This window comes from Lampetra fluviatilis, chromosome 13 (genome assembly GCF_964198595.1).
Source record: "Lampetra fluviatilis chromosome 13, kcLamFluv1.1, whole genome shotgun sequence".
NCBI lineage: Eukaryota > Metazoa > Chordata > Hyperoartia > Petromyzontiformes > Petromyzontidae > Lampetra > Lampetra fluviatilis.
In genome coordinates this window covers 8,852,581-8,924,669 of record NC_136287.1, presented here as the reverse complement: position 1 = coordinate 8,924,669, position 72,089 = coordinate 8,852,581, and the positions used below count along the sequence as shown (strand labels likewise).

General features: G+C 41.6%; 4 protein-coding genes across 7 annotated transcripts in view; 2 read left to right on the top strand and 2 right to left on the bottom strand.

Annotated features, from left to right (window-relative positions):
• LOC144935330 (aminopeptidase Ey-like) overlaps positions 1-2,439 on the top strand; it is a 12,547-nt gene extending 10,108 nt beyond the window's left edge. Inside the window, exons 17-20 of the mRNA XM_078861893.1 lie at positions 427-594; positions 721-861; positions 1,443-1,524; positions 2,246-2,439. Of these exons, the coding sequence (XP_078718019.1) occupies positions 427-594; positions 721-861; positions 1,443-1,524; positions 2,246-2,410 (556 nt within the window). The 3' untranslated portion in view covers positions 2,411-2,439. The remainder of the gene's footprint in view (positions 1-426; positions 595-720; positions 862-1,442; positions 1,525-2,245) is intronic.
• A 17,046-nt stretch (positions 2,440-19,485) lies between these two features.
• LOC144935520 (uncharacterized protein HI_0077-like) lies at positions 19,486-48,209 on the bottom strand. 2 transcript variants are annotated; one of them, XM_078862257.1, is made up of 10 exons: positions 47,919-48,209; positions 37,216-37,304; positions 34,378-34,475; positions 29,493-29,642; positions 28,066-28,233; positions 27,657-27,726; positions 25,880-25,958; positions 22,518-22,671; positions 21,679-21,783; positions 19,486-19,888 (listed from the first exon to the last, which is right to left on the bottom strand). In XM_078862257.1, the coding sequence occupies exons 1-10, from the start codon at positions 48,026-48,028 to the stop codon at positions 19,856-19,858; spliced, it is 1,056 nt and encodes a 351-aa protein (XP_078718383.1). In that variant the 5' UTR covers positions 48,029-48,209; the 3' UTR covers positions 19,486-19,855. The 2 variants fall into 2 exon arrangements, with proteins under 2 accessions (XP_078718383.1, XP_078718382.1); XM_078862256.1 differs by lacking the exons at positions 19,486-19,888; positions 21,679-21,783; positions 22,518-22,671; ... (4 more) ...; positions 34,378-34,475; positions 37,216-37,304 and adding exons at positions 39,826-42,066; positions 42,763-42,859; positions 43,040-43,897 and having other exon boundaries at positions 47,919-48,002.
• LOC144935521 (Rieske domain-containing protein-like) lies at positions 47,928-52,411 on the top strand. Of its 3 annotated transcripts, none has more exons than XM_078862258.1 (4): positions 47,928-48,064; positions 49,743-50,007; positions 50,722-50,837; positions 50,980-52,411. In XM_078862258.1, exons 2-4 carry the CDS (start codon positions 49,785-49,787, stop codon positions 51,064-51,066), a joined length of 426 nt encoding a protein of 141 aa, XP_078718384.1. In that variant the 5' UTR covers positions 47,928-48,064; positions 49,743-49,784; the 3' UTR covers positions 51,067-52,411. The 3 variants fall into 3 exon arrangements, with proteins under 3 accessions (XP_078718384.1, XP_078718385.1, XP_078718387.1); XM_078862259.1 differs by having other exon boundaries at positions 49,513-50,007; XM_078862261.1 differs by lacking the exon at positions 47,928-48,064 and adding an exon at positions 48,237-48,255 and having other exon boundaries at positions 49,513-50,007.
• Positions 52,412-54,835: 2,424 nt separating this feature from the next.
• On the bottom strand, positions 54,836-68,707 carry LOC144935522 (cartilage intermediate layer protein 1-like). The gene is made up of 11 exons (XM_078862262.1): positions 68,575-68,707; positions 66,690-66,832; positions 66,377-66,463; positions 65,740-66,009; positions 63,780-63,953; positions 63,249-63,422; positions 62,489-62,560; positions 60,934-61,251; positions 59,465-59,573; positions 58,148-58,302; positions 54,836-57,908 (listed from the first exon to the last, which is right to left on the bottom strand). The coding sequence occupies exons 2-11, from the start codon at positions 66,745-66,747 to the stop codon at positions 55,510-55,512; spliced, it is 3,816 nt and encodes a 1,271-aa protein (XP_078718388.1). The 5' UTR covers positions 66,748-66,832; positions 68,575-68,707; the 3' UTR covers positions 54,836-55,509.
• Positions 68,708-72,089: the final 3,382 nt, after the last annotated feature.

The window sequence follows — 72,089 nt, the reverse complement described above, 5'->3', positions numbered from 1 at the left end:
AAGTGCACGTAGAATTGTATTAAGTGTCACGGGTAAATTTACTGTCATGATAAAAGACTATTTGTCCCTCAATTGAGCGAATACCGATAACTCGTTATAGAACAACAGGGCTTTTCATAAAAAAACGAGGACACGCAATACGGGTATATTGAAGTTTTCGCAAGGCAATCTCATTTTATTTACTTTATTTTCACACCTGCAAGAACACAAATTAACACACGATGAAAACATCACGGTCGATAATGTTGGGGGTGTACATTTGGATGGTTGGGGAAGATTAAGCATTTGTGAAAAGAGCTTCATAGCTCATCGGATTTCTCCAGGATAAATAAATATTCTGATTCTGCACAACTGTATCATTGCCTGGGCAGTTCAGTAATCTAATACTAATGCTTATTTATTTAAAAAACCCCGTTGTGTTTTAAGAATTCATCCGAACCTTCGCACGGTGGTTTACTGCCAAGCTCTGGCAGCTGGTAGTATTTTGGAATGGGACTTCGCATTCAAGCTTTTCCAAGAGACTACCTTCCCTGTGGAAAAGGAGAAGCTGAGATCAGCATTGGCCTGCAGCACCGAGCCCTGGATCCTCAGACGGTAAAGCCCTTGCTTGGCCTCACTTCGCCACAACCCCTTGCAGATGTTCACCTCTACTTATGCTACGTGAATGTTCACTCTCACAAATTATTGTTGTGGATGGGGGGGGGGCATGTGGATTGACAGGCTCCTGGAGTATGCTTTAGATTCAACCTTTATCAGGAAGCAGGATGCCACAAGTGTCATTACGTCGGTGGCCCGGAATGTCATTGGGCAGCCTCTGGCGTGGAGTTTCGTCAAAGAGAAATGGGACTTCATTTTCAACCAGTAAGTACCCACACATGTTTTAATTCATATTTACTGCACGCTTAAAGTGTACTTACAAATTACGTCACAAAATGATGACACGATTCTCAGTATTGAGATTGTACTAATATCTTAGACTCACAATATTACGTTTAATTGTGTACAGATTCCAGTATTTGTAATTAACATAGATGCAGGATGTGTTTACCTGTACAAACTTGGGAAAATGTGTTGGCATTAGGTTATTAATTCTCCTTTTCTGCTGAAGTTTCCTAGAACATTTCCCTTTCTATACTGCGGAGTCTCGCACACCTTCAAAACCTCAAGACCTACTTTTATATAATGCTTGAATGTTAAACTACATTGCCTCTGTTTACTGTTAAAAGATATCCAGTAATTATTCATTTGCATATACTTTCTGTGTTGTGCGCATACATGTTCATACTTTGTTTCACCCTTTTGTAAGTTAGCTTGTTTATGAGTCTGTACAAAGTCTTAAGATGTCTTCTTCGTGCTTTGATGCTTGCATAGCGTGTGTTGTTTTATGAATCCGGATTACTGCAGCCTTTGTCTCCTAATTGTCGACCCATGATGTTTTACAGATATGGCTCTGGGTTCTTCTCTTTCTCAAACTTAATTACGGGCGTCACGAGGCATTTCAGCACGCAGGCCGACCTCGACGAGGCAAGTGGATATGGTTCCAGCTTTACTTTAGCAATAAACATCTGTGGTCTGCCCTGGTCGGTTTGACTCATGGAAAGGTCCACGACCCTTTCTCGATCCAAAGTTCAATGTTTTGAAGCCCTTATTTGGGTCCGCAAGAGCGGAGTGGTGCTGATGGTTGTTAGTCGGCTCTGTTCATTTACTCGTGGAATGTAGAGTACTGACAAACTATGCGCTTGGAAAGTTTATTGTCTAAATATATATATTTAACATGCAAGGTTTTTTTTTTGTTGTACCATAAATCTGCATGCGCTTTCATGACGCTATGTCAAGTCACGGTTTCATCGTAATTATTCACAGCCCTCTCGTCAAGTTACTGCTTCATGTAATAGCTCCCCACAAACCGTGTTGGTCATGGGGGTTGGTTGACCATACTTCACCATGCTTGTCAGAGTGTGTTGGTGAAGGGCATGCCCAAGACTGGTTCAGAAATCATTAAACACTGATGTTAGCTGTGATATCCAAGTGTAAGCCCACATACACACACAGGCAGCAAACAATTGCTGCAATGGAAAAAAAGCCACAATCATATGTATTATTTAGATTATTGTATTTTATTGTGAATATTGTTTTGCTAGGCAGAACTTTACAGCCGAATTATGATTCCCGAGCACATGGATGAATGAAGGAATGCATTGATTTCCATGAAATTCAAAAGGCATTTTATACTTTGTATCATCAGCTCCTGCAATTTAAGGTGACACATCCCAACCTGGGTTCAGCTGCGGCCACCATGGAACAGGCCATTGAGAGGACCAAGACCAACATCCAGTGGAGGGCCCAAAATGAGGAAAGAATCAACAGCTGGTTCGAGTCCAAAGTCAACCAAAATGTTATCTACTATTAGTTCTAGAAACGAGCCACATATTACTTAAATCGCTCACTATGACACTGAGAAAATTTCAGTTGTATCCGCTTGAATAATTTTCGCTTTCATCTGTCTACTTTAATACTGTATATTACTTTAGTCACCCCGTGTTGAAATGTCTCGTGTGAAATGTATGACGTAAGCATCGATGGTGACATAGATATGGAAGGGCTCAATTGTGTCTCTTGACTATACTTAACTAGATTGTATCGATTGCTTTTGACAGACATTTTTGATACACCGAAAGCTACTGCAGTAATCTTCTACGTGTTTTTTTTACCCATTGATGTGTTATGTAATACATTTCGTAAGAAGCAAATTTTTGTCTTCATGATTTCATAGAAAACCTCCGCAGAGTAAAGTCGCATTTACAGTTTAAAAAAAAACAAGTTCATAAAAGCATTCACGTGTAGCTTGTTACCGCAAAGCTGCAGCCAAGAGCTGGTGTTGTCACTCAGGCAATGTTCAACATGTCTGCCGAGGCTCTCCATTTTCACATTTGGGGTTATCCATCAGCCTCGGTCGTATTGTCTCGCTCAATTTAGACTACACACAATTTTTCATTCAAGATAAGCACCTGGAAGGAAGTTTTTTTTTTTTAAAGAACCAGGATCTCCAGAGTTATTGGCATGATCCCGTCATTATATTACTCAGGGCACATTCACTATAAGGGATGATAATGGTTAGTGGGGACTAAAAGGAGAAAATAGCATGCCCGAGAAGATGCCCACTGTGGAGATGAAGCGATCAAATAAGCTCATGCAGAGGGATCCTTGTATCTCAAGGCTATGAGAGAGAGACAAAACACAGACACGTAGACACACAGACAGACACACAAGCAGAGAGAGACAACACAGACAGACAGAGAGAGGCACACAACATAGACTTGAGTGTCTGTCTGTGTGTCTCCGTGTCTGTGTTTTGTCTCTCAAATTTAATTCATACCTGATGACGACTGCTTGTGTTGCAATCGAAACGTCGTATTCTATTATTTAATTTAATTTCTTTCTACGTGACTTTACCGAAAGAACCAAAGAGTAAATATTGTTTTGTTTTCTAAATTTTTACTTGGTAACCATGTCTTATAAATGTAAAGCAAGACTGTAATCCCTTTGCCATGGCACTGAAGCCAAGATGAAACAAATATATGGTCGTTAAGATAATTAACAATTCACTATACTCTCATAATAGTTAATCTTACGTTACTCATCAAAGTGACTTTATTGGCAGTTAAGTGTTTACACCACGTACACTGAAGTGAAACTTTAAAGGAAGCCATGACTATTTAACGGATTACGACCTTAGTTACTCTGTTTAGTCCAATAATGTTTTGCTTGGACACCGTGAGCACTGTCAGGGAATGAATAAAACTCTACGTTGAACAAACGGGCCTCGGACCAAATCACTTGCAATGTGCCTGTTGTCCGATCTCGGAAGCTAAGCTAGCTGGGTTGAGCCTGGGCATTGATTGGATGGGTGATCTCCATGCACAGCAGGGTGTTATAGGCTGCTGTGGGGCAGCTACGTGGTGGTAAGCAGAGGAGAGAGCGTCAAATTACACTGTTGTACCGCATGTCTATGCCCCCAACATCTGAGTAGTCGAGTGATGTATGGGCATATATCCCCCGCGACCCGTCCAGTATGGGAAGGCCCTCATCCAGCAATGGATTAACAAATGGCTGTACCCCAACATGTGTGACAATGCAAAAGTACACCCCATTCATACACCACCAATCTGCGCTTTTCTTGTAATGTATTGTTTTAATTAGACTTTGTAATCCATATTAGGTCAACTTCGTTTTTGAAGTAATGTGTCCAATTGCATTTGACTTAGATTACTTTAATTTCTGTCGAAGTAATTTGCGCGAAACTGCACTTGATGTCATAGTTGCACAGCATTTGACTTCGTTTGCTTAGTTTCTCCAATGCTAAGGAACTCGAGCCCGAGTTAACACGATTCCCATCTCTGCTGATCCAGCAGGCAACATCTCTTTTCACGTAACTGTCTCTCCACATACAAAGTGAAGTGCTTCTTACACAACCCCATTGGCTGCATATGGTGCGAATAAAGTTCAACATACATAGCCCAGAGGTCTTCCCCCTGATGGCTTTTAACATTTGGTAGCAAATTACATAAATAACCTTCATGTTCATGTATCTACACTTACATACATACATAGAGAGATATATATTAGTTTTTCCGAATTAACCAGAACATTTTGCTCAAATTCCTAAAATTTCTGTCACTGCTTTTTCTCTTCTGGGGCTCATCAACAGAGGTGTAACCCATCTTGACAGTGTTTTGAGCGATGTATTTTGAATACTCACTGCACTCATTTGTTGATGCTTTTGGCTGCTTATGAATCCCAAAAAAAGACCAAGGAAGTATTCAGAAGGAGCGCATTGTGATGTTAAACTCATTGTTTGGTGATGCTGCGTTAGCAGTGGACAAGCACATGCTACCAAACACTCAACACATTCGTCAATAACACTGTGGTTATAAAGGAAAAATAAATAAACGGCAACGTTTTGGGCAATGGCACTTCTTCCTAGCGCTATTAAGAATGGTCACTGACGAACATTTTCAGGTCAGTCACCAAATGTTTGAAAATAATATTATATACCGATGCACTTTTATTTTCAACTATTACTTTTGTCTGCACACATCTAAACCCCATTTAATACCAGGAATTCATAACTCGTTGGCAATTACTCGTTAAAGAGTAACAAAGCAGCTGAGTGTAGAATTACTAAGTGACACGCAACGCTGCAATCATTAACTGTGAAGATAGGAACTACAAAGTGAGGACCATCTTTTACGGTGTTTTATTGGGTACAGGCTAATAACACGCTTTTTGGTTTATGACCCACAATGTAATTTTCGGTGAGCATGATGAACCACATGCTCTAAAGGTTAAAACATTACATGCTCTTCCAGACTCCGCATTCCCCCCGGACGTGTCTCCTCCGTACACTGGGTGCCCCATTCCTTGCGTTGTGCTGCCCCTCAGGCCAAGTCTTGTCGATCTACGGCTGGATAAATGCTCGTGGGGGGGTTGACTACTATTTAGGAGGCAACAACGTTTATTCTACACTTTACCCAACACCATTACACACACGGGACTAAATACACCTATTCTCACTTGTTATGCATAGGACCACAATACACCTATTTCTCTTGCATACGGGATAACTATAATCGGGTCAGAGCAGCCACGTGCTGCCTGACCCACGATGTCGAAGACGGGGACGAAGACGTAGACATAGCGCTTGGGTTCCACTTCACCTGCAGACAGCCCGGATCTGTGATCGGGGCTTCCCTTTTATCTCTCTCGGCGCGGCCTGGCTCCACCCTCGGCCGCGCCAGACGTGCAGAATATTCCCGACGGTTCCAGGCGACACCGCACCTGTTCCCTCTCTGGATCCGCACTTAACCACACCTCTTTCTGGAACTCTCTAGACGTTGATAATAGGGGTTTCCCCTTTCTGGCAATAAAAAATATGTTAAAACACCAAACTGAAACCTTTGCAATGAATCATGTCTGCATTAACCACATATACTTGTGGTGAACATGCAAACAAAAAAAAACATGCTCTGACAGTGTGTGCATCATGATGTAGCTGCTCACCCCGAGCTCTAAATGTCCTGATAGTGCATTGTCTTTGTGCTGTTCGCCTTTTGGCGTCCTCTGGTCTAACACTGTTTGAGACTAGGCTATAAACAAAGGTGTCTCTGGTGTGGGCCAATCAGTTTTAAAGGCAATGCATATACTGTCAGAGCATGTTTTTTTTGTTTGCATGTTCACCACAAGTATATGTGGTTAATGCAGACATGATTCCTTGAAAAGGTTTCAGTTTGGTGTTTTAACATCTTAATACCTGTTTTTAGACCGCGGCAAGATAAGGTAAAAACAACGAACCTACCTTTACCCTACCTTTTACCCTTACCCCATACAAATTACCCGATTACAGGGTATTTACTGGGGTACTACACATGAAAACGGTTTATAACATGTAAATGCTAGGTAGAGCACTTTATTCGTATAGAATACTCTCGAATCGGGTGTTGAGGCTGGTAAAAAGGGTAAATTACTTTACCTTGCCAAGGCCTACCTGTTCTATTGCTAGAAAGGGGAAACCCCCATTATCATAATTTAATACTGGCAAAGGAGGTCTCATGATGTCTCTAGACATTCTCAGCTACTCCCCCCGTGCCCCCTCGTTCACCTTTGGCCCACATCACGTGCTTAATTAACCCGGTGCCAGGGTGATTCGTTCCCACATGGCCCCTACCGCCAGCCGCCCCCCACCGCACTCATCCAGCGCCCCCCTCTGTGGTGATTCCCTGCGGCGCTGGTGGAGCAGAGGTCGCAAACGGGTTTTGATTCCTTACCCGTGCTCGTACCCGGCCGCACCAGGGTCGCAAACGGGTACCCGTACCCGGCCGGGTACGGTTACCCGTTCCCTACCCGTACCCGTACCCTACCTGAAATGAGTGACAAACGGTGACTCACCAGTGACTCACGGCCTACCCGTACCCGTACCCGACCGCACCAGGGTCGCAAACGGATACCCGTACCCGTACCTGGCCGGGTACGGGTAGCCGGGTATCGGGTAGAGTACGGGTATCGGGTACCCGGTTGCGACCTCTGTGGTGGAGGCTGCAATCCCCGACTGTCGGTAGGACTCATCAGACTTCCTCCTGCTCGCACCCAGCACCGTGCCCCTAGTGGCCCACTGAGTGGTACTGCGCGGAACGTTCGCGACGCGCCGAAGTGATCCATTGAACATCACTCCACATACTTCACGATACTGTCAGTGAGAGATATCATTGCCACTGATCGATGTTTTCGGTGACCGACAGTGCAACGCAGGTCACCCGCTTCACGGTGCAATACGCTAACCACAACTCTAACCAAAATACAGTCAATATACTTGTGTTGTTTTTGTAACATTTTACCTCCTTTAACCTGAATTAAAATTGCATTTCAAACCAGCCTATGTTGTAGAACGGGAATTCAGCTGTGTTATGCAAAAAAGCTGTCGGTTTCACAATGATATACGTGACATCAATGCCATTGAGGTATACATAAAAACAGCTTTTAATAATGCATACATGTTGGCTGTCTCACCAAAAGTTTTCAATATACTAAACAAATGTAAGAAAAACAAATGTTAATCAGTAAATGTTTAAGCCAGGAGTGTGTTATAATGGTTTGCTCCTTTGGACCAGAATAAAGAGGACACTCAATTGGAAGTAAAAATCATGGTTTACCACTGCAAACAATTACAAGTGCATTTTTTAAAAAATAGCATTGCTTACAATAATATTTGAAGTACTGTATCCTCATAGAGCATCATCAGATTAGGGTTAACTATAACTATAATTTGTATTATTGTTCACTGTTATTTAAATTACTAGTTGGCTGCGTCGGGTGGTGGCGGGTTTTAACGACACATATATTTACGCGATCTAACCCAAAAACCTCCATTATGGATACATTATTATATGTATACTAAACTTATTTTATCCTTATTTTTTCTGAAGATAATGTGACAACTGCTACTAAAATTAAATATCTTCCTGACACAACTACGTGGATTTTCTTTCACTTTCGCATCCCTTTCAATAAGCAGAACATGCTGTGTTGTTTACCTGGAAAACTTTCAAAATCTTGACCGAGGTTAGTGGCACTCATTCAAGAAAACAACTACAGTATTTTACTTTTGACAAAGCTTGGCCATAACACCGTGTACTCTAAAAAGAAGCCAGACGGGGGTGCAATCCATCAGCTAAGTTGAAAAACGTGGTGCTTAATGGCATGAACATTTCCTATACGTGTGATTTGCAGCGGTGGCCAATACACCAAACACTGCGATCCATCTGGGTGAATGTCAACGGCTCCTCTCTCCACTAGAAAGACAAATTATCACCGCCATCTATTGGTAGAAGCTATTATCTCTGAATGTATTCATCAGTTGGGGAAATTTTATTTGCCATCAGCCGTAAATGAAAATTGTCGAATGCTTACGTTAGCGTTTTGATCGGATTGTTTTCCCTGAGAACCACCACGTATTGCCCGCTGCTACAAGTATAACCGTTTGCCGAGGGCCCATGTGAATTGTTGGTATACAGCAGTGGTTCTTAACCTTTACTGCAGCCTTGCACCCCTTTGGTTGTCAATCGTAAAAAAATCATGTTAATAAATGCAAAGGGTTTGATGAAACAAAGTAGTTGTACTTATGTGCCCGTGCTTAATTTGTGTTTCGATGATTTACCTTGTAACAAAATCTGTCATATCTCGCATCCCCCAGAAAGGGCATCTTGCACCCCAACGGGTGCGTGCACCCCAGGTTAAGAACCATTGACATACAGTATTTACAATCTGTCTGGCGACTCCTGCAACGTGTTGTGTTCCCATGGCAGACCCAATTGTCATGTATATCGAATATTCTCCCTCGGTGTTCCCATAGCAACAGCTGCGTTTTGAAGTTCTTGTACGTATATGTTAAAATATCGCTGTCTCGAATAAGGTCAAAGCTTTCTGCAAAGGGTACAACAAAGGAAACATTATTTAACAAATTAAGGAGCTGCTGACCTTGAATTGTTAAAGCGGGCAATACAACGTCTGATGATTATCTTTAGAAATTATTGTAGATTTTTGGGAGGGGGAGGTTTTCTGTTGGATAGCCATCACCGGTTAAAGCTGCAGTAACGCAATAATTTCTCCTGGTGGAGATAGAGATCTAGCAGATAAGTTCAAAAGGATGCGCGTGTTGCTGGTGGCTCATTGATCTACTGAGGGGCATCTCGTGGCTTCTACCCAAACAACGCCAAATAAAATGTACATTTCAGACATATGAAATGTGGACTAGAAAGTATAGCACGAAGTCAAACATTCTCTCTTGCTATTCACGAATGAAATAATGTTCTTGTACGGCGTATGTGCAGACACTAATTTTAAGAAGCCACATTACACTCAATGACAATTACTCGGTACTGTAATAATTTTGTATAGAACTTAAATCTGTACAATGAAAAAATTTGTAGGTTTACAATGTATACATTGAAGACTAAAATAAGGTCATAAAAAAATCGAAAATAGTCTCAAATAAGCAAAGTAGTAGAGTTGCTAGATAAATGAAGTGTCAATGTGGCCTATCGGTATTTTTCGCAAACAAACCACGGTGATGAATGTTTACCTTTTTGATTGACGGAAATGCACCTTCCAACCCCGATGAGCTGTGCAAATCAAGGGCAATGCCAATATTTTCACATTTAATTCCCAAGCGAAGTTAAGTAATCTTTCACTCCACAGTAGCCAAGGTGTTAGCCAGATTCGTGTCAAAGTAAAACCTGCTACTGCCACCTTTCATCAAAGTGTATGAGGTCACCTGTTATTCTGTCTGATTTGTAACACAGGCACTCCGTTTGCACACAAAATTACCTCACATTGGTTCAGCTGCAATGGAAAGAAAGCAGTCGGTTAAGCCTTTCTGCAAAGCCACGGCTGAAGCTAAAATAGACTGTTAGAAAATGCACCAAAATCATGTACAGTAATTACACACGCACATCACACGGTGAAAACAAAGCAGAGGGACTTGAAACCCCTTCGGAAGTTTAGCACCCTGATGTCTACTGCTACTGGGTTTTAAACACTGGTCTAATCCTGCATACCCCCAAAACCCGATTGTCACTGGAGGTCAGGTGGCATTTCTCCTTCTACAGGGGCAACACAAAAAGAACTCCCTGAGCTAAAGCTCAGCGTGGTGAAATTAAAGCACGAGTTTATAAGAAAGCAAAAGCTTTGATTTCATGAAGTTGAATTTCAAGCTTTCGTGACTGCAGGGATTCATATTCTTGGATCTTCCGGTAAAGTCACGTAGAAGGGAAATAATAAAATAATAAACATAAAACATAATAAAATTATCACGACGTTTCTGCCACAACACAAGCAGCCGTCTTCAGGTGAAGAACAGAGCTGTCGGAAAGACAGCGTCTTAATGGAAAGACAGTGTCCTAATGGAAAGACAGCGTCCTAATGGAAAGACATCGTCTTAATGGACGCTCTCTTTCCGACAGCTCTTGTGGCCGAAACGTCGTGAGAATTTTATTAAGTTCTTTTTTTATTCTTTTATTATTTCCCTAATACGTGACTTTACCGAAAAATTCATGAAGTTGGTTTCTCATAAGCAAAGATAGATTTCAATCAGTGTAACCTTCCCGTTCACGAGGCAATGCGGTGTTGTCACTGTTAAGCCAATGTTTGAAGGGTTCGAAATTATTTCTCGAGGACTATTTCCTGTCCCAGTTTGACCTTGACGGCATACGTACAGTATTGTCAATTGCTCAAGTATGTGCCTGCTAGTCTCTTTTTTCTTTTCAATGCATGCCTACATTGAATAAGGAGTTCATATTCTGAATGAGAAATGTGACAAATATTCTAAGTAGGTCACTCCTAAAAAAGTTGAGAAAGCTTTCCCAGCTAAGTAAATTATATATATACAAAAAAATTGCTGCCAATTGCAACGTACCATATACATGGCTTAAAAATACAGACATAAATATGAATTTTGTAAGCATTAAATGTATGCTAATGTTATGGGTGTTTCTAAAGATCAAAGTGAAAACAAATCACCAGCTCAAATTAATCCCAGTCTGGAAATCCATTGGTCGCAACAAAATATAAGAAAAATATTGGGGCTAAAGTTTAGTGGAATCCATAAACATAAAAAAACTAAATACTATTTGTGAGGAGAGAGCATTGCTTCCACATTTTTACTATTCAAAAAGTAAGACACAATATATTAGGACAGCATTCCGTTTTATAACACTGTATATATGAAAAGTGCGGTATTAGAACTTTAAATACCAGTTTATGTACAGAGTAGTTATTTCATTTCCATTATTTTAGTTTTTTTTGGAAATGCATAACTCGTCTTTAGTTCAGTCAATTAGTTATGAAAACTTGCGAGATCATGCTGTAATTAAATTGCGTTGTGTGTTTGCCAATTTGATTAAAATAAAATATATTATTATAAAAATATGTATAACAGTGCAATTGTTAACACAATTAACATATGCTGTATAGTTCACAAGACTGTAATAATGCAGATACAGTCGTTCACATTGTCCCATAGCTAGTGCCCGGTTCACCAATATTTATGTTTAACATATGGGCATTATAAAACCCCTACACATTTCAGATTTTGGAATACTATCAACTTTTAATCTCCTCCAGAACATTGAAGAATTTGTTCAAAAACACAAGTGATAGTCATTAATGTGATAGATAAATAATGGTGAACAAAATTTGTCTGTATTTGTTACCTATAACCAGGTGACTGACACAGGCTGTGCCTATTATGATTTGCAAATGGTAAAATCACACAGGCAAGGAATAAATGGAAAATTATGCCATCGTGAACCCAAGACATTGCTCTTGACAACCTTACATAAATCACACCATCGCACAAAGCATGCTTAGGTAAAGTTTACCAGGCTTTAAAAAAGTGCTGCAGGCAGTCAAAAGGATTTAAGATACACTATGGACTCGTGAGTGAATAAAATGCCATTGGTTTTTAGAGGTAACTGGATAAAAAAAAACACAGTTTGTAATCCACGATAGTGCTTAATGTCTTATTTGCAAAACTCGTTAACAATCTCTTGCACATAGCCACATCATTTGGAGAGAAAACCTTATGAATCGGCAGCATCCACGTGCCAAGAGCACTGCCGATGATGGAGTGTGTACCCGTTAACGAGGAAAGCAGAGAGATTGACTTTATTGCTGTAATGAGGGGGTAACACAGGGAGATGTGGCACATTCTAGGCAGCTACCCCTTTATGGTCAACGAAAATACACGAGAATCGCAGAGACATGTCTCAATATGGCGATTGTTTTGGACCAGGTCATCATTGGGATCCAGAGTCCAGTTAAGATTGGCTCAAAGTGCTTTTGGAAAATGTAAACCGAGGCCCTGAATTGCCTCCCAGTGAACACAGAAATGAAACAAATGTGAAAGGAAAGTGAAATGGATGATGCAATAAAACAGAAATGTGTGTATTCTTTGGGTCTTTCGGTAAAGCCACGTAGATAGAAAAAAATAACAATATCACGACGTTTAGATCGCAACACAAGCGATCGTCATCAGGTGAAAAATATAGCGGGAGAGCTGCTGAGGCAGGAAAAAAAATATTTTTATATATTGGTTGTGTTGCGATCGAAACGTCGTAATATTGTTATTTTTTTTCTATCTACGAAAGAATACCCAAAAAATATGAATTCCTGCAGTCACGAAAGCTTTAAGTCAAAATAAATGTATTTACCGATAACATTAAATATATAAGAATATATATTTTATTAAAACAATAATTAAATAATACAAATAATCATACGTACTTTTGTAATTCAGTGAAATATTTTAAAACCACTGATTTGCTTCTACCTTAAAGCAAAGGTCAGTGATGGTGAAAATCAACACTGATCTAGACTAACTGGTGGAAAGCTGAATGAAGATCTGTATGACAAAAGGTACCCCTAACAGCGCTGTAAACTCGTAAAAATGTCGTAAAGGCATTAACAGGACTCCTCTATTCCGCAGAAATGTCGGGGAAAGAGCATCGGGGATCCTATTATCCGTAGATCACTCCACAGATAAAAGGGGTCTGGAGTAAATTGGTAATTGATAATTATTATTTAAGTTCCGTACATAATTTTATAATTTTACGTATTGACCCAGGAAAACCACACCAAGTCCATGGACTGTTTTTCAAGCTGGTCCTGTAATTGAGATAGCACGAATGAAACCCATGCAGACCACTGGGTAGAACATACAAACTCCACACAGCATGGTACCAAAATCTTGAATCGAACCCAGATAATTCTTGCTACTTAAGCAACTGAGTGAGGAAATGCCAAAGGACCCATAGGAGAGAGCGTTGTTTATTCACTTATTGTTACTTCATGTGAATTATACTGTCCTTATACCTTTTTGCTAAAAAATATAACCTTCATGACAATTATGCCCCAATCTCGTTCAACGTATTTTAACGTTTTGCCGAAGTAAAATACCAATGGTGTAAAATGATTTCCCAAGCTTATACTTGATCATACTGTCTCCTTTACTTCCTCTGCCTATCATGTTCTTGCAAGGCCAGCAGAAACATTGCCAGCAAATTATGATCCAGAATAGTGGCTCCGCCAGCATACGCTAAATGCACTGCTTCGGCAAAAACCACGACATAATTAATAACAGGAGCACTAGACAAATACTTGGCAAAGTATACAATTAATTAAGTAAACAGCAGGAACTAAGCATTCTTGTAATGTCCTCTTTATAATGACATTACCTGCAGTATTTTTTAGTTTTATAGTTCAGATGGATTAACGGAATGCCATAATGTATTCTCCGTATGATGATACAATGGTTCTTTGAGTAATTCACCAACTAAAGTTGCAATATATTTTTCCATTTCCTTTAAGATGGTTTATTACCACAACATGTCAAACGCTAGGGTTTTTTTTAGAGTCTACTTGTCACACAAACAACCAAACCACATATATATAGGGAAATAAAGTTATTTGGTAAATATTAATTTATAGCGTTAAACCGAACAAAAGGCCAAACAAGTTTGCCTTACTAATGTAAAATCCAAATAAAGATGTTTGTATCTAGATCACAAACAGCTGTGGATTCAGCTAATAATATACAAAGGGACCTCTGCTTTCACGCTATCATGTCAAATGCGCTGACCGTGAAATAAAGACAAAGGGAATCATGAGCAGCATGTTGTCATTAAAAAAATCAATGTACGAAACAGTTAACAGGTTATATCCCTATATGTCATGCAGTAAAATGTATAATTTATATTTCAAGCTCCATCAGTGACACACAATGAAGCCAGTGGCATTAAACAACATTGATACAACTTCCATAAGAGGTTTTTTTGGGTTAGATCGCGTAAATATATAAATGTGTCGTTAAACCCGCCACCACCCGACATAGCCAACTAGTAAGGGTTGTCACGTAAACAGAACGTGCCAATTCGTCACTAGTACAGCACGGCGGTGTGTTGGAGAACCAAGCCACAACATTTACAATTTCAGTACGTTTCGCCAGTAATTACGAGCTTCATCAGCTGACAGCCAGATTTATGCGATCTAACCCAAAAAGCCTCTATTATGGATGATATTGGTCGCGAAGGCCTACGTGTTAAATTGATACAACTTGTCTGCGAAATTAATTTAACCAAACTCCCTCGAGTATGTTACGGCATGCTGGGATACCCAGTGTGATAAGTGAGCCTCATTTTGGGTCAATAAATCCTTTCCATCTTTGTCCAAGGGAATAAATGCCTTTGCTTATGTAGAAGACACATGGCGCATACACAAATCATTTTCAAACTTGCCAGCAAAATATTTCTCCCAATGTGAAACAAAATATAAATAGGGCAGAAATAACAACACTACATTTCGTGATAAATTAATTACGAAAAATATTTTCTACAAACTAAAATGTCTTTGTCTTGCGTTTTTTTACCGTTTATTATTTAAATAATTACGAAACTTATAGTCACAGACACAACGAAATATAACGATACATTTACGGTCAGCTAGTAAAATATCATCCCTTGACAATCACCAGGCAAGATCCATCCACTGTTGGATGAAGACCTCCTCCAAGCTGGCATCATCTCTCATGATCTCACGATGTATCAACCGTGCAGTTCAACCTCCCGGTATGTGTTCACTCTTATTCTTTGGTTCTTTCAGTAAAGTCACGTAGATATAAAAATAATAATTTAAAAACGTGAAGACAAATAATAAAAATAAAATACAAATCATAAAAAAACACTAATGTAGACTGTAGCCTGGTTCTTAATCGGAGTGAGTGTACCGGCAATCTATAATGCGGACTGTAGCAATGATTATTACGCTTGGTGAGTGTACGGGCAGTCAATAATGTAGACTGTATCCTGGTTTTAAGCTGGTGAGCGTATTGGCAGTCTGTAATGTAGACATTATCCTGGTTTTTAAGCTGGTGAGTGTATTGGCAGTTTATGATGTAGACTGTAGCAATGGTTATTAAGCTGGGTGAGTGTACTGGCAGTCTATAATGTAGACTGTAGCCTGGTTCTTAACCTTAGTGAGTGCACTGGCAGTCTATAATGTAGACTTATTGAGGTTATTTCAGTAATAATAAATGAAGTGAAAATAAGGATAAACATAAAACCATGACGTTTCGATCGCAATAAAAGCGGTCGTCACCAGGAACAGGGGGGTTAGCCTCTGAAGGCAAACTGTTTATAAAGGTTTAGAGATGGGCGGGGCAGCTAATGTTAATGTAGGAGAAAGCCCCGACACCGGCAGTAGGTCTACACCAATCAAAGCATTGCACCTCGATCCTCACACCCACACTGCTGACGGTAGAGGTTGACAAGAAAACACCAATCAAGTCATGACCCAAAGTGGTTGATGACATCTTTCCAATGATTGCTGAGCTTATAATCATCTTCTCTGTTGAAATTGTGTCTGTGTCTGTATATATGGACGGCTTCATGAACGATTTTTTGTTGATAGCCAGTAGGCTTGCAAAGTAGCATCGTCTTAGAGAAATCCATTTCGTGTCAGCCAGCTGCATTAAAATAATGATCAGCCACGGCAGAAGTATTGGTCCTACCGTGTTTCAAATCTGCCTTATGCTCACGAACACGGTCCAAGACATGTCGCTTAGTTTCCCCAATTTAACTGCTGCCGCAGATACAGCTTAGTTTGTAGACGCCGGGATATTGCATGTCAGGAATGTTGTCCTTCACAGATGGGATCAGATCACGAATTTAATGGACTGTGTTAAATCGGACCTGGATCTTGTGTTTGATCATTATTTTGGAAATATTTTTGGTTACCCCTGCTATGGATGGCAAGGTGATGGTTTTGATTGGATCCTCAGATGGCTCCTTCCTCACAGTTTGGGCGATGGCTTTGCAGATTGTGAAATCAGAGTATCCATTCGCCTTGAGAGCTTGGTGTACGTGTTTGAGTTCACTTTTTAGATGTTCATGGTCGGAGATACATTGAGCTATGTGGTGTAGTGTTTTGATGAGAGCATTCTTCTGGGATGGATGGTGGTTGGAATCAGGTTTTAGGTAGGCGTCAGTATGGGTTACTTTTCTGTAGACAGAATGGCTCATTGAGCCATCAGGTTTCTTTTTGATTCGGATATCCAAGAAAGGTAGCATGCCATCTTTTTCTACCTCCATGGTGAATTTGATGGCTGGGTGTATGGAATTGATGTGGTTGAGGAATTGGTTCAGAGCCGGTCGGCCATGTGGCCAGATGACAAACGTGTCATCCACATACCTCTTCCACAAGGACAAGCATAGAGTGGATGCCTGGATGGCATTCATCTCAAAAAAATTTCCATGAAAATATTGGTTACAACCGGAGATAAGGGATACCCCATTGGGGTGCCTTCAGTTTGTTTGTAGAATGTTCCATTCTAGGTGAAGTGTGTATTGGTGAGGCAGTGTCTCACCAGGGCCGGTACATCGGCATTCAATCCTTGTTGGACCAGAGCTTCAATGATTGCAATGGTATCGGGCACAGGAACTTTGGTGAACAAAGAAACTACATTGAAACTAACGAACAAATCAACTGGGGACAGTGAGATGTCTTTAAGTACAGAAGAGGTGGTCTTACCAGTGAATGGCTGCAAGGTCTCAGACAGATCTCGGGCCAGTTTGTAGGTGGGTGAGCCAATGGTGGAGACGATGGGACGAGGGGGTCTACCTTCTTTATGGATTTTTGGTAAGCCATAAAATCTGGGTGGTCTAGCAGCAGAAGGTTTTAAGGAAACCCGTTTGGTCTGTTCAATTAATGAAGCTGAATCAGTGATGATACTGTTCGTTTTTGGAACGAGGCTGTTTGTGGGATCTCTTTAAATTATTGTGTAGGTGCCATCATTAAGTAGGTCCTGAATTTTGTTGTTGTATGTAGTTTTGTCCATGATGACCGTGGCATTATCCTTGTCAGCTGAGAGGATAACGATATCATCCCTCTTTTTCAATTGAGATAACTCAAAACGCTCATTCTTACTGATGTTGCTGACTGGTATCTTGGCGCTTTTGAGGGTTGCAGCGATTTCAGATATTGTCACGTCTGCAGCAATGTGTCCCAAACCCTTAAGTTGTGTTCACTTCTTTAGCTGCGACCTGTCCTGTACAAGCCCACTTACTTCTTCTTAAGTAATATGTCTCTCACCTTGTGTCCCCCTCTGTCTCCCAGTGCACTTATACTCAGCACCTCTCCCTGCCCGTTTGCACACTTTTCGGCTTTTGTTTAATTGTCGTTGTGAATATCTATGGCTATGGTCCAGTGACGTGCGGTGAGGTCAATGGCTGGGGAGGCACTGGCTAGTGTCAGATTCATACACCGAGTGGGGCGTGGCCTCACGGAGGGGGCGTGGCCTCACGGAGGGTGCGTGGCCTCACGGAGTGGGCGTGTCCTCACTGAAGGTGGCGTGTTAGACACGTCCCCCCCTGAGTGAGGCAGATGTGATAGCTGTCTCCCCTGGTGCTTTTTCATTGCAGTTTCATGACAAGACCAGCGAGCCTAAATATATTTATACACATACGTGAAATAAGCTACCTGCAGTATGGAAGGCGAGGACATGTAATGAAGGGGTCTACAAACATTACATTGGTGACATACTGAGATAGTAACAGGCATGCGCTTATTGCCCGCGCTCCATCCAGTTACTGAGGGGTTGCGCAATCAGAGGGGAGGCTGAGCTTGTCGCTGCCTCACCTCTCGTCTCTTCCTGTATTTGCAGCGGAGCTCCGCAAATTTGGCAATTTTTACTATAAAAAATGATTGGAATCGTACAGAAATGACATTTATAACACAGATCAGCGGAAAAATCTTAATATTTTTTTTGTACTTTTCGTAACAGCTATTTTCATTTGAGTATGACAGGTGAGGCTCTGCCTCCCCTGACCGCACGTCCCTGTTATGGTCTGTGTCATAGTAGGTAATATACAGTGTTACAAAGTCATGTTCTTTAGGTAACACTGGTATATTGCTGTCCATTATTAAGTTTAGTCTCCATCCAAAAGCACTTCAACCTGTTCTTGCACAACTATTTATTTTATAATTTTGGTCGCAATTTTCCTTCAATTAGAATTGACCCAAGTTTACTGCAAACTCTGATGTATTTTCCAGTTCTGTCCCTCGCACGGATAGCTTTTGACTTTTCACGGAAAGCACTAATAATGGTCAGTGAATAAAACATTTACGTGAATTTTCTCTTCTTAAACACAGGGCAATATATTTTAATTATAGTATTCTAGCTTTGACCATCAACATGTATTGCACACACACAATACATAAAGTATGTATTTTGACAATGTTTGTAAAAACTAGGCAATACATAATATTATAGCTTTTTTTTTCATTGAACGTGCTGCTTCAAAAATAAAACGAAATATAAAAAATATCTATTGGTATAAATCTGTCTCAAGTCTGACCATTCTTTTTTAAATCATTCTTTAACAACTCTCTGGTCACTATCAATTCAGAGTTTCATTTGAAATGAAGCAGTTTGAGCACAAAGACGCTGTGTTCCTTGTTTATACAATTCTTGTGTTCCGGTTCGATTTCTGCAAGTTCTATCGTAAACCAAAATGAAGCCTTTAGCACTTCGATGCCAAACTGCTAGCAGTTTATTTATGTAAGGGGAAAAAAAACATGGGAGCTTCAACCTATAAATACGAAATACTAAATTGATGTATTCCTATTCCTTCAAAAATAAACGTTTCCAAGTATTTATATAGCTATTAAGCACAATTGATGGTGCAGAGAGGACCGTTCAACATATGGACCAATCACATCAAATAGTGTTTTCCCTTTACATTTTACATGAAAAGTTCACGTATTTTTAACCGTGAATTATCTTTGTTGTGCCTATTACATAAGATTTTTATTTCAGCTTTAACTTTTCAACCAGTCAACAAGAAATGAGAAAGCATAACTGTTTTAATGTTAAATGGCGACCGTAAATATCAACTATATGCCTCTTGTTTTAATACAAATACAAGGAAGAAACAAATACTGTAATCCCTTTTATATTTAAAAGTCTGATATAAGCGTACACCAAAACCAGCACTTTTTACATATAGACACATTTTAGCATAAAGATTCTCAAACACCAGCCTTCATGCCTCTTCATATAAAATGTTTTTTATGTTTACATTGTGCATTCTATATATAACGGGGAAATCAAGATGTTCATTTAATATATTACTTTCAGATGGTATTCAAATGTTGATGAGATTGCATTTTGTCAGAGAAGCACTCGCATCTGGGCAATTGATATTATTTTGGGATGGCATCAGAATTACAATGGATATGGAAGAGGCTCTCCTCAGCTTGCTGGTTTCACCAGAGGGAGATACCACTGCAAGAAGAAACAGACAAAAACATGACCTTCAATATAAATATATGTATGCAATGTCTCTCATATACTAAATGTGAAATACCAAATAAAAACACATCAATAAACATAATTCTTGTCCAAAGTTTTACATAAACACCAATTGTTACAAAACCAATGTGTTTTTTAGAAACCGAATCAGTTTATAATTTTAAAAAAATGATACCGTATACAGAGCAAGTATTCATCTTCTTGGTTCTTTCGGTAAAGTCACGTAGAAGGGAAGAAATACAATAATACAAATAAAACATAATAAAATAATTATTTTATTATGTTTATTATGTTTTATTATGTTTTATTTTTATTATTTTGTTACTTCCCTTCGACGTGACTTTACCGATAGAACCAAGAAGATGAATCCCTGCAGTCACGAAAGCTTTAAATGGAAAAGAGCAAGTATTCTTCAGCAAAAGTCCTTCACAACACCAGAGGCCCTCTGTTGTTAGATTTATAGCTGTGGAAGTTGATGTCAACGAACGACCATGTGCACAGCACGGGGAGAAGCCAGGGCAACACCACTTGTCTCCAGATGGTTAATTTTCACAGCACTTCAGCTCCTATACGGCTGCTTTGGCATCCACAGCCTCAATAAACAAAACCTTTCGCACATTTTGTTATGGTGATGCTCTTGGGCATCGTTCATCGTCCTCTGTGTAACGATTTGGAAGCTTGGGCGTACAAAAACAAAGGAAGTAATAACATGGTGATGTGTACGGGACTTTGTGTATATTTTAATGAATAATCTCAGTTATATTAGTTTCTCATATTAGTTTACGAATAAATACATTGAGTATAGTTGTTGGTCAAGAGCTTGTTTACCAATTTCCTCTTAAAATTTGAATACTCATTTACAGCCCTTTGTCAATTCACTGCTAGATGAAGGCCTCCCCATGTGTTACTGGTCATGGGGGTTGTTTGACCATACTTCACAATGCTGCTCAGTGCAGGTTGTTGAAGGGAAGGGGCAGGGCAGTTAAAATATCACCACTGATGTTCTCAGTGGCCGGGAATTCGTGAAAGGGTCGCTGGGCTTATAACATATCGCGCTAACAAACTGGATTTGCTTGTTGTGAAAACAGTATTAATAAAAAAAATCATCAATGTTTTCGCGTGTAAACAACATTTAGAAAATAATATTTGTACGAATTGTCTTTAAATCAATGAATATCATCATGATCAATTACGTGACATCTTAAGATGTAATTATTCCTCTGAATGCAATCCCTCGATACTGAGCCAGAGAATGAACTGCGTAAACGAGTGCAACTGTCGTGGGAAACCATTAACCATTCCGAGACAATTTACCTACATTTATCAGACTCTATTCATGCCAATTCATTCCTTCGTTCATCATGCATAGTCAGCGAAGGACCGTTGCACCAAACGCGTGACCTATTGCGACAGCATTCGAGTAAACTGCTCTTGCTGCCATACGCCGGCGTCTCGAGTGATTTGTTTGATCCACGGATCATAGGGAGGGGGGGGGGGCAACCACGGGTTCAGCGGCATTCCTTTGAGGGTCACAGTCCACCTCGAACGTCGACCGCCAACTGAAGTTGCGCAATGTGCTGGAGTTTGCACATCAAGACGGGGCGACGTGTCCATAAAATTACAGCCGTCTCCCTCGAACTAAGCTCTTAATCGCTAGCAGACTGGTCGCAGATGCAACGGTGACATTTCTGACGAAGTCGAACCATCAGATGTCAATGTTACAATCTTTAACCGGCACGGTTTGATTGTATGCTCACACTTGCCTCAGTGCCCATGCCTGCAGTATTCCGTCCCTGAGTGTCAAACGGAGGCTTGAGGTACCCGTGGAAATGCGATCGCACCAGCTGATGGAATGTAGGCACGCAGCCCTGCATTTGCAGTCCGCGTGGCACAAGCGGCAGCCACATCAGAAAATTTTAGGAAAAAAACATGATTAGAAATTGGAAACTAATGATTTTAAATTCATGCTGATAACATCAAAATTAAGTATTTTGAATACACTTTTTTTTAATTATTAATTGTTTGAATAGTATTATAGACTTAAAAAAGTCATTGTGTAGAACCTTACACTATGGTGTTATGATAAGCGGTGCATATACCTTGTATTCTTCAATTGAATATACATTTCTCAGTTTTACAAATGGAATGTCGGGTTATAAAGAGGTGTTGTTTATTTAAACAGATGATGTCCCACAGAGACTTTTTAAATGTTTTACAATGAAGATCCAAGTTAACATGCGGGTGATATTAATTTACTGAATGCATTGGCAAGACATTTTCCAATATGGGGTTTGGCATACAGCAAAGGCACACAAATGTGTATTCAACAAATATTATTGACGGAGCCGAAATCAAGCGAATGTGCAAACTTATGAAATAAAAACACCCTGATATCTGGACCACCAAGCCACTAAAAATGTGGAAAATGCACTGCTCGCCACTAGTTGAAATGAATTAAGAGTTTATTGGGCAACGTGCTGTAATTTAGAAATGCGGCCCGGATAGAAGTTGCATATATATGTACATATATATGTACTTCTTTCGTACCGTACATAGACCACCGTGATAATTAATTGGAGGTGCGTGCAGGTGCCCAGCACACCTCGCTTGCTGCCTTGCAGAGGTAGGTGAACCACCGCAAGCCAGCGGCGACATGCGTCACCTCGTCCTCGTACAGGGTATCCAGAACGAGCACCGACTCCGAGTCTCCCTGCGCTGCAAACCGCGCCCGCGTCTGTGGGTGAACGTCCAGCCCTCTGCACGAGGCACAGAGTGGAAGGCATGGCTCCATTGGATACGATTGACTGCTTAAGCAAGTGGGTGTCTCTGTGGTAACATGAGTCATGGGGTGGCACTTCATTCTCATTGGTAACCATTAGACCAAAACTCCTGCAGTGGGGGTCAGTCTATTGTATAGGTAACGGCCAAGGTGCAGCCCTGCAATTACTTGCTAATGCCGCTGTTGGAGGAAAAGCTTCCATTAGAGGGGGCTTTCGAGAGTATTTGATCTACTCTTCCGATGCTGACTACTCTTACTGGAAGAGATGGTGGGGGGGAGGGGCGACAGCCACACATTACTCAACTACACACGGCCTGACCAGTGCCGGGAGATCGAACTGGCGACCTGTGGATTGCAAGTCCAGTGAGCCAACCATGTTTTATTTTGTAAACTTGAACGGTACTGATACGTATCATGTAAAGTGAGTGCCTGTTATTCTCCACCGAAAACCGCCATAAAAGCATTCCTTTGATGAGAAACAGTTTTCTTTCAAATAATAGCGGTGGCAGGCATCTGAGATACTGTAGTGTCCTTTCACTTTTAAAATGAAATTTTATTGTATGGAACCAAATCGCTATTTTTAGTTGTAGTTGTTGCGTTAAATATAATCTTACACAGCTTTCCTGCTACATAAAACTATTTACGACAAAATGTGGTAGAATGTTATAAAACTCAAAGTAAATGAGAAACGTACAGACTGAACCAGCATTTTGCGAGCTTAAATTATGAGTTCACAATGTTTTGTTTTAGTTTTATATAGAGTCGTTCATGCAAATTGAATCTGACAATTGCTAATGAACCACAGACAAGCTGGAAGGCAGCAGACAGGCGGTGAGCCAGCACCAACAATTACCCAAGTTCTACAACCCTCTATATATTAAGGCCAAATTAATGAGTTTTTATACATGTATGAATGTTGAACTTCTTTCGCACCGGGGATAGGACAACAAACTAAACACAAAACGCAGTTCTAAATAAATTAGTTTTCAATCTATATTTAAAAGTGCATAGCTCCAATGGCTTCCTAATATCAGAAGGAGGAGCGTTCCAGACGGCCGTAGAAGCAGCATCTGAAATGGCGCGCGATGCAGTCACCATCTTTGTTCGATAGTTATCCAAGAGCCACTGCTGCGAGCGTGACTGGCATTCGCATGGTGGTTTATGCTCCTTGACGAGATCAGCAAGGTATTGTGGATGCATGTCAGACGAATATGGAGCACCGGAGATAACCGACGAGTGGGAGGCGGGGAAATGCTCTATTAAAAAGGGGCAGACGATGAATGCACCGAGTCTGCAATAACCACATGTACTTGTGGCAAAATATGCAAAAAAAACATGCTCGGATAATATATGTATTGTCTTTGAAAATTATTTCCAAAACTTATTTTTGATACTGGCAAAAAAAAAGGTCCCATAGATATGTTTCACAACATTTGTGCAAAGCACCAAACCCTCGCTCAGTCGACAGCACTGAGCGAGGGTTTAAAAAACCCAAAAGCTAAAAAAATGCATCATATCAAAACAAGTCAAGGCCAAGCCGACTGGAACAAAGCAGTAAATAAAAAAATGTCATCCTTAAAAAGTGGTATTTTTAGCTTCAGTCTGCCTTTTAACACATTTAACAAAGGTAAGCATGATAGATTACGACATAGTATAGACTGTTATACACCATGTCAGAGTGTAACAACCTTTGTGATCCGTGAAATTATAACAATCTGTTGAGAGATTGTACACACAAGCCCGTAAGTGAAAAGTGGTGTAACCATCAAGTACGTATTGATGTAATAATTACATTTTTGGCGTTAACAATATATCACATAAAATGTTATTTATTTATTTAAAAAATATAACTTGAATTGCTTAGTTTGGCTGAGCAAATGAACCAAGTGAGTTTTTTTGCACCTCTAAGGACATGTGGTGCACAGACAAGTAAGTTCAATGGAATGAAAAATGATGTAATTACATGATTATGTCATTGGATTTATTTTGAACCACGTTTTTTACATTATGGTGAAAGAGTATTTGTCTTCAATAAACAATTCACATTATTTTTTGGCATATCAGTTTTCCAGCCAGACAGGCACAATGCCATCAACATAAATAATGAGCATTACAAAGCATCTATAATATGTATAATATGTGTAGAGGCATTCCAGACGTGGGGTCGTTCCTTTTGGGTGTTTATTGAACAAACCAATACACGTGTAGACAGTCGCCTGGCAAGGGCCCTGATCCTCTGTCGTAATTTTCATTTAACCTTCGTTCTGCATTTCCCTTTCAACTCTGCCAGCCAATCACCTTCCACCCTTCCTCCCGCTCTCCCCACTCAAATGAGTGGTAGGTGGTCCCAATGACCTCATCTCTTCACCCCTCATGCTAACGTGGGTGGCAATGCTATCTGTGAATTATGCACACATCCAGGGCTTGTTCTGTCAGGCTGTCCTCAATAATTTGTATCGGTATGCGTACCGAACAACCACTTGGGCGAATCAGGTAATCAACCATTAGCGGTCACTCATTGGCAATGCCAGACCATGTGTCCCGATGATGATTAATAATTATTGGTGCGTGTACCTTTGTGAACGAGAGACCCGGAGATTCAGGCGGTTAGCTGTGAATTGTCCCTTTGTGTGCTTGGTGCTGGGATGAGCGAGTGAATTATAAAATTTTATTCGAGGAGCGTTTTGCAATGACCCTACATGTGTATTGATAAGTGACAGAGGATGGGATCTCCAAAAAATAAAACACATTCAGAAATTTACCTCTGCTATTCACCACTGCTACTACATTTAATCTCACCAAATACAATTATAAATCATGCCAAACGCTTTAACTTCATATTCAGCAATAACTACAATTGAGATTTTAAACATTACCTCAAATGTTTAAATATATCATTGTGGATGTGCAACTATAACCGCCCGCATTAGTAACACCCCAGCATATGGAAACCATCAAACACATTTATATATTATCAGGTATTGTGTATGTGGTGTCTATTCCTTCTCGAGTGATTCTCAAACGCATTGTTCGAGTAAAGAAAACACTTGTGGGTGCGTACGGATGAAGGGATTCCTTTATACGTGACTGCTCGCACGCTAAAAGGGGCCTCGCGGCGTGACAACACGCTTCCTGCTGGAGGAAATCAGCAGTAATGGCGCAATTTGTCATCGCGCAAAACCGACCTGGCCTCGTGAACCATGTGGACGACAGCGAGGCGGGCGCGCAGATCGCGGGATGTCTCCCTAGCTGACTGCCACAGACCTGCAGTGTGTAAGACACGCGTGCTATTAACTCCACACATCCTACCTCTGGGGGCCCTCCTCCAACCTCCTTTGCTGTTTTATTTCATTTTTTTTCCCTGTGGTTTGATGGACAAAAAAAATACAAGGGAATAAGTGACTTGAGCTCTCGCGCACGTGCCGTCAGAAACATTTCAACGGTACGACGCTGGCCACGAGGTTATTTAAACAAGCCAAGTGTTACTTATTTTGCTTAGCAGACTAAACTTCTGTGCCATCTTTGTGTCGTTTGTTTTTTCTCTCAGCAGGTTTTCTGTTACAATCGCTCTGCACCAACAGTTGTTTCATATTCAGCACAGCAGGAGTACCGCCACAAGTCTGCGGGATGATTAACGGTTGCTCCATCACATCTACCTCATTGAAATCCAATCTGTCAAGCTGCCATCAGTGCACTTGAGTGAACTTTTAACTAAATATCCATATACTACCCACTTCCGTTCATATTAAAAATGTAGCTTAAGAAAACCATATGAACACATTAAAATATAGAACCCAAAATAACATGTATGAGATTAACAAAAAAGTGTAGCCCTTTGTCCACTGTTGAATGTAGGCCTTCCCACACCTTCTGGTCATGGGGGGTTGATTAACCATACTTCACCAAACTGGTGTGTTGACCGACTCTCTGTGTTACATTACATTACATTTCGATATTTTACTAGGTTATTTAATTTTAGTGTGTCTTTCTCCTGATTTTCAAGCTTGCGTGCCGTGCCGCGTCGTCATCTTACTTGCAGCAGCATCATGTTGCCGTCCACTCATTGATATGCTAATTTTTTCTCTGCCCCCTCCCTCTCTCCGCCCCCGCCCCCCTCTCTATATTTAAGGCACCGTCACAGAAACGACCTCTCTCTTTGTGCCGATATGTGTCCTCTCTCTGTGTGTCCTTGTGATGTCTGTCTGCTTGTATGTCTGTCTATAGTTTTCTAGTTAGATTTTTGTTGCTATTTCTGTTATGCCTGATGATGATTGCTTGTGTTGCAATCGAAACGTCGTAATATGCTATTATTTAATTTATTATTTTATCTTTAGACGTGACTTAACCGAAAGAACCAAATAATAATTCCTGCAGTCACGAAAGCTCCAAAATTAAGATTGGTCAGTGTGGGTTGGTGAAGTAGGGAGGACCAAGGACTGATTCACATATCACTCTCCACTTATGTTCGCTGTGACTGGGAGTCAAACTCAGGTCGCTGGGTTCATAGCTTAGTGCACAAACCAATAAGCAACCACTTAACCCCAACCAAAATAGAATGCTCGATATTATTTTTACAGTAGTTATAAAGTACTTTTAGAACCGCGTTCATTATAAATGTAATATATTTGAAAACAGACAACGCAATACAACATTCATAGCACTTGTAATTTTGTTTCAGTTTAAAAGGCCCAAAATGTTTACAATAAATGCATGAGTACAAAAAAGCATTGAATATTTATTCTGAGTTAAGAATATGACACCCAGCTAAATGTCATAAAATCAGGGTATGCAAGTTGTGAAAGGTGACACTTGCATAGCATTGTCAAATTAAGCCGAGTGCAACTCCTTCCCAACCAACGACTTCTGCACACCACTCGATTTCCTCTGAAAATAAGCACTCACGATTCTTTATATTGCCAAATTTACAGATTTACAGTTGGTTTACTGGATTTCCGCACTTACCATTGTGGACTGGCAAAGCTCCAAAATGGCTCCCCAGGGCCCTGATTCGGGTTTCCAGAAGTTTGAAATGCTCAACAAAGAAGACACAAACGAGCATTCGAACAATAATTATCTCCTGAGACATAAACAGTTGTACACAATCGTATTTTAAAGAACACGTGCCATTTTTTTTGGAGCAAAGGACAATGCAATATTTCAGATTTTACAAGAATGAGAATTAACTGGCACATACTTTCTCATACATGGTTCCAAGAAATAATTCTTAAAAACAATCCGTCATGTGTTTAAAAATATATAAACGAGGAAGTTTGTAATTATTAAACCAAACATTAATCTAATTGGCTTCATTTTACAAACCAATGTAACGGTGCAATTTATGAGCAGAGTATGTTAAATGTGGTGACCTTACTTTGGCCTCGTCCCCAGCCACCTTGACAAAATCGTTGAAGAACTGACGAGGCAAAGGTGTCTCATCAGCGGTGCGTACGTCTGAGAATCTTGCAATGATGTCCCAGGACAGGTCTATGGCCCACTGCTCAATGTTGGCAAGAGAGTGCAGGAGAGCAATGCGGCTGCCCTGCACCCAAAATTATGTTAATCGTCAGCATCACGACCACCATCCTCAACATCATTATTGCCGTATACAGCAGCCATTTGACTTTCCATCAGAACACATTAGCATGGTTGGCTACGTACGGTGCGAGAGAAATTCAACATATATATAAATATTACTCCATTTATTAAATTACTTTCAACTGTGCAATCAGCAATAATCAAATCTGAAATGTCGAATGACAATGCATCTTCTGTGTCAGAGAACAGGCAGCTAAATATATCTTTCAGAGCTTCTGAACATATCCTTCAAGTTGACTTGTTATGCTTTATACAGCAGGGGGTGCACTTTCCCACACGCTCTGCCAATAGGTTGTCAAGTGGAAAAGTGTAAATTGTTATTCTTGCATCTAGGATTTAGAAAAATCAAGTGCAATATGAAATTTACTGGCAGTTTTTTGTGCAGTCAACGGTGACCGGGCTGAGAACATCAACTTGCTACGCTTGAAAATGCCATCACATCATGGGCGGGCATCCAGATTCACACCTAGAATCTCAGCAGTGCCAGCGAAGCACTGCGAGCCACCCAGCCACCTGCCACCGGAACACGTTATTAACATATGAAGGTGGCCAAGTTGAAGGGGAGCAAATGTATATTATATACATTACCGTGAGGTTAATGTCTGCAATTACATTTGTATGAATATTTGGTTCTGTTCCATGACAAATAACAAGACATCCTGACTGGATGTATTACTTTGTATAGTAAAGTATAAAAAAGAGCTTTGCTTCATAGCAGTTCAGTAGAAATATACCAAAGAACCAAGCCCTCCACAATTAACTTAATTTCAACTATTTGTTTGTAATGTCAATTAAATGTTATTTTTATCCAAATGTCCACTACACTGTGAAAGAGACATTCCATCATATATGTATGCAAAACTTTTTTTTTCACCGTACGTAGCCAATTATGGCAATCGGAGGTGCAGGGGAATGACAACAAACTAAACAAAAAGCATTTCTAAAGAAATTAGCTTCCTATGATCAGAAGGAAGAGGCGTTCCAGACGGCCGCAGAAGCGCATCTGAAAGCGCGCGATGCGGTGACCATCTTTGTTCAATGGCCAGCCAAAAGCCGCTGCGAGGATGACCGGAGTTTGCGTGATGGTTTATGCTTCTTGACGAGATCAGCAAGGTATTGTGGTACATTTGTGGCAAGCACATGATAAGCAAGCATCAGAACTGCAGCCAATGTCCTCATCGGTGATTATTTTGTTCTATATACCAGAGTGCCTCCCTTGCCACGCTTGATACGTCCGGGTTCCAGGACCGCCAGATCTGCTGCACGGGGTGGCTGATCTGGGGGCATCCAGCAGCCCACTGCCTCCAGCTCCCCAGCCTCCCACCTCCGCTGCACCTCTAAAGTTAACTGCACCTGCAGTACACCCGGTACGGACACACAGCGGTGGCAACCAAAGTCATCACCGAAAAATCGACTGCTAAACATGCGCTCACAAGTCTAGCTGCTGTCAACGGACAACAGGTGCTCGCGCTCCTTCTCGGTAAACGTGTGAAGATTAATTTCGGGCCAAGTAGCGGTGGCAATGAGGACTGGAGTTTGGGAGACTTGGCATGAAGCCAAGTACCTCTAGCTGTCTCGATGATGTCTTTATTTTCACTCCTCACCTTAAGAGTCAAAAACCAGGACCACATCTGCAATGAGTCATTAATGCAGAATTTTGGGACAGTCAGGTTTATGAACGACTTAATACGAGAACCAAAAGTTACGTTTGCACATATTGAAAGTAGTTTTTTTGGATTTTTTCACGAAATTTTTCTCAAAATCGAGTCTTCTCTTCTTCTACCATCTAAACGCACGGTATCTTTTCATATTTAACAATTAGTAGATACATCATGAATAAAAAAAATTGTGTTTCAAAAGATTTTTTTATAGCATACACGAGTGCTGGGGCTTGCTGTGGGTTATTCTCATCAGTGTCGTACTAGAAACAAACATATGGATGCAGGGAAAAGCTGTATATTATTTACTGCAATTTAAATGATCAATTAATGTGCATAGAAATTCCCCAACAACAAGTGTGGCCATAGAAAGGTAACTGAAAACATTACTTTATTATTATTTTGTGGCCTGCAATCTTTTTTTTCCGTGAATGAAACCCGAGGCAGCCCCTTCCTAGACAAAACCAAGGCATGACTGTATTCATTAAGCTCTTACACGCTTTAGGTACATTACAGCTTTTGGTCTCAAATTACCAAGGTAATTTCCTGAATTGTGACTATACCCAGAAGTACAAATTTCATACCATCTTAATAAAACAAAACATTATCATTGTTTGCTAATGGATTTAGGTAATGAATAACCGAGTTCAAAACTATGAGGAAACTTCTTAGTGTCCATACGATGCTCAATTAAACACGTACATTTTTTAAATTAGCAGTTGAGAATAAAGGAGTTTAAGTCACATACACCATTACTATCGGTCATAAACACATTTCTGTGGAGGGAGCTGGTAGGAACGTTGGGTTGCTCGGTCAATGGCCAGGGTCAACGGCGGCGTGGTGTATTCCGCAAATATGGCCGACTGTGAGGGCGGATACAAGCCGGCGTGAGTAGGTTAAACGTTGAGTTTTATAAGGGCACCACGGGATGACCAGCCCCTCCCCACCCAGCCCCACCCTCCCCACCCAGCCCCTCCCCACCCTCCCCTCCCCACCCTCCCCTCTCCACCCAGCCCCACCCCTCCCATTTTTGGATGCACGACGGACGGACCCAATAATCCCCTGTGGGCTGGTGGAACCAGGTGGTTCCTACCAGTAAAATGCAAGTTTAAATAGGTTGCTATCTAAGAATGATTTTCGTTCAATGCAATGTATGAGCTCACAAAGGTATCTGGAGCCAGGAGACGACTGGCAGGTGAATTGTTGTAGTAATGTACGTCTTGGGATGAATGCTGGTAAATTAGAGCTTGCTAATTATAATTGTTATATATATATACCATTTTCAGCGTTAGAAGGTAAACCATACTCTGCTTTCTATCATCTAAGAGTACACATCTAATATATCCACCAAATCATATTCGATACCATTTCAGCGACACTTTCCACAACACTGAGCTGCAGATCTAGCTCAACATCCAGTAACAGCGATGAGCGAAGTTGAGTCGTGGATCACTGACGGCTTTCCCAGGACCACCAGACTTGCAAATCTCTCGCAACAGGTTAAGTAAACTCAGCTCCGCCAAAAGAAAATAAGTTTCAAACTTAATAAAAACAAAAATTCATCGTTTGCTGCCATGCATTTAGAAGATATTTTTCTTGGAAGAGAGAAAAAGCCCGGTAGCTTTCAGTTCACATTTTTGAGAAGTTGAAAATCCTTACAATTATTTTTTCCCTGACTTCCAAAGCCAAGCTGATGGAAGAATATGGCCAATGTTAACAATTCATCTATGGCTTAACCTTTTGGTATTTTCCAAGTTAAAAACGATATACAAGTAAATTTGCAAATTCCCTGCCAACGTTCTTCGTGATAGTTTGAGAAAGTTAAATTGATTTAAAATGCTGCCACAATATATTAAAACAAGCTTATAAACGTGAATGAATAAATGTTTATTCTTACAAAACTGAATTCATGTCCAGGTCAACGTGCTTTGGTGACATTTTGCCAATACATATTTCCTTTTAAGGCAGTATTATTGACAAATGTGAGTTTTGTATGTTTTTTAAGCAATCAAAAAATATAGTGAGGCTGAGATTGAAAATCCATTTTCAATTCATATTTCATAAATACTGTCGTCAACTCTCGATTATATTAATTAATGGGGTAGTGACGGCACAGTTAAAGATAAAAAGACAGATCACGAAAAACATACACGTAAATTGGGTCAAATGTGCCTTTAGTGCTTACCAATGAAAAGTGTTTGAAGTGTATGGACTCAGAACTTATTTCATCATATGTTAATGGCCTCTCTTTGTGTTTCAACACCATTAACTATTATATATATTCAGTTTTTCAATGTTCTTTTCATTCACAGCATTTACATACTCATAATTTCTCATCTGTCTTTGGTAAAAAATCACCACTTGTATGCTACCAAAGCGATATACTCGGTTTATTGTGTGTCAAACAATCTTGTGGTGTGGCAGTCTTTTTGTCCGTTAAACAATAATCTATGATGACATTAATTGCCTTCGAGGAGAATTAGACCTAATTTGCCATAGTTCACATATCACAGCTTTAAACAAGCATAATTGAAAACACAAGTGAGTCTGAGTGTCAGTAATTGTTTTTAAACCCATGTGGTTTTTATGCTCAGAGTGATGTTCAAAATATTATCTTTTGCCAAAATGCAATATATCTCCAAGACATCAACACTTTTCACATTTTAAACACCTATTCTATCTAGCATACTGTGAGATAGATGTTACTTTTGGGAATTGGTACATTGTTAGTTTCATCAACAACAATAATAATTATCTTCATATTATGTCCACCATACATGATGTTAATTGAAGGTAGACTGCACTGCAAGTTCCCCGGGGCTGAGGTCAGAATTATGTCACCAGCGAATTGCATCATTGCAATGATTTTTCCATTCATTTTTACACCTGTGTTCTTCATATATCAACAGAAGAGCCGGCATTGATTTTAGTAATCCATCCAGTTTGAGCTCAGGAACAAAACCAAAACATATCCCAAGGACCAGTAATACAATAGCCTAGCAATGTCTACTTATATTTAATCAATTCCACAAAACGTAGAGCACTTGCAAGATACTGGATCCTTTTCACGGCCCTATTTGCTGCGACTTTGATTATACATGGGACCTAGAGGGTCTGCAAAATATCCTATTGTTTATCTGTGCCCTATTCTTTATATTTTCTGCAAAAGTCTGTGTTTTTTCTCCCCGTCTTGAATTGTGGATCGGCTTCCTATTAGCCGTAATGTTTCAATGAACGAGTTGTTTTTTAAATGTATCCTAGTATCCGAGTTTTTTTTCAAGTATAATAATTTTGCGCATAACCCCATGAATAACAGGATCAACAAACTTATTCTCCACAACAGCAAGAGGAGTTGTGCCGTGTAAGTAAAATTTTAACTCTAAAAGTAATTGAGACGACTGTGTAACATATGATTATTTTCATTTTATGTTAATTAAATTACCAAACTTGAGCTTTTGCAAAGAAACACTGCTTGTGCACCTGTTGCATTAAGTTCACTCCAGATACATGATCTAGTTATTCTATGCGATGCATACCTCTTATAAATGTGGAATTCTGTTGAAGTAATTGTTCCGAATTAGTCTCAGTAAAGGGCTGCAATGATCGTGTATTAGTCAATTGCCAACACTGTTTTCTTAAAAAACTTGGCACAACTTTCACTGAAACCCATACCCTGTTCTAACAATTATTTTCTCAGCACCATTGTGTACAAATTGCTCCAGTGCTTCAGAATAAGCATGCAATTGCCCAAGGAGGACCCAATGAACTGGGTAGGAATCAATCAAGAAGAAATGTCTGTAAGCATAATGAGTAGACACCACAATGCTAATTGGTTGCTTTTTTCATCCGCTATTCGACAAGTGTTAATCAATTATACTAATGGCAATGACATTTATTTGGCAACGTGGTCTAGCAGTGTAGGATTTAAACAAGAGTATCGCTGCTAACAACATCTTGAGTGAAACTTAGCATTCCAGGTTTCCCTCGGTCTCCCAACGCTCCAGACGTGGCCCCAAGGAATGTTTTTCCCTTCCCTTATGTCAAGAAACTGCTGAAAGGACACTCGCAGTTGTGCAGAGGAAATTGCATGCAGCAGTAGAAGAGGCTGGAGTGATACATAGCTTTGAAAATAGCAGGAATGCAGCTTCCCCTCTAGTAGTTGTAACAGATGTAATGGAGATATATGGGAATGCCTCACCATGCAAACGATATGGCAATAAATATTCCAGTCAAAATAGACCAAATTCACCTGTCTGGTCTCAACTTTCAGCTACCTGCCACTAGAGAACTACAGAGGGATTAATAATCATGATTTTAAAAATGCCATATGCCGGTCAGTAACTCTTAATGCTAAACCAATTGTATTAATTCCCCTAAGAGGAAGGCAGACATTTACAAAACCGGTAGCAGTCGTTTTTTAGGCCATGAACCTTTTCCTCTGGATCTGGAGTTGACAGGATTTTGACAGCCCAGTAGCAGAGGGAGTCATCACCCTGCCCGCTCGTGTCCTCTCCACATCCCACCGCACCTGCAAAGGCATGCACAACACTGGGTCAAGGCCCAACAAAATTATTACATTTCATATTTCCACAGCCACTGGTCTCATCTTGCATGGCGCAGCCATACTATTTCCACAATGCTTGCAGCTCAAAACTGGCTTGAAGAATTCTACAGTTTTTACAAGTAATCATGGAAATATTAAATAAAACACTGTTTCTTCTTGGGTGGCTTCATTTAAAAAATGTAAATTCCATCTTGAAATAATTACTGGGCCATCAGACTAGCTAGACTACTAAAGAATGCCCTGGATTGGCACAATTTACCATTTGACAGATCAAGTGCAGAGGTTTCCCAATTCCAACTTGTTATACAATCGTCTGGCTCCTGCGCCAGTGTACCTTTCTTCAATTAATGGCAAATACAATATAATGAAATGCAATGCCATCCCCGTAAATAACATAAGCAGGAATGACATGAAAGTCACCGTAAATACCTTCATACTCATATTTCCAGAGTAAAAGGTATTCAGAGTAAAATAAACAACAATAATATAAAGTAACATCTGTAGTTTCCATTTGTGCATGCCGGATGTTGGAATACCAGCTAACTTTACGTAAAATGTTTTCATGCATCAGGAATTCAAAGAAACCAAATGTTGTACACAATGGACGCTGATTGCCACCACAAGATGGTCACAAACGTACAATTGATAGTTTGATGAGGATTTTTCACTTCAGAGAGTTTGACTGTAGTCACAGAAATTGCGAGCATCTTTACCACGGGATCTAATTGTAACATATGACCGTGTAGTGTATTTTCAGCAATTTATATAAAAACAATAAAATGGATATGCAGTGCACATTTCCTTACTGGAACCTCTAGCTTAACAACAAGGCTGTGCATTATTTTGTCATTTTATCATTGTGATACAATTCTAAAAGTAACATTACATTTTCAGCGTGGGTAAACAAAACACTCATGACCAAGGAGTTGGTAAAATGTCCTAATAGAGGCTCCTTTTGAGACTCGAGGCATTCCCGGTGAAAGTGATTTTATTATTTGTTTAATGACACTCAACACAAGATTAAATTGCATATTCTTAAAATGGGTTTAAACCTAAATATGGCTTTGTATGCCAAGCATGTGCATACCTTTACATACATCTTCCCTTTGACCAGTGTCAGAAATCGATAACATGTTTTCGGTTTTAATGTAAACATTTCCATCAACAACAGTCACTTCGTAAACCTGATTCTGAAAAACAGAATAGTACACGTCGGATTAATGTTGCCGTGTAAAATGTAATATTTCAACTAATACAGTATAAGTACTTTTTTGACGCACGTGTCATACAAACAATGAACATTTGACTTTCTTAAACATCTGTGTTGTGAATAATAAATATATGCTTAAAATAACGATCTTATATCTGCATAAATGTCCATTACCCCAGCTCTTAAACTTGGTGCATGTTGTTAATGGTTATACTATATTAAAATGATGCATTTCAGTATAAAGAAAACACATACTTTACATATTGGCACTTTGTTTAATATAACCCTTGTTTTTACCAATCGTGAAAAAAGTGACCAATCAGTGTTGCTGTCTATATTTTAAAGGATGTAAGTTCCACACTTTGGAGCCTAGGGTTGATAGGCATATCCATGGGCCTCTCAGCTTGCAGAGCAACACGGTGGCCAGTAGATAGCCACACAGAAAAGTGTGCCGCTCATCTATCTCGACATAAGTTTGAGTGCACTCTCTGCATAATGGATGGGGTTTATTCAGTACTCCCAGTCGACTCACGTTGCAAACTAAGAGGCTCATGAAATCACCAAACATTCCAGGACCCTCATAAAAAAAAGCATCATTGATGCACAGTGATACTTTCTTGGCTAAAGGATTATTAAGACAAATATCACAGAGAAATTGTACCTTCAATCCTGTAGATGATTCCCCTGTATCGAGACAAAAATCAAAATGGTGCCATGGGCAGATAAGTGCCAGCTTGCCACTCCCCAGATCTTCAATATCCCCCAACTCAAGTGGACCACCTAGAGAATATCAATACAATGTGAAGTCATGTAACTATTGATTTCAATTGATACTTCAGCTCACAATACACGCATGGAATTGTGCAAGGATCAGGTACAATGTGTGAAAGGTATCATGCAAATGATAGTAAAGTCCGTGCAAATTCTACCTGATGGTAAATCGGTGCATCCCTGCAATTGCTTGCTCACATCACTGCTGGCAGAAGGGCCACCCACTGGAGGGAGTGTTAAAAAAAAACCTCCTCTAGAGGGTCCTTTGCTTCCTGTTCCACACTAGTCACACATTACCCCACCGCACGTGGCCTGCCAATTGACTGTGGTCTACTAATTTACAATATACTGCTGGGTGGACAAAGGTGAAGAGGATTCACAAAATAAAACCCATGTCCATTGTTTCAACTGGCACGCTGGGAAATCGAATCGAACTGGAAACCTCTGGGATTGCACAAGTCCAGTGTGTGCTTAAGCATCAGACCACGGAAGGCCAAACACGAACGTGTTACGTAAAGTCATGGCCCTGAATGAATGCAGATGAAATAGTTTTATGCCCATCTAAATACCCATTAATATTTATATTATACTCGCGCGCGGACACACACTACCAGTTCATACAATGTTCTGTTTTTCATTGCTCCACTGGTACGTGAGTAAACACTGAAGCAATTGTGCTCAAACATAACGCAAAATGAGGGCTGTTTTATTGCTGTACTGTACCTTCATGCGGGCATGCAGAATCCATGGCATAGAATGTGCCATCTTCTGTGCAGACCAGTACAATGTGTTCTCCATCCTCAGAATATAATCTGTAATCCATTTAGAACGTTCCAGATGTTAAACGAAACACTTGCCCATTTATTTTGGTACAAAACAATAAAATGCTAAAAAGATATTATTACACAAATGACATACAAGTTAAATTGACAGTTTACATCACCGTATACACATATCACGCAGACATTCGTATTATAATCCAGAATAGCGTGCAGTATAATGTCACATCCAATCAAAACCATCACCTTGCCATACATAGCGGGGGTCACCAAAAATATTTCCAAAATCATGAGCAAACACAAGATCCGGGTTCGATTTAACACAGTGCATACAATTCGTGATCTGATCCCATTTGTGAAGGATAAGATCCCTGACATGCAATACACCGGCGTCTACAAACTAAGCTGTGTCTGCGGCAGTAGTTACAGTGGGGAAACTAATCGACATGTCTCGGACCGTGTTCGTGAGCATGAGGCAGATCTGAAACACGGTAGGACCAATACCTCGGCCGTGGCTGATCATTGTTTTAATGCGGTGGGCTCACACGAAATTGATTTCTCTAAGACGAAGGTACTTTGCAAACCCACTGGCTATCAACAAAGATTCGTTCATGAATCCATCCATATATATAGACACAGACACAATTTCAATCGAGAAGATGGGTACAAACTGAGCAACTAATAGGAATGACGTTATTAACCAGTTTAAGTCATAACTGGCTGTGATTTTCCCATCCTACCACCTCCCGATGTTAGTTTTTATTTTTGGCTCTCCGATTTTACATTAACAGGTTAAATTTCTCACCCTAACACAAGCCACCTCGCTCGTGGAGGCCTTTCAACGATCTTACATTATCATGCAATTTTTTACTGGGCAGCCCTATGATTGGTGGAAAACCCACCAACGTCGGCGGTCGAGGCCCACCAATTACATTAACATTGGCTGCTGACATTTGGGCTACGCCCATTTCAAACCTTTATAAACAGTTTATCATTAGAAGCTAACCCCCTCTTCCTGATGACGAACGCTTGTGTTTCGATCAAAACGTCGTAGTTTTGTTATTTTGTTTAATTTTCTTTGAACCTATCTACGTGACTTTACCGAAAGACACACAGAATATGAATTCCTGCAGTCACGAAAGCTTTAAGTCACGAAAATTACGTTTTAAAATCCATAAGAGGTTTTTTTGGGTCGTTGAAACCCGCCACCACCCGACACAGCCAACTAGTAAGGGTTGTAACGTAAACAGAACATGCCAATTCGTCACTAGTACACTAGTATAGCACACCGGTGCGTTGAAGAGCCAAGCCACAACATTTACGTTTCGCTAGTAATTACAACTAGCTTCATCACTGGCGAAATGTCGTATTCAGATTGTAAATGTTGTGGCTTGGCTCTCCAACACACCGGTGCACTGTACTCGTGACGAATTGGCACGTTCTGTTTACGTGACAACCCTTCCAAGTTGGCTCTATCGGGTGGTGGCGGGTTTTAACGACATATATTTACACAATCATAAGCCAAACAAACCTCTATTATGGATATTGGTCGCGAAAGCCTACGTGTTAAATAGACATTTTGAAATGTTGTACGATAGTGCACTTAAATGCATGTTAAATTATTGCAAGTGCTGAATTCAGACGTTAAGAATGAAACATGTACACAAAGGTGTTTATTAAAATGAACTTTTAAATACACATTATTAGAATAGGTAACTGTAAACTTTATGAAATACTTTATATGCCCAGATGCACACGACATTGATTCATAGTATAATGTGCTTCACCTGTTTCTAAGTCGCTGCCATCACGAAAAAAAGCACCAATCAGGTTGACCAAAAGCACCAATCAGTTTGACAAACTTTACAACTACAGTAGCAATGATTTTTTTTCACTTGGGTTACATGATTAAGTGCACACGTTGGCCTGGTAAGGATCAATGCAAGACCATGTCAACAATTCTCCACAATTTCGATTTAAAGCTTTCGTGACTGCAGGGATTCATCTTCTTGGTTCTTTCGGTAAAGTCACGTAGAAGGGAAGTAATAAAATAATAAAAAATAAAACATAATAAAACAATTATGTTTTATGGTTTATTTTTTATTCTACATTACGTCTGTGAATATATGTTTTTGCCATTGTGGTATCAGAATACAATGTCAGGCAGAACATTTACTGTAAAAAAAAATAGAACAAGTCTTTATCGCATGAATAAGTGACTTGTGGAGAATTCATCTTCTTGGTTCTTTCGGTAAAGTCACGTAGAAGGGAAGTAATAAAATAATAAAAATAAAACATAATTGTTTTATTATGTTTTATTTTTATTATTTTATTACTTCCCTTCTACGTGACTTTACCGAAAGATGTTTTATTTTTATTAAAGAAAATAATAAAAATAAAACATAATTGTTTTATTATGTTTTATTTTTATTATTTTATTACTTCCCTTCTACGTGACTTTACCGAAAGAACCAAGAAGATGAATTCTCCACAAGTCACTTATTCATGCGATAAAGACTTGTTCTATTTTTTTTACAGTAAATGTTCTGCCTGACATTGTATTCTGATACCACAATGGCAAAAACATATATTCACAGACGTAATGTAGAATAAAAAATAAACCAGTCATTGTTAGGGGTGTTAAATGTCACAAATTCATCGTTGCGATTAAATTCCAGAATCAATTGAAGCTTTATATTGTGGTACATTTAGCTGTCCTTAATGCTGGACGGGTCATGTGATACATTAACAAAAAAAATATCGATTAAAACATTGAATCTTTAAACACACATTTCTATATACTTAGTAAGAGATTAAGAATCTATCTGAATCGATGCAGCATTATTCCTCTCGTCAGTATACAGGACTTAAAATTTCAAATGAATCTACATGTAACAATTTAGTCAAAAAAACGAAATACTGCAAAGGTTTATCTTTCAAAACACTTGCATGATTTAAGGCATGAATAAATCAAAATCCACAGTACCTTTGCAAAAACACATTTCATAACTTTACAAAGTTTAAAATGCATGGACAGTTCTCCCTTAATATTCACATGACCTATTTGAAATAACACAGTAAACTCAACATTTACAACTGCACTACCTATATCAATTGTTTTACTTTACTTTACTTCAATATCCTTGCAACAATCAAGAATTCTGAAAAAATTATATCACCGTTTGCTATACCATAAGTATCTGAAATAGCATTACATTTTAATCAAATAAGTTATTCTGCTACATATAAAAAATACACTCAACATATTTGTTGGAAAATTGTATATTCTAAGCCGATAACAAATTAAGGCAATCAAGCTTTTGCATACAAATTTACATTTTTTAGATGAAGTCGTGCCCATTTGTGCAACGGAATTAAGTGAGTAGGTATCTCTGCTGGTCTTGAAAACCATGGAAAATATATCTGGCATAGGCCCGTGGGAATGTGTGCATGTGCAGCAGATGTGATCAGACCTTGCCAGTAAGGCTCACATGCCAATTTAAAAGTATAGTGTCAAATGCAACACTAAATCTGTAGTCAGTTTTATTAAAGATTTCCTCGCTTTTATTGTAATTTTTTTTTCCAAGTATGTAAAAGAGACTGTGCATTTATTCCTGATAACATAAAATACAGATATGTAGAAATATATATATTTTTAAACCATGTTCATGCTTTAAAATTAAATGGTGACATTTTTTTAATGTTTTAACTGTAAACTGCAAATTGGTATGTTATCCATAAAAAAGCCTGTATTTATAAATCACAACAATAATAGAATACTATTCACTCTCACTTTTACCCTACCTACATTGTACAAAGTGATTGTCACCTTGCACTTCATACAATTGAAATAGGGAATTATCTTAAATTCCAGTGGTCAAATTAAGGATGGAATGCTGTCAAACTCTGCCGCCCTTGTCTATTCATCTGAACCAGGGGTGACCAACAACTGAACCAAGCACTTGTTTCATCTTAATCATTTCAGTACGCAGGCAAGGGGCACATTTCCTGACTTGTGATTGAACCATATATAGCATGCCCCTTGCACTCGGCACAATCACACCACTCACAATGAAAGTGGCTGGTGTTCTACACACCACCAACAGAATCAACCTTTGAAAGGCAGCATGGTTATCAAAACTCAGCTGTCTTGCAGTTATTTTTAGCAATGTCAATGAATCCTAATCGACGTTGTAACACATAACCTTGGGAAATAACTTTCATCACCAATAGGCATCATCCAGCAGTGTGCTAAATTGAGAAATGCCCTTCAAAACAACACAAATAAGAAACAAGTAAAATCAGTCGCGAGACTGCAAGATTCATAATGTAGCTATTGTCTGTGAAGACTGTATGTAAACTCAGGACTGGTTGCCAAGAATCTGCAAAGTGCATCACGCACGTCAGTAATCTCATCTGCAGAAGGTCTATTTGGCAGAGACTCTGGTTGTGGAAGCTCGCCTTCTGCTTCTTCCACATCTTCCATCCACTGCTGCCTAAAAACTTCGTGATGCTCCTCGCACAGGTTGTGAAGCAGGCAGCAGGTGGCAACAACGTGTGGCACAAAGGTAGGATTCACCTCCATCCTCTTCAACAGAATTTTCCAACGAGCTTTGAGACGCCCAAATGCACAGTCCACAACGGAACGTGCGTTCGAAATTTGCTTGTTGAAGAAGGCTTCCTCTGGGGTGGGGTTTTCAACTGAGAAACCCTTCACAAGCCATGGCAGCAAAGGTGTGGCAGCATCACCCAAAATCTGCAGCGGGACCTCAACCCCCGAGATTTCCATTGGACACTGGAGAGTACAACAAGCACACACCAAAATATACCATTAGGAAGACTGCTTGACCATTTTCCATCCAATATTTAATTTCTCCATCTGATGAGTAGAATTATAAAGGCATCTGGGGTGAAATGGAAGCACAGTGGATGTCACACTCCATTATAAAACTGGCGACTTCAGTTCGATTCCCGGCCATATCAGTGGCGAGTGATATCTGAACTGTTCCTGGGCCTGCCCTATGTCACTAATCCAACCTGACCAGCGTGGTTAAGTATGGTTAAACAGCCTCGACAACTGATATGGGATGGGAAGGCATTTATCCAGCAGTGGACTAAGGACTAATAATTATTGAATAGGTATACATTGCATTACAATGTAAGCAGTCTAAATATCGAAGCAAATCTTAATGCTAATATCAATGGTTCTGGATTGTTGATTTCCATTGCATACTCTAGTATAGTGTAAATAATCACTAATATCTGCTGCATGGGTTTTCTGAAAATTTCTTCTGAAAAATGTGACGAAACATTTCTTTTGGAAATGCTCTAAAGTTTATTTCAAGGCAAATGACATTTCCACTCTGGGTTGTGCAGAAATGTGGACATAAACTGTATTATTTGAAATTTTACATCACCAAATGATGACAAAACAAACCTTTAACCGTAAATATTCGAGATGACTAAAACAGGATCAGAAGAATAAATGTACCTCTGGCAATAAATGCGAGTTGGTGTAGAGAGTAGACTGTCTCAGCACCACCTCTTCTTGTGTGGTACCCGGAGCAATACAGCTAATGTCCCGAAACCTTTCCCAAAGACAATGCACAAGGTTGTTGTTTAGTTTTGTATGTGGCTGTACCAAACATAACTTTTAAAATAAACCATATGCATGAATCCATATATTAACTACACTTAAAAGCAGAAAAAGTCGGTGAACATTTGTGGGGCATTTGGTTTGCTCATTTGTGCGGGACGAAACATCTCACCTCAACTTATCATCCACCAAAGCTTGCAGCACTAACGAAGGCCATTCTTTCCGGTTCATGTAATCTTGTATGCAGTCGCGGAGCGGGGTGATGGGAATGTGCGTGCTGCCAATCATCCCCATGACTTGGGGGATGGAGAATCTTTCCTTGAAGCCCCGAGCAATGCGGCGACCTTCATGCTCATTCGGCAGAGCAATTTGGTTCTGCAAATGGAGCTCCACCATAACCCGGCAGAATTTGTACAAGTACTTGTGGACGGTGCTTCGGTGAACAGCAAACATATTCCCCACCTCCCTGTACTTATTGTAGCTTGCCAACTTGTACAAGGCAATCCCGACCCTCTTCTCCAACGGGACCGGGCTGCGCACCTGTAAAGCTGGCGGCTCCATCTCTGAGCGCACCATCTCCACGATGCGGTGGAACATGGACCTGCTCACCCGAAAATACTTCATCCATTCGTCGCTGCCGGAAGATGTCTGCTCCCACCAGGTGGAGGTGCGGACGCGCATCCACATGCGGCGGGGCTGCCGCACGGGCACCACGGTGCTTGGAACCATGGGGAACCGGGCACGAAGCAGGTTGTACTGGTGCATCACAGCTCTCCTCCTCAAGCGGGACCACCCATCGAACTCCTCCACATCCAAGAGTTGCTCAAGGAAAAGAAAGAGACGCTCCCCGAAAGTGACAAACTGCTCCAGGGGGAACGCTGTCAAGGCTCGCAGCAGCCGTGCTCGGTGATCCATGTGTGAACCGAGAGCTGTTTCCTCAAATGCGGTGTGATGCAATTGGGTAATTTAACGAAAATGTGAATTTGGTATAGTTCTTCACGGTTCTCTAGGGAACACTTGATGATTTTACCTGCCAATCAGACGTAAAGATAAAAAATAAATGTAAAGCACCAATCATCTGTAAAATAGTCTGGAACACATTTTAAATACTGTATGAATAAAGCGAAAGTGAGATGCAAATTAAAATGGTCCTCACAAGTTAAAATACAAAGATGCACAACGAGACAGGAGTAGTAATGTAATCCTGTGAACCAGTACTTTGGAGGCAAGGGTTGGTGGACCACGGGAATATTTATGGCCAGAAGATGACAGTCGAGCAAATAGGTTTGCCAACCAGTCTGTGTGAACCTTTCAGTATTTTGTATTATTTGAATGTGTTTTCAAAAGGCACTCCAGATTCCTCACATTCCACAATACAGGTCAAGGAATTCCTCAAAGAGCAAAATGATTTCTTCAATTGATGCTTTTTCTGGAAAATAAAGCCGAATTAATAAAAGTAAAATAAAAAATCACGACGTTTCGGAGGCAACACAAGCGTCCGTCCTTCAGGTGGAACCGTCACAGCACGATTGCTGTAACAGTAATATATGATGCTTCATGTGAAGTGGATTGAGGACGAGTGAACTTAATGGCCAATGATCCTGAGCACGTGTATTTCCAATAGAGCTGTTGACACTAAGTTACTAAAGAAAGATCTTCTGGAATGGGAGACTGTCCATTATGCATGTGCTGCCAGCATCCTCCCAGTGATTCTGGCCAGGTGGCCGTTGTCTCTCCACTGCATTGCCAAACTGTAAGTGCACTCGCCTCCGAACCAGGTTCGATTCAAGCTCCTGGCGCAAGTTTGTTTTTACAAAGAGCAATTGTAAATATGGAACTTTCACCACTGGTTGAGGGCCACCAATGTACATGACTACTTGCCCCATGCTGGTTTTAACAGGGAAAATGTTGTACTGTTGGTCACTGCATGAGCAGTGTATATAAAAACAAAAGATCCAAGTCAGATTTGGCACGGTACATTAAATACGGTAACTAATATCTGGTAATAAAGATGTATTACCAAAGCTATCAACAGAAAGTGTGTACTGGATTAATTGCTCTTGTGGCAAATGCTATGTTGGGCAGACAAGACGAATCATCAGCATGATACTAAAATAACACCAAAGGAATATTAAATACTCCCAAATACAACTGTCGGCAGTGGCAGAGCACGCGTGCCAACAAGGGCACTCAATTTATTTTGATAATGTTGAAGTTCTATGCAAAACTCGTTACTACTAGCCAAGACTAATTTGAGAATATATCCAAATTGAGAGAATTAAAAATTATTTTAACCGTTCGGATCGCTCCAGGCTTAGTGCTGCTTGGAAGCGAATTATCAAATAATACATTGTTTAAATGCATGCCTATACAGGTCACCCACCATACGTAAATGGGGATTACGTTGTAATTACTGGCGAAACATCGTACTCAGATTGCAAATGTTGTGGATTTTCTCTCCAACACACCGGTGTAATGTAATCTTATATTGCACAAAATTGGAATCTGAATGATGCACAACATTAAACAACTAATTGTAAAAAAAACAGAAAGTTACTCCAGTATCCTCATACATTGCTTAGCTTCTCATGGAATATTTTCTGGAAATTATCCCCCGACAGCTCCAGCTGAAATGAATCCCAGTGTGCATGCGAGTTTAAGCCTTTCTGTGTGGAGTTTGTAGGTTCTCCCCTGGGTTTCCTTCCATCGCTGAAAAAAACCACGCAACATAACTGGAGTTGGCCAAACATCCCGATGCTGGAAAATGTACCGCAACTTTCTCAATTGGGAATACGCATAGCATTTCCCCTACTGCGGATACTTGGCAGGACTCTCCTGAAAAAAGTATTGAGACTCGGTGTATTTATTTATATGGCTAGGCTGAATTATTTGATAAACTACTCATTTCAAATTATCGCATAATTCCTGTTATTGGTCACATAAAGACATTGTGACCAGAAAAGTCATGCTACCTCAGCTGGTACCGACAATTGGGGCTAGGAATGAATGCATTGGCAAGTGGATAACACCCTGTGATCATAAGAACAAATCTTCCCACGATGAAATGTGCCAGGAAACATTTTATAATTTTAATGTTGGCTTAGTAATCCTCTTTAACAATGGAAGGATTTATATATTACCAAATACTTGAGATAATTAACATGGCAATTGAAAAACTGGTCATGCCAAAACGATTGTAAAAAGGCTATTCTCGTTGAGCCCAATGATTAAAGAACAATCTTCAATTCGTATTATCCACTTTGCGCAAAGGGCTATTTTATGCAATTGAGGACCATTTCCGGAAACGTTGCATCTATAAAAAAAATTCCTCTTCAAGCAGTTATTAACACACGTGTCGAGTTTGAAGTTAAATATAATTCCACGAGCTGATACGCGCAGCTCCTTTATAAATGGAATGTGAAAGACAAGCCATGTTAATGCGATTGCGGCCATGCAACCAAAACTATTGACCAGATAGTCAACCACTACGCTCATCAACGTTGGAAGAAAATCAAAACTGCAGGAACTCTATGACTTAACTGCTGAAGCCCTCTCTCTCATCGTGGCCAGCATACCCTCGACATTGGCATGTAGCTCCTGTACAGAATCAGACTCTTTATTTGGACTGGAGGAATCCGACGAGCTATTAAGCTATTTTCCACAGATGTCCAGTCGGGGCGGGCCAAAAAGTTACAATACAAAAACACGACGGGAGTGCAAAGATAGGCAGTGCCGGCCCGAGCCTCTTGGGGGCCCTAAGCAGAATTTGATTTGGGGGCCCCCCTCCCACCACGCAGACTCATCTGTGCTAGAAGATTATTGACACAAATGTCACACTATAATGTTATAGCGAATATTATAAACGAATACAGTGAGGTTATGTATTAATAAAAAATAAAAACAACACTTAAAATACTTCACTCTTTTATTAAAAAAAAACGATTCGGGGGCCCCCTGGTGGCCAGGGGGCCCCAAGCAGCCGCTTAGTTCGCTTATGCCTCGGGCCGGCCCTGAAGATAGGAAAGGCAAGCCACTGGAGCTTGGCACTTTTAAATGTAATACTTGTTTCTTTACAACTGATATTTGTGTCTAGTTTGTTGTCCGTCCTCTGCACCTCCGATTAACACGGTTGGCTACGTATGGTGCGAAAGAAGTTCTACACATAACACAAAAAAAATCTGTTTTTTTATTTATTTTGCCAGGCAAATTAGCGTCTTCTTTTTCAGAAGAGACCTGGCCATAAACAATAGCTCAACGACGTGGCTTCTCAGCGTGTGTTAACGTTTCGCAACCAAACAATCAAAACGCAATTATCGCAGAGTGAAACATCTGGCCCCGGGGGTGGATGGATGGGTGGGGAGGTGAGTGGATGGATGGGTGGATGGCAGAGGTCGCAAACGGGTTTTGATTCCTTACCCGTACCCGGCCGCAGCAGGGTCGCAAACGGGTACCCGTACCCGGCCGGGTAGGGTACGGGTATCGGGTACCCGATTGCGACCTCTGGGATGAAGCCATGTTGCAGGCGCGGGTGGGTTGATTCTAGGAATTTGAATTGTGAGAAGAGACAAGACGTTAGGAAATGAGTGACAAACGGTGACTCACCAGTGACTCACGGCCTACCCGTACGCAGCCTGGTACGGGTAGCCGGGTATCGGGTAGCCGGGTATCGGGTAGCCGGGTATCGGGTAGCCGGGTATCGGGTAGCCGGGTATCGGGTAGCCGGGTATCGGGTAGCCGGGTATCGGGTAGCCGGGTATCGGGTAGCCGGGTATCGGGTAGCCGGGTATCGGGTAGCCGGGTATCGGGTAGCCGGGTATCGGGTAGCCGGGTATCGGGTAGCCGGGTATCGGGTAGCCGGGTATCGGGTAGCCGGGTATCGGGTAGCCGGGTATCGGGTAGCCGGGTATCGGGTAGCCGGGTATCGGGTAGCCGGGTATCGGGTAGCCGGTTGCGACCTCTAGTGGATGGGGGGGCTGTATGGATGTGGGAGGTGGGGAGAATGGGGGGGGGGGGCCTTGGTGGTTACAGGGGAGTGGGGGGGGGCGACCCACTTGGTGCAGCGCTGGGCGGCGAGTCGCCCCGCGGGCCCCGCGCGCTGCCAGCCCACGCCGCGCACCGCGTCCTTGAGGGCCGCCACCAGCCCCTCCTCGAAGCGCTCCATCTGGCGAGCCTTACGCGTGAACAACAGGCGAATGAGGTAGGCGGTGTGTGGGGAAATTGCTCTCGTCGCCGCCGTGAGCGCGACAGCGACGTCAAAGTCGGTGCGTGCGTGAAGGCGACGGATCAATCGCAATGACGGCCACCACGTGGCGGGGCCGCTTATGGCGGACTACGGCAAGCGGCGCACGAAGAAGCCGCGGCCGTTGCCGCGCACACAGAAACGCGTTTGTAAATATCCGCACTGTGCCGTCACGTTCAAGGGCAACGAGCCCTCACCCCTACTCTTATGTTTTTTCGGTAAAGTAACGTAGGTGAAAATAAATAAATAAAACATAAAAAATTATAGAAATAAATACTAAATCACGACGTTTCGGAGGCAACACAAGCTCCCTTCATCAGGTGTAAAAAGGCACAGCAAAATAGGCTGTAAACAGAAGAATAATAAGAATATGTAAACAGACTGTTTAATCGTAGGCTTTCGCGACTAATATCATCCATAACACAGGGGGGGAGGGGGTTCGAGTGGTTAGATCGCGTAAATCTAAATGTGTCGTTGAACCCGCCACCACCCGACACAGCCAATTAGTGAGGTCAGGTAAACAGAACGTGCCAATTCGTTATATGTCCACGTGATAATAAAAAAAAACACACTTGGTTGAGATATAATGTATGGCCAGGTTCCTCTGAAAAAATATCGCAGTGGGTCTTAGCTGTTAAAGTAAAAAAAAGGTTTAGTTTTTGTTTATATAACCCTGCTAATATAACACGGCGCATGACCTGCACTCGATTTCCACTGCACCAGAATGACTCCACTGACTTGCGTTGAGTCATAATAATAAGTACTCTGCGTTTGACCTGTGCTCATAAAATAGTAACTGTACCATATAGGACTCGTACTAGTCATTCAAATGTAGAGGTGCACGTGTCGGCGTGTCAATCCATGGTCCTTGAACCAGCGGTGAAACATTCCACGTTCATATGGCGGGGACTATGATCCCGTATATTATCTCGAGGGCACCCACTGTTGGCTTAACAATAAATTGGTACTCGTTTTTTTATCGACCCCCAAAAAGGATGATGGGTTGCGGACAGACACCTAAATACCGATTTACCTTGCCTCTATGTCCCATCAAAAGCACAACAATCACTTACATATTTAAACGCACCGCACATGATGTCAACAATGAAGATGGTTTATATCTTTACAAGGGGTTTACAATACACCGTTCATTGTTGGTTTGATATTTGGCAGCAATTGTCAGGGACTATGAAGGAGGAGAAAGTGCATTGTGGAAAACAACTTCTCTTTTAAATTTGGAAGAAAAAAACAAGCCTCACCTTGACCCCATTGGAATGCGACTTAGCAGCAGCAGCAGCACACAACTGCGCTGTATAAACAACTCTCTAAACACGCTGCGAAACCCCAATGTGGTTTACTCCCCAACCCCATACCACCCTAACAACCCTTCTTCCTTCTTTCCCTAGCTCATGTCAAACCGTGGAACGACAGAGATACAACGAGGTCGTCTCTAGCCTTCTACAACAAATGTGACAACAGTGGCAGAAGAAAAAAAACCCACCCCACCAATAAAACAGCGCCACATCTAAAGTCATTGCCGCATCAGCGACATCAAACAAGCGCCTCCTTCCCTTGTCCGCTCTTTATCTCTGCAACGTCGTCAACGGGGGTGTGTGTGTGTGGGGGGTGCCCGCAGATGTCCGGACGGACTTCCAGGAAACCACCCCAACCATAAATCATGAGCGACACCGCCGCCGACGACGACGAGCAGCACGCCGCTGAACGGAGGGACGAGCCGGCAGCCGTGGACGCCTGGCAGCGGGTGGGACTGAGAGCCGAGCTCGAGAAGACACCGTGCAAGCGGCTCTTCTCCTCGTCGGGACCCGAGCGGGACGTGGCGATCATTCACGACGCCGCACGGGATGTCTTCTACGCCATGGACGCATGCTGCCCGCATCAAGGTTGTTGACATTTCAGTGTCGCGGCCACCACCGCCGCCTCGTACTCTCCGTGGCAGCTGTGACTGCTGCTGCTGCTGTCTGTGTGGTTGGTTTGGTTGGTGGTGATGGCAGAAAGCCACCGCTTATTTATCGAAACTCTACGGCTGCTAACTGCTGAGTGCCAGCGGAGGTTCTGTCAATAATACACATTATTTTTTTGGTCTCTTTGCTGGCGTTTCTCCCTGGTGATGGGACTTTGTAGGATGAACTTTGAGATTTATGAGGGGCACGGGGTGACCAATAAGGTCCAAATTGGTCTGTAATAAGGTAGGGGCACTGATCAGGGGCTGACAGGTGAGTGTATTCATGGGGAGTGTTTTGCTTTGCGTGGTAACCCATTGTCATGATTGTATTTGTCTTTAATTTCATGTTTAGCCTAGTATTCATTGATATCAAAAACATATTAATGGTGCGGTAAGATTTGGAGAATACCAGGAGCACAAAAGGGGGTGACTTCCGTTGAAAATGGATGATACTTCTGGTATAAATTGGCTAATGTTTATAGAGGTCAAACTACGTTTGATTTAAACAACAAACAAAAAATATCAATATATCGTGGTGATCACTTGGGTTAAATACAATTTGTCTTCATATAATGTTGGGGGATATAGAGTGTCCCTCGACGGATGTTTTCGGTCTCGTAAATGTTGAAATGTAATTTTTTGTTCGATAAAGGTGGACCACTAAATGAAGGTGACATTGAAGACATAGGAGGGAATTTGAAGATTACGTGTCCTTGGCACTACTATCAGTTTGATGTAAAAACTGGAAAGTCAGACACAGGATTACAGGTAAACAAAATATCGGCCCAGCAGATGACACACTGCACCATATGCAATGTTTTACGAACAATAGTGCTTTATAAAAAAATTATATGTCCAAGTTGCATTTTTTTGTTAAAATGTCAATCCCTTTGTTTCTTCTTCTACCTAGCAAAGAGTCTACGAGGTGAAAGTTGAAGATGGTTTTGTGTTTGTCAAGTGTCCTACCAAGCTGTCACTCACCCCATTCAAGAAATGAAATCAACCAGCAAGAGACTCAGCCACACTTCCAAAAGTGTCCACATTAAGACATCATGCTGCTATTTAAAGTACCTGGACGTGCAAATATAACAATGCGGTATAACGTATATTGAAAGTATAGCCTTGGCCAGTAGTTCCCAACCTTTTGTTTGCCGTGTACCCCTACAAGACATATCAACTGTTCACTCAACCCTGCCAGCTATATGATAGTATTAATTAAATAACTGAATAATTGCTTATTACATTATACTCATAATTAAAACCTAAGACGTTTGATTAACTTTTAATAACTGAACAATTAAGGAACCTTGATTTAACGTTTACATTTTAATTGAATTTAAGAACATACTATGCTGTGTTTAAGGCAAGTCACTTATCACCATGAAGAAGAGGAGGTAGGCCTGAGAGATTTTCTATTGGGATTGAATAATTATTTTAGTGTCCATTTTGTACCATATATATGTAATAAAGAAAAGAGAGCATTCGTGCAACATGTGGAAGACTGAGGACATCCAAGTGCACAAGTTTCTTCAAATTCCATGAAACAGATAAGTATATAGCTTTATAATTGCTGGTCCACACAGAGCAACGTGGCTTAGTATTAGACCAGTCATTGCCTGTGTACCGTCCCTCTGCACCCCACCCTCCAAGGGGTATTGGAATTTCAAGTTGCGAACTGATGGCACGGACTTAGAGTAAGATTCTCACCTGGACGAATGCTCAATCATATTTTTTGTAAAAAAAAGTAACAGCATCTCAATTCGTCATAATTCTGCAATGTTCTTATAAAACATGAAAAAAATAGCTAATGCCAAACTGACAATGATATCCATAATCTTGATTGCAAAGGCACAATGAGATCCTTTACAAAATCCTAATGAATATTTTTTTGTTGAGAGAATTACTTTCCTCTGCACTGGGTATTTTTTTAAATTGCATTGACTGCAAGGCTGTCTGCCAGTAGCAACACTCGCTAAATATGATTTTCTCTTCAGCTTCACATGTTAGCATGCCAGCAATACTACTGAAGGCATCCAACCGCATCATATTAAAGCACATGCATTTAACACACTTAAGAACCCTGTTAAAGTAAGTGTGCCAATGTACATTTTGAAAGTGCTCACATCAAGTGTAAGGTGCATCTGCCACACCTTAAATTAAATTGTTGCGAATACAGGAAAGACGTTGGCTCAAGATAAAATCGCCCAGATGCTGCTTGCAAATTTTGAAGCCAAATGTCATAAATTCACACATTTCTGGAATATTAATATATTGTCTTTATTTTAATAACGTTTCTCTAATACAAAGCTTACAATATTAAAATAAAGTTGTTTGAAAACGTTTGCATTGCTATTCTGTAATTTTTATGTTCTATATTTTTCAAGTAGTTGATGAAAATAAATGAAAAAATAATTCACAAGATGACAGTTGCCTTGGCCACACTGAGCCTTTATACATATTAACCAAACATAGCTCAGACCTAGTGAATCACTTAGTTGTTCGTGATGAAACTGCTGTATTTCATATGGGTTAAAAATCGTATCAATCCACATTTCACCATGTTTTGTTTGTGGCAAATGGAGTGAACGTCATCTGCAAAAAAAATAATTCCACATGTTTGAATTTAAATGGCCACACCTAGTACGTGACTGTCAAATCATGCAGCATTAATGTATGTACACTAAAGTAAATACAGTTTTATGTACATATATTTATGTACACAGCTTTGAGTCTCCATTGCATGCCTATGATTTTGTTTTACATTGCATGTGCTGTAGAGTATCAACATTTTCCAAATCAACTCATTACACTAATGCAATATTCATTACTGCACACATTGTTTGCGATGTTAAACACAGTACACAAAATACTTTTCGAGCTATGCAATGAGAGAATACTAAATATGTTTTATAACTGCCGGCACCTTCAAAGATACGATGGCACTGAACTGAAATGCCCGGAAAATCTCATTCAAGATTACAAATCAAATAATTTGACGGTTTAAGCATATATGCAGTGTATTCATACCAACATTAGGATCGTGTTAACAGTCTGATGTATTACGAAATACATTTGATTTCAATATTGTCATGGTTACAAAAAATTAGGCTTACTAGGAATCCAGCTTTAATTATTGTGCTCATTTTGAATCGTTTCTGGGGATGTGTCCTGCCTAAAGCACACATTAATAAAGGGACCAAAAAACGTGCAATTTGTTTTTTAGATTGCAAATCATTGAATTTACAATACACTATCATCACAGCAACCAAATGTTTATGGCATTGTAGTAATAGAAAAAATATTACACACGCCGGACATTGGTGTTAAATGGCCACCTATAATGGCCAGTTTAACCCTATTTAAATGTCTAGAAATAGTCCAGTATATTGTGAATAGTAATATTTTAAGATACCACAGCAGATACACAACAATAGCTGGTCTTCATTTATCAAGCAGTTAGTCTATTTAGTATTTATTTTTGTAGAAGTTTCCATTGTAAACTGCGTTCTTTTGAATTTTCAAGCATGGGCTTTTATAGAAAGTGCTTATTTTTTGCATAAACCACCAAAAGAAAAATGTACATAAAACAGCTAATCTAAAAAAATAAAACAACATCAGTAAATATTTTTTTTATTAACCTTCAGACTCCAAGTATGTAGAAGTTTCTCCACTGTTTAAAAACGTAACATTGTTCAAATGATAATACACACTCCATCAGCCGATTCAGGTTAAATTAATTAATGCACATCATTTTAGGTGCATCATTAATCTCTAGTATCTAAAAAACAATACTAAGTGGAAATAAGTTAATTTTGAAAACAAGCACCCATTTAGTTCATGTCAGTAAACTGAATTCAGACATGCAATTTGAAAGTACAGTCTGTTGTAAAATTGAACTTTTCATTGAAGTCTATAAACGTTATGTACCAAAGCTAAACATTATCTTGATTTTTTTCTTCATACGATGTTCCTATAAATGCATTTAAAATGTTAATGTACCAATAATATATAGTCATATATTTCTGAACAGTTCATATTAGTGCTAATTACCTGACATTTTTTATATTTATCATTATTGAAAAAGTTCAGTATCATTCAATATCAAACTAAAATAATACCGCAATACACTTTGGATTTTTATAGTGTCTAAATGCAACCGCATATTAAGACACTGTACAAAAGCAGTGAGCGTGTTAATTTTATGAAGAGAGTGCAGTTGGTCATAGAGGAAAATAAATAAAGGTCTTGAGGCTGGAATTGAACAGAAGCAGGCAGTTGATAGTTTAGGATAGGAAGCCCCAGACGAAAAAGCCAGCAGAGGAAATTGCGCAACTTTACAATGAGCGAAGTTTGACTGAAGGAATCTAGCAGAGAAAGCTTAGAGATAGAAAGTGCATGGTGGAGGATAGAGCGCAATGAGAAAGCAGAGGGAGCCAAGAGTGAATCCATGGACGATATTGAAGGTGGAAAATGGGGCCCACGGCAGCTTGTATTACCGTGGTCTTGTTCATGGGTGCGGTTGAGAAGTCTGGCAGTGGCATTTTGAATCGTCTAGGGTTTAGTGATGGGGGATATGTGGAGGCCAAAGAGGAGAGAGTTGCAATAGTCGAGTTTGGATTTGATGGCATGGATGAGGGTTCTCAGCAGCGTCCGGGCATTAGCTGGTATGAGAAATTGGCAGATGTCGAAATGGCAGACACCGAAGATGTTGCGCAGATGGAGCAATAAGGTTGAGAAACGTGGCAAGAGAAAGACAGTTTGGAGTGAATGATAACTCCAATGGTCTGCGCACTCTTTACCATGGTGATTGTTATGTGCACATCAATTCATGTATACTTACACATTTAGTTGCTTTCTCAGTTTAAGTATTGTACATTTAAATGTTTTGAATGATATTGCATTAGCGGGCAAATTTTAAATATAAGCTGCCAAACAAATTGCAGTTTCTTCATGTTATTTAAGCATACGTTAGCAGAAATGTGAAATGTTGTATTTATTTAATTATTTAAAACATGACCATGTAAAGAAAGTAGTGTCATCATATAGTGCTTTGTCGATATGTGCACATTGTTATTTGTACACTGGCAAAATCAATTAGTTTCGATTAAAAATGTTATGTTTCTCACACATTGTAATGTTTTAGCCACTTTTTAAAAAATGCTCATTCATATAGTCACTAATAGTTTCATGCTAATCAAATGCACATGCGGCTTTCCAAACAAAAATGCCTTTACATTCAATGCATTTGTAAGACCGTCAACAACCCAAAAATCTTTCCTTCGTATGTCAATAACTTCCAATCTCTGTAAACCATCCATACATTTCCCACCCGTGCAATGCAAGACGGCTTAGTTTAAAAAGATGGGGGGGGGGGCGGTGCTTTATTTTTCCCTTTCCACATGTCAATCTTTCAGTCGTAGAGTTCACCATGCCCTTCCGATCACTGAGCGGACCGATTCCTCTGCAGGAATCTCCGCGTGCTCACGAGCCGGGCCCTGGCCTGTTGCGGCTGCTGCCTCCGGCCACTGCGGACCTGACCTCGGCTGGACACCAACCGGGTTCTCCCGGGGAGGCCGCCGCGCATCTCGCGCCCCATCTCGGCGAGGGTTTCGGCCGGCGACGTCTGCAGGCGCTGGAAGAGGCTCTGTCGCGTCACGTTGCTCTCGCGGCACGCGAAGGTCACCGCTACTCCCACGTCGGGCTTCATGACGCGGGACGTGCTGTCCGACGAGCCCTCGTAGCATCGGCCGAGGGCGATTTCTTTGGCGGTTTTGGGGTCCTGATCCGAGACCGTGTAAATGCCGTAGTTGTGTCCCAACGGATCCAGAGGCGCGTACATTTTGAAGCCGTGCGTCTCGTTGTTGACTATGTGCGGTGGGTGGTTGATCAGGTACTCCTGGAGCATGCCGTTTATGTTCTCCCGGCGGCAGTCGCCTTGCGTCGAAATCTCCACCAGCGTGCGATCAATGAGGTTCTCATCAAAGAGCATGCCGCTGCACTTGAACTCCATGCATGCCGAAGACACGTTCTCCTTGAGGTTGGTGTGGACGCTGCGGATGTCGCGAATGCCGTAGAGTTTGTCGATTGTCTCCACGTGAGTGCCCCCAAGGTTTCGGGAACGTATCATCACGGATGCGGAGCTCTTGATTTTCAGTTTGATGAAGCAGGCACGAAATTCCATTGGTTTTGGCCACCAGGACAGGTAATCTTCGTTCCAGGTTGTCAAGTCGTTTTCGTTGAATGCAACGGTATTAAACTCATACTTGTCATCTTCCACCCTATAAAATCTGAAATGATTAGCATTGTAAGGGGCATCTTCACACTGTTTGATGTTTTTAAAAGGATAGATTGGCCCATCAGTTTCTGCTGGGGAGTTCGCATTTGGTTTTGCTAAATTAATCTTGAAAGCAGTCTTCTTGAACCTTTCGTCATCGTGGTCAGTACGTCGGTACTCAAGCTTTCCTAGGTATGGCTGAGCCGTGCCAATAACATTGGGATTAAGTTTGGGGCTGGACGGAGCTGCCTCCAGTTCTTCTCCCCCAATGTTGGCTGTCACGTAGGCAGTGTAAGCATCTGGGACCAGCTCATCACAGAAGGCTGGCAAACAAGCACCGTTTTTACCCGTGATGACACTGTCAAATCTTCCCCACGCGCGTGGGTTTGCGGAAAACCCTTCCTGCGGCTCCATATTAATCAGGCTGACCACTACACCCTCAAGCTGCTCACTCTGAAAGAATCTGTCACTTCTGTAAGCACGCACCTTAACGTAACACCTGCGATTTTCCGGTACATCAAGGTTAAACAACCGGCGTTCTCTAATTTCCACGTTTCCTATGAGAAATGTGCGCTCTTCCCTCTTTCGCCTTTTGGATTTTTCATACAGGAAGTTGCTTTCTTCATCCCAGATTCCGGTCTCTGGATTTAAAGACCACAGTTTCATTGATTTTAGATGCTGTGGCATTTTAACCTGTGCCGAGTCGAGGAAAACCTTAACCTGTCCGACGTTCAGAGGTTCCTGCAAATTTTCCGCCTTAAAGTCAACAGAAAACATGCCATACGTACGCAAGGGAAACATATCGCCATTGTCATTTACAAAGTTCAAGTCGCTCGAAGCAGACGACATTGTCGTGATGTTTCGCGGATCCAGGAAAGTGACGCTGGCCTGCACAGTGCCGTTGTACAGCTCCCCATTCAACTTGTAGAATGAGTTGGGCGGAATTTCTATTTGCCCAATTGGATCTTCCCCCTCCATCTCACCCAGGCTAATCGTGTTGGTGACAGTGGAAGCGATGGGAATGGCGGGCTTCTTTCTCTGCAACTTGATGTTGTGGAAGACCGTTCCTCCCTTGTGGTTGAAGAGCAGGATCTTGGTGCTGTTCACAAACTTCCCAAACCTGTCCACAAAGGTCACCACGAGCCTCTCCGTGCCCGGAGGCACCTGCAGGTTGAAGTCGCCTTTGTAGCCGGTGAACCCGATGGCAATGTTGCCGATGAACATCTGGCCGAACCTCATCGGCTCCCCGTTGTCGTCAGCCACGACCCTCCCGCGCACAATCATCTTGGTCTGCGTGCACTTCTTACAGCCGCACTCGGCCGCCACCATGGTGGGCAGCGTGTAGCCATTGCACTGGATGTCCCGCTTCTCCATCCTGGTGATGCCGCAGCAGTGGCTGACACTGTCCTTGCAGCGCAGGTCAAAGTCGAGTTCCTTGACGCACACCTTCTTGGGACAATTCCCCACGTCGATGAAAAACGAGTTCGTGTGGTTCTGGAAGCAGTCGTGTGGAAGCCTTATCAAGTTTGTCTCAGGCTTTGGGTCACATGGGGCATTACCTTTTTCTGTAATGAAAACATACAGTAGGACACATTAATAAAGGGACATCTTAAAGCAATTGAATATGTGGACACAAAGGTGCAGTTACTGTGTAAAAATAAAATAAAAACCTTTATTGGATTGTACTCTCTGAAATAAATTGGAAATGTACTGCACAAAGTAAACCATACATTGAGCCCAAAATAACCTTTAAATCACTGCAATGAATGTATTGAAACTAGATAACATAGTATGCAGTCCTTACCCACGACATATAGGGTAGCTGGTGAAGATTTCATGGAGCCAGCAATGTTTGTTGCCTTGCAGTAGTATTCTCCTGCTTGCGACGGCTTTAGATTTTTCAGCACGAGGTTGCCATGTTTATACACCTCCTGGTCTAGCAGAGTGTCATTGTGATACCTTGGGGCAAGATTACAAATGAGAAGCACACTTTCAAGATGACAGCCCAGAGAAGTGTTTCACGTCTCGGACACGATGGTGAGTAAAGAGGGAGGCACCCTGGCATAGACACACCACGCGGCCACATGCACCGCTATCCAGCAAAAGTAGCACATTGTTACATAGTGATGTGGCTTTTTTCCAGCAGTGATATCACGCATCATGCAACAATGTTTCCATTACCATGTTCCAGCGCCTGCAGCCTATTGTAAGTACGAGCACAGCTTGGCATGTTGTGAATTGTTCCAAGAACCACGCTCTCTCCTTGGCTTTCCCTACAATAAGTAATGTACACCTGGCATGTACACGAAGACATGGCCAGTTGTTTTTCGTTTAGTGTGGGTTAAGTACAAACATGAATTGGGTTTTGAGATTGGAATGTTGTTTGCAAATTGCCGGTGGCCATTGGCTTAATTATATTGCCACTTTTAATTTAATACCGGTGGCTCAAGTTTTGAAAAATGTTGATGGCGTTGGCACCAAATACATAAACAAAAATTATTAACAGAATATGCAATTAAATATACTTTAAATCATCATCACGATCCATGGGCAGATAGACCGTAGGTGTCCACCGCACATTTCGTAATTAGTTTCCACTTTCCTCTGTCTTGCGCCATTATTCTCAAGCAGTGCACATCTTTCCGGCACCAATCTCTTAAGTAGTCTTCCGTGGTCGTAAAACTACTGTAAATAATTCTAGATTTGAAGCTTTCGTGACTGCAAGGATTCATACTCTTAGTTTTTTCGGTAAAGTCACGTAGGTAAAAATTTGAAATTAAAATTAATAAAAATCAATTAATAGATTATTATTCTATTATTTTATTTTTATTAATTTTAATTTTAATTTTTTACCTACGTGACTTTACCGAAAAAACTAAGAGTACTGTAAATAAGTACATTTATAAACGCGCAACTCATATAACCTACGTTATCACGAGTGCGCAGAAAAAGCGATTGAGGTTGGTGGATTAGGGTGCATTTCAGAAATTGGAAGTATGGGCCGGACCTCCATTTTTTGTATTCTTCCTCTTATTTGTACTCCTTCGATCGACATTGTAGACTTTCATGAGGTCACGATTTCACTGCATGTGTTATGTGTGCACGAAGTAGCGTTGCTTACCACGAGTATTTTTCTGGAGTTGGCGTTCCCTCTGCTTTACAGCACAAACTCACGCCTTGTCCTTCGTAGCGCATTCTGCCCTCTGGGTGTTTGGTGACGTGTGGTTTTACTGGCAGAGCAAACAAACCTCATTAAAACACGCACTGATATAATGTGTGTAAGGATACCACTGTCGGAGAGCAAATGCACAACTTATGCCGTGAATAATGCAATGTAGGGCTCTGTGTCATATGTAGTTGAAATTGCAGTTCATAGAATGGCATTTATATAATGTTTTTATTTCGATATGTCTTTTCCCTCTCTTGATAAACATTCCTAATATAGTACATATTATTCCATTCCCTTACCTGATCAAATCCAGAGTGACTTAAAGGTTCTATACCAGGATAACAAATAGCTTTGTTCTTATGATTACCTACACGCTTTCACATTCAACATATAGTCTACAGAGGTCTAAGATAATTCAACCCAGCATTACTGGTTGTCTTCCACACACAGTTATTCTTAGCACCCCTTGCTCCTTCACCTATCGAATCCGACCACGGGGCCTTGTTTCTGGGGATTGGGAAATGTGGTTAAGAATCAATGTCCATGATGTGTGGTTTTATGGCCATACTTCGCCAGACTGGTGAACGCGGGCTGGTTGATATACCAGGAAACGATTTCGAAACTTGCAAATTAAATGAGAGACATCATCATTGACAGTTAAGACAAGTGAAGTGGGCTTTGGCAAAAAGATAGCAAAGGGTGATGGCTGATGGACAAGACTGATAACAGAATAGTATCTGGTAGAGGTGACATGCCCAGAAGTATGATCACCACGAAGATGAGATTAGGTCATGTGTAGAAGTCAGTTGGATTATGACGTGTCAAGACTACGAAGGATGGCGACAACATGGGGGTCGCCTTCACCTTGCAGTGAATTCATCCTGGATGTTAATGATAATCCTGCAGTCATTCTAACTCCTTTGACACTATGTTTGTCAGTGTTTAGCCAATGTATGAGTAGAAGCTAACACACAAACCCCGATGCACATCTTTACGAAATGGCTAAAATACATCAACTTGGTTATTGTCGTCATTGTTGGGAATGGAGAAATTGTCATTTTTTTGTCCCGTAGTGGCAGGGGCGGATGGAGGGGACTGAGGACTCCCTACTGAATGCTCAGGACCCCATTTTAAATTATTATAGTTAAGTCAAAAACTTTTGGTGTAACATATAACAGTGGTGGTGTTTATAAAAAAATATGCTAATTTGGAGAATACTCACGACAGCTTTTCCTTATCTACAAAAGGGGTGAGAATGAGAACAGAACATACGAAAAACAAAAGCAGGCCATGTTGTTCTTTGTTCTGTTTCGCGTTTAACGTTCGCTCAAAGCTCGTTTAACGTTGTGCCCTTGCCGACTTTGGCCTAGGTCACGCTGTTGACTGGCGTCACAAACTCGCAAAGGTTCGCGCAAGCTCACCCGCGCGCTTCAGCTGCACGCTGAAGACGGTCAACGGCCCCTTGGCCCAGAGGATTGGCGCCGTCGTCGGCACGTGCTTGTCGTGCTCGATCGTGAGGCGTGCCCCTCGGCTCGGGCACAAATCCGGCACGCGGAAAGATCCGTGGGCATCCGACACGGCGAGCCACTTCTGAGAGGGCCCCTCCAGCAGCGTGACCCGAGCCCCGGCGAGCGGGGTGCGGGCTGCGCCGAACACGGCGCCGTCCAGGAGGTGACCGTCGCACACGCACGCGTCGCACGCCGCGTTCACGTGCCCCACGGTGCAGGCCAGACTGCACGCTGCGACAGCATGGAGAAAAGAGCGTGCAAAGGGTGCCGTGGTGGCGAGATGTTAACTCCCTCGCCTGGTATGCAGGAGGTCGTGGGTGCGATCCCTACCCTAAGGCATGCTGTATATTTTGAGTTTGCGTGTTCTCTCTCTCTCGCTCCCCGTGGTCGCGTGGATTTTTCTCCGGGTCTTTTGGGTTTTCTCTCCACATTTAGTAAAATGTGTTTAGTGTATTTGGCTGCTAGAAATTTCCACGTGATAAGCCACTTTGTTGAGCTATCATTTGTGTATATAGCTCAGTGGGCAATACCCAGTAAAATAAAAAAAATTGTTTATAATTTTAAAGGTAAACCATCACGCAAACTCTGATCATCCTGGCAGTAGCTTTCGGCTAACCATCAAACAAAGATGGTCACGGCGCTCTCAGATGTGCGTCTGCGGCCGTCTAGAACGCTCTTCCTTCCAATATTAGGAATCCACTGAAGCTATGCACTTTTAATTCATCTATATTGAAAATTCATTTCTTTAGAACCGCTTTTTGTGTTTGGTTTGTTGTCCTTCCCCAACACCTCTGATGAGCACAGTTGGCCACGTACGGTGCGAAAGACATTCAACATACAGTAATACTAAAAAGGTGACTGCACATTCTATTCTTGCGTTTATTCTATTCTTGCGTACGGCAAAATGGTTCAGGAGTCAAATGTCAAAAATACACGTAGTATGTAGCTAACCGTACTAATCGGAGGTATACGGTCCGTCCCTAAAAGCAAACCAACTTAACAATACAATCTCGTTGATATTTGATCTGCTCTATTAGAGTTATTTTCCGTAGGCTGCGATGACAAATCATAGCTTGAATTGTGGCTCTACTGGTGATGATGTACACGCTCCACGTTTTGGGGAACCCTTCGATCAATCTTGCCATTTTTGGAAAGAGTTTGCAAATATAACAAAACTTTACACTAAATTTGTGTTCATATTGCATCACCTTTTAAAATGTTATTGTACCCGCCCTAAGAGACAGATAGGCAAGAGATACAGACAGGCAGACAGTACTAATACATTCACACTTTCAATCTAAATTTGAAAATGTTAAAAAAAGTATTGAAAATAAAAGCGTCAGCAACATTTTAAATGAGAATGTATTGCTCAAACATTCACGAATGAATGTTTTGAATTTGTTTTGATATTTAACTTATAAATACGTGTTTCATTTAGATAGTTTATTTAGGTATTTACTTTATTTACCCGGCTTATTCGCTGGAGTTGGCAGGGGTGCTGGTGGCTTGTAAGCAGACACCATTCTCCTTGTGACCGTTTCTGAGGCAGGTTTTGAATAAGTACAGCAAAAACAAACAACCGCCTTAAACATCAATTTCATTTGCACAGCTTCATTCATCATCGCATCAATATAGGACAATACAAAGCACTGAATATAAGTCAAGACAACAGGTTGGAGAGATGCTGTGTAATGGTCATCGCACCGGACAATTCAGAGGTTTCCAGTTCAAGTTCCTGGCAAGGCACTTGAAACAACTTTGTATGTTGTTTTTTTCACCCGCCCCTCCCCCCCACCTCTGTCCACCAGACAGCATAAATGATCACAACCACAGTGAGTAGATCAGCAGGTGGCGTGTGGTGGGGTAAAGTGTGGACACTCCCACCTCTTCCAAGACGTCCTGGCCAGTGTGGCAGTCGACCAAAATACCCTTCAGTGGAGGCCCATCCGCCAGCAGTGGCATGAGCGAGCAATCTCTACCTCTCGTTTACAAAACGAGTACGTACTGCCCGTGCATGTGAATGAGACGCATGGCCGCGTAGAGGGTGGGTGGGTGGTGTGGGGTAGGCGTGACGGTCTGCAAACTCGAACCCGGCTCAACGCTCTGAGATGCGGGCAGCGTCATCGTCCAAATATGCGCGGTGACATCACCAGCCAGCCAGCCAGCAAAACTTTCTTCTGTTCTCCTAATAGAGTCTGGCACTTTGTGAGCAAGCCGTAGCACATTACCTGGACAGGTAGGTTTGGCACACAAGCGGCTTTGCAGGGCGGCCCCCGTGCAGTCCAGTCCCCCGTACTTGGGTGCGGGGTTGGAGCACCATCGCTGACGCAGCTGTTGTCCATTCCCGCACGTCACGCCGCACACGGACCACTTGGTCCAGGTTGTCCAATTTCCGTGAACGGCTGCAAATCAACAGCACACCTCATGTTAGATTATTCTCAGGGAACCAGGAGCCATTGCCGGTGCATAGCAAATCAACTGCGTTCACAAGCCAGGGAAAGCCTTCCCAGCCATGCGAATCATATTTGTCGAGTAACAACAACAACAATTTACACTTCGCATTCCGGTCAATTATCCTGCCCCCTGCCCAGAAAAGGGACACATCTCAGAAATATTTCAACCGCACACGTTTTTTTTTTTACCGTCAAACTCTTAAAGTCGTACAGGGAAGCATATGACCAAATTGGAACCTCAAGATTGTTCCGCAACGTCAGAGCCAACTTAGCGCGAGCACCCGCCGTCGATCGCGCGGCACGCACCTGGGCACGGCTTGGAGCACAGGCGACCCTGCACCCCTTTGCCCTCGCACTGCGTCCTCTGTGGAACGATGGCTCCCGTAGAGACGCAGAGCCGGTTGCGCGTCTGGTAGCCGGCCCGACCGCAGCTCGTACTGCACGAGCTCCAGGAGCCCCAGTCGGACCACTTCTTGTCCACTGGAGTGTGGCGGTACGGTCAAGGAAGGACATTGTCTGCATCAATGACACGAGCGTGCGCCTGCCCTAGATGCATGTATGTGTAATGAGCGACTTCCGCGACACGTCGCGTAGAGGGTACTTCTTCTTTTATTTATCACACTGGGCACAACACAGGCCAACACTTATTCTTCTCACTCTGAGTACAACACTTTAGATATTAACGTCTCTACTGGCTACACACACGGCCGATCACTCAGCGTGGTCCCACCGCACTCACTCGGCTATGCCGCTGGCTGGCGACGTGACGATGATGGCGATAGAAACCCCGCAGGAGATCTTCCACGTGGCCGGACGACGGAGAGAGATGTCGGCGAGCAGCGACGCAGCCAGGACCCAAGAATCCACACACAAACCCCGAGCCCCGGGTCCACTCCCGCTTATATCCCCCAGGCGTGGCTAGGCCCTGCCTCCGACCACACCCTCTCGTGGAACCATTGAGCAGGTTCCCGGAGTATCTCGGCTAACCCCACCTGTTACCTTTGCCCCAGATACACCTCTTTCTCTGATTGGTTACTTTAACTATGCCCGTACCCGTGCTTCCTATTCCCGGCCAGCAGGTGTCACCATATCATTACATATGTATGCATACATGTTGAACTTCTTTCGCACCATACGTAGCCAAGCGTGATAATCGGACGTGTGAGAAATCGGAGGTGCATTATGAGCACGGCATAAACCAGATGGAACGTGGCGTTTTCGCTCTGCGTCACGTTAGCTTGGTTGGCACCCGATTCAAGAGCTTCTTAGCTCACAGGGCAATTCTAAATAAACTGTTCAAACTGTTCAATGGTGCTTGGAAGTAAATGGGGCCGCATCTCGAATTTGCAACCCACTCATCGTGGCCCGGTGCTTGGGCCCCTCTGGCTAAAGGGCCCATGGGCCCTGGTCCATGGCCTGCACACTCAAGGGTGACGCCGCTGCGTGATCATTGGCTGGCTTTTTGCAGCGACTTTAAGGGCTGCAGCCCTAACTTCGAGGGTTTCCACAATAATATATTTATAGAGCTTCATCATGGTTGGAACACAGTGATTGTGGCATCGTGATAAATCCAATAGGTAATTTGGTTTAACACGTCGGCTTTCGCGACCAATATCATCCATAATACAGTTTTTTGGGTTATATCGCGTATATATATAAAAATGTGTCCTTAAACCCGCCACCACCCGACACAAATCTGCCTGTCGCCTGATGAAGCTAGTTGTAATAACTAGTGAAACGTCATACTCAGATTGTAAATGTTGTGGATTCGCTCTCCAACACACCGGTGTGCGGTACAAGTAACAAATTGGCATGTTCTGTTTACGTGAGAAACCTTACTAATTGGCTGTGTTGGGTGGTGGCGGGTTTAACGGTACATTTATATATTTACGTGATCTAACCCAAAAAAACTGTATTATGGAGGTAATTTGGTGATGAAAGCCATAGCAGCACTAGGTGGATTACAGCCAATTATGTGCCAAAATTAACACAGTTTCGTTTTTACTTTTAATTAGCTTTACAATTTGTACATATCACATTTAAAAACCAGAATTGAGCGTTGAGCATTATCAGGCATGGTTGGTGGACCAACAGTAAAAGGAAGGAGTTTAAGATTAAAAGAGGGGCCCCCAAAACTACAACAGCCCTGGGCCCCAACCGTGACTATCGACTCTGTTAATGAACATGATGGTACCGATGTAACAGTGGCGCTAATGTTCATGATGTTGATAATGGTGGCGGTGGTGGTGGTGATGAAGCGCCATACCGATTGGGCAGCGGAAGCGCACGTGGTAATTGGAGCAATTCGCTTGGCCGGGCTGCTCGTGGTTGAGACACCAGAAGCCCTCATGGGGACTCATGTGCACCCTCTCGCCCGTGCTGGCAGCCGGCACCCACGCCGTGGTGCGCGCCTCGATAGCCAGTGGAGATGAGCAGACGCGCGCACGGTAGTAGAACCGGATTGCCTCCAGCCGCTCGTGATCGCCGCTCCCACCCGGGTGGTCAATGTTAAACCACGAGGTCCACTCGCTGTAGCCTGCACAGGGACACAAGCGCACCGCAGCAATTTCGCCATTGCCAAATGATGCGTTGATGGGGCACGAGTATGCTTGCCACCCTGTCCAGGTCGTCTCAGGATCATCCTAAAATGTTTTGAGGCAGCTCTACTGGGAAATCTGTAAGTCTTCCCGGGACATTATAAGTCACGTTTTTTTTTATCAATTGCGTAATGATAAACCACTCGGGACCATGCATTTACATGTAGGCATATATTTATCTCCTCTTAAGGTATAGTTAGATATTCTTCTTTTCATGATATGTTCGGTTGTTTTCTACCTCGAAGGTGGCAACCCGAGACAATCGTGCCTGTACGTGAGTGCTTGGGATCAGGTCCCGGGACATACCATGGTTCCCCAGCATGTTCGGATAGTTCTTGCTCTGCACTAACATGGCCTGGTTCTGAGAAGCCTTGGGACCACTCATCCGAGATCCTGAAAGCACAATGACCATATTTATCAACACACACCGTTACACAACGTGCATGCAATTGCATCCAAACATATCGTATACACAAGCAGATACAACACCTGTTAGAAAACCGGAGTGAAACGTAGTAAACACGTTAATAAAAATCATGAAAATATGCGAATCGCGTTTAGTTAATGACGCAATAAAATCCGCGTTGGAATAATTGACCATGTGGCGTCCTTTCCCCACCTAGTACGGTGGCCAAGAGGCATGCGCAGGACAGCAGCAGCGCCCCGACCACCCCCATGCTTGTAGGTCCTGTTGCAACGTTGTGGACCCCGATGTCTTCCAATCTCTCATGCAGAATGTAACACCCCAGCTGTATTGGCCACCTGCACATACACAAAAGTAAGGGGTATGTTGCAGCATTGAGAGAGCTGCATTTGGCTGGACCCGTTCGACTGTAGTCTGAAATTTGTTGATCCATTCGTGAAACACTAAGACACACTCCCATGGTATAATCTGTAAAGACATTATTGGGTGATTTGGCTATATGCCATTACACTGTTTTTTACAACAAGGTATATTTTGTTAATATTATGCGTAATGTCAATCTACTGATGGCTGAAGACACTCCATGTCATTCACAGATGTTATTTGACCATACTTAACCATGCTAGTCAGTGCCAGTTTGGTGAAGTGAGGACCCAGGAGTGGTTCAGATGCCACCTGACACTGACGTCATTTGTAGCCGGGAATCGAACTCAGGTTGCCAGGTTCACGGAGCACTACGCTAACCATTCGTGCCGCCGCTTCACCCCGCGGAATACCTCGATTTAATATTAACCCAAAGTATCCCTCGCTTCATTTGTATCGCATGCACAGATTTGTAAGCACACTGAAAGCATTGAAAGAGAGTTCGTTTTTTTCGTACGATATCAATGACATGTGTGCGCCCACGAAGCCAGATGCTGCTCAAAGCTTGCATCAAATTTTACAGCTCTGTTCAAGTACAAGAAGCACATTTCGGACCGCAAAAGATCTCTGAAGTTGCACATTTATAAGCGAAAAACACATACAGTAACCACTTGTAGGATGCAACTACTATATGTATCGAAATTTGTATAATGTAAGTAAGCAACATTCTAAAACGTTAAAATATTTGTTCTAAATTGCTTTAAAATGTTTTACTTTATACAAGGTGACTTTTTAACATGGATCATTCACGTACTTTTGGTTTCACCTAATTTAATTATAATACAAATTACATTAATTTTTTAACAAATAATATGGAATAAAACATTAAACTTTCATGTAATGTTATTTTACGTACAAAATAACTGATAGTACTCCTTAAACAATCTATCATTAAGAAATAGGGTTAATTAAGTATTATATATTATCTTCTTGGTTCTTTCGGTAAAGTCACGTAGAAGGGAAGTAATAAAATAATAAAAATAAAACATAATAAAACAATTCTCACAACGTTTCGGCCACAACGCAAGCAGCCGTCCTCAGGCGAAGAATGAGAACATTATCAAGCTAGGAGCCTATATAAGCTCCTAGCTTGATAATGTTCTCATTCTTCGCCTGAGGACGGCTGCTTGCGTTGTGGCCGAAACGTCGTGAGAATTGTTTTTATTATGTTTTATTTTTATTATTTTATTACTTCCCTTCTACGTGACTTTACCGAAAGAACCAAGAAGATGAATCCCTGCAGTCACGAAAGCTTTAAATCGAAATTTATTATATATTACTATATTATTCTTATTGGTTCTTTCGGTAAAGTCACGTAGAAGGGAAATAATAAAATAATAAAAATAAAACATAATAAAATACAATTCTCACTTTATTATTGTTTTATTATTTCCCTTCTACGTGACTTTACCGAAATAACCAAGAAGATGAATCGCTGCAGTCACGAAAGCTTTAAATCGAAATTTAACTATATTATTATCTAAAATTACACGTCATTCAAGATCTTCCGAAGTTAAAGTAGACTTCAATAGATTGTTTTTGTTTTCAAAAAATCTTAATGTAGATCATATAAACATCCGTGTTATGGATCAACTTTAAATATTAACAAAGCAGAATAGACAAAATAAAACAAAAATACATCTTTCCGTTAACTCACCCAACAAGAGCGAGCTGTCACAGTTGCGCGCTTATCGTTGTGGTTGACCAGCTGTCTGAATGGAAGAAGTCTCATGCAGGCTCCGCAGCGGAATTCAAGTAGCCCTCTGTCGGATCGTGCTCACCACTTTGGTCTTCCCACTGCAAATCCCACACTTTTATACGCACGCCACGGTGTCCCCCGGGGCTCTTCAATTGCATTTCAGAACTGCAGCTTGGTCAGGCCAGTTACATTTCTTTCACTGGGAGCTTTGGCTCGGGTTTTATAAGATCCTGTAAACACCTTCTAATCCTATAGCGTCAAGCCCGCCCACTGGTGTCCCCAACCGCTGTGATGTACAGCTCGCCGAAGAGAACGCAGATTGATACCCGTCTTCTTGTTTTTTTTTGCTTTGCTCTGGTCGATGATGGCTCGCGATTGGAATTCGGTGGCTTTTTTTTTATTTGAACAACAACAAAAATTCCCATGGACCAAGTGGCCAGGGCCGGACCCAGATGGAAAAGTGCACGCGTTTATCAGGTCGACCAGCGGGGGAAGGCGCGGTCAGCAAACGCGATTACTTACAGCGAATCACCCGTGAATCATGGAAGTGTATAATTTGAGGCACAATCTAAAGCAATTTAACGACCTTTTAACCTCGTACCACGATCCTAATAATTGCGGTTCATTATCCTGGCAAACCAAACAGTGGAAGATGCTGTATACATGTGCACGCATGATTATGTAGGTATGTTGAAGTTCTTTTGCACCGTACGTAGCCAACCGTGCCAAAACAGACGTAGATTATTCATGATTTAATAAAGAGATTAATGACACTTGTGTTTTCTCGTTGAGAAAATATTAGTGGGGGGAAATACATCACCAAAGAACACACAAGGGAAAATATTGCGGCTGAAACGTCATATTGTAATCTGCTATTTTGTGCTGCAGTCAGTCATGTATTTCGCATTCTTGAGAAGTCAGAAAAAAGCATTGCCTATTATTTCCATTACTAGAAAATCTTACAATTGCACTATTTATTAAAAAAAAAATGCGTTTATTTAATGAAATACACATTCTGTAAATGCTTATGTCATTATTTGCTTTTGCTATAATAAGTTTTACCCCATCAGTGAAGAAATAATGCCCACAGCCACTGTCTGCTGAATACTGGACTGGATACAAAATGAGGGTTCAGCCCACAGACCGTGTTTGATTCCAAGCCATGTGCCCTCTTTTTGTGCGCACGAAAGCGATAGCAAATGCGGAAATGAGATCCAGACCTGGGGCATGTGTGTAACAATAATATGCGACCACTCAGAGCCACCCAAATTACTCTTAATCACTGTTGAATCCAAACGGGAGGGTTTCTTGGTCCGTTTGAAAGTATGGCGTGCATGTACACGGCTTGCAATCCGTTGCACTTTTCCTAATTATAGAATATCTTTTCATGTCTGAGGCATGCATTTGAATTGTCTGAAATACATGCACAGTTTTCATTTAAAGCTTTCGTGACTGCAAGGATTCATATTCTTTGTTCTTTCGGTAAAGTCACGTAGAAGGGAAATACTAAAATAAAACAAATATAAAACAAAAAATATTGGTATTATTTTAGTATTTCCCTTCTACGTGACTTTACCGAAAGAACCAATAATATACATGCACAGTTGTTTATATATATTTTTAAATGGCTTCAATGTAGTCTTGAATATGTTTACATTACAACCCTTAGCATTTGTTTAGTCAAATCACAATTGTTCGTGCATTGTCATCCATGCAAGCCCTTCGTCCCATTTAAATCGGAGCTATAATTTAGAAGGGAAAGAAAGGTTTTAAAAAAAAATTCGCGGTGCGGATTTGACGCGAACACGATAATGACACTCGCGCATATACCTCGCAATGCGATCAAGCGCCCCGGCACGTGGACGCGTTTGGAGTTTTAAAAAGAAAGAGAGAAATTATGCTTCTTCTTGGTTCTTTCGGTAAAGTCACGTAGAATGGAAATAATAAAATAATAAAATTAAAACATAATAAAATAATTCTCACGACGTTTCTTATTTAATTATTTCCATTCTACGTGACTTTACCGAAAGAACCAAGAAGATGAATCCCTGCAGTCACGAAAGCTTGAAATCGAGAAATGATGCTGTCCGCGCCTCGCCGCAAAGCCACTGCGAGGTCGCTTCAGTTCAAAGCTCTTCCACGAGGAGGCACCATCCTGGTGCCTCTTCGTCGAGACCTCCACAGCGGTCCGGAGACACAATCGGTCACGCGCGTCGTGCCTGCTGACGTCCGTCCCAAAAACATCGGCAAGGCCACTGCTGCGTGTTGAAAATCAACAATCTTGCTTCTTCTTCTTTTTGGTTCTTTCGGTAAAGTCACGTAGAATTGAAGTAATACAATAATAAAAATAAAACATAATACATAAAACATAAAACATAATTAAAATAATTATGTTTTATTTTTATTATTTTATTACTTCCCTTCTACGTGATGACTTTACCGAAAGAACCAAGAAGATGAATCCCTGCAGTCACGAAAGCTTTAAATCGAAATTTAATCTTGCGTATTGTGTTTAGTTTGGTGGCCTTCTCCACACCCCCCCCACCAGCCGCCACACCTCCGATTAGCACGATTGGCTACGTACGGTGCGAAAGAAGTTCAACATACATGCAAGCAACTCGCACATTGCCCTGCCCTCTCCACCTTTTACATTACCGAAACGCTACCGCGGCAAGATTCCACTCCGCCTCTTCAAACACGCGTTGCTCGAGTGGCTCTCTCTCCCCGTGCTGTCAAATTGCACGCCGCCAACACCACCACCACAATCGACGAGCGTGGACAAACAGCGATTCGTGGAATATGACAGGGTGGGGGGGGGGAACATCGGGTCTCCGAACCGGTGGTGCCCTCGTACTCTGAAATCAACGGCGCTCATCTTGTTCAGTGGCTCAAAAAACGCCGGGAATGTTACCATGAAGTTGCAACGCGTGGGGCTTTCGCGGCCAAATTCTGGCAAAATTGCCCGACGAGGCTGGTCGTAATCACCCAGCGACACGTCCCACTCGACTTGTGAATGTTGTGGGTTCAATCTCCCAACAGACCGGTGTGTGCTGAAGTAGTAACTAATTCAATCTTGCTTTGAAGCTTTCGTGACTGCAGGAATTCATACTCTTTGGTTCTTTCGGTAACGTGAGTTTACCGAAAGAACCAAAGATTGGTAACTAATTGGCAGGTTCTGTTTCCGTGACAAACATCACTAATTGGCTGTGTCGGGTGGTGGTGGGTTAATGACACATTCATATTTACGCGATCTAACAAATAAAAAACCTTTATTTTGTTCATTGCAACGTATCGCCCTGTGGGCAGATGACCAACGGAGTAGAGAGATAAACAAATGACCAACAAAGACCCTACCACACCACCCCCTTTGTGGCTAAACTCTAAGGATGGACCGACACCCTCACCTGCAGAGCAAAACTAACAATGGAAATGTCAACCGCTGCCCATCACGCTCGTTTTAATGGAGGCACCGA

Coding starts and splice junctions, on each gene's coding strand:
- LOC144935521 (XM_078862258.1), top strand. CDS start 49,785: ATGAGCGACACCGCCGCCGACGACGACGAGCAGCACGCCGCTGAACGG. Junction 50,008..50,721: donor CGCATGCTGCCCGCATCAAG/GTTGTTGACATT, acceptor TGTTCGATAAAG/GTGGACCACTAAATGAAGGT. Junction 50,838..50,979: donor AGTCAGACACAGGATTACAG/GTAAACAAAATA, acceptor TCTTCTACCTAG/CAAAGAGTCTACGAGGTGAA.
- LOC144935520 (XM_078862256.1), bottom strand. CDS start 43,782: ATGGATCACCGAGCACGGCTGCTGCGAGCCTTGACAGCGTTCCCCCTG. Junction 42,860..43,039: donor TTGGTGGATGATAAGTTGAG/GTGAGATGTTTC, acceptor TCTTTGGGAAAG/GTTTCGGGACATTAGCTGTA. Junction 42,067..42,762: donor ACTCGCATTTATTGCCAGAG/GTACATTTATTC, acceptor TGTACTCTCCAG/TGTCCAATGGAAATCTCGGG.
- LOC144935522 (XM_078862262.1), bottom strand. CDS start 66,747: ATGGGGGTGGTCGGGGCGCTGCTGCTGTCCTGCGCATGCCTCTTGGCC. Junction 66,010..66,376: donor GAACATGCTGGGGAACCATG/GTATGTCCCGGG, acceptor GTCCCTGTGCAG/GCTACAGCGAGTGGACCTCG. Junction 62,561..63,248: donor TGCCAAACCTACCTGTCCAG/GTAATGTGCTAC, acceptor AACCTGCCTCAG/AAACGGTCACAAGGAGAATG.